Raw genomic sequence first — 72,089 nt, forward strand, 5'->3', positions numbered from 1 at the left:
AGTTACATTTCGAGGCTAACTTTGTTTTTTCAATTCACGAAACGCTTTATGAAGTTCCGGGTGAGAGAACTTGAAAGATTTGACGTCCAGGTACAAGCAAGACGCGCAAGCGGGCTCAGTCACCAAAGATGACTTAGTCCTTCATTGTGATTTTGTTGATCTTGGCAGGATAAGATAGATCTAAAGAGCAGAGAAAATAAACCTATGGCAGGGATAGCCGGTAATAAATTTGAAGCCTATCTTTCTCCTTAAATTTGTACTTGAAGCATGTGAAACATGTAATTTAAGCTTACATTTTGTGCAATTTTGTTGCTGTCTTTTTTTTTTTCAAAGAAAACAAGACCAAAAATGTCGTCCCCTACACGTTCCCGTTCTTGCATTTTATTCTGTTTTCTGGTTTTGCAATTCGATCTTGCACCAAACAAAAAAAAAGGTAAGGGAGAAGCATTCTTTGATTATTATCTCTATCATGCCCAGTATTGTTTCAAGGTATATACGGTGCAAATGTGTGGGCAAGCTTTTTTGTTTGCTAAGTGCAATTATTAGATGCTATTTTACTTTCTTTGATGTTGGTTCAGCCGCATGAATTCTACCCACCACAGTCAGTAGCAGCCTATGTGTACCGATGTACGAGAGGTGCTTGTGAATAGCTGGATCGACCGTTCTTAAGAACACTTGGTCGATCGCACCTCCACGTCACCTAGTGGGCACTGGATTCGTGATGGCTTGCATGACGCCAAAGTCTTCCTCCACGTACTGTAGGAAGCACTGGTTTACAGAGATTTACAGTTCAACGTCTTTATAAGGAAGTGCTTTTAGCCTCAGAAAGGATTTATTATGCCGGTCACTTCGTTCTAAACGTCGCATACTGTACAGTTCGCAATATAACCGGGGCAGAATTATCCATTCATTATACAGCTCAGTTTGTGGTAGATGTGTTCGTTGAAGAGGCGCTTGACGTTGCAGGATGGTTGGATTCCATCGTGATAGACAACCGAGTAGTCGAAGATAGAACTAAGGGTCCAGGGAGTGCATTCGTGATTTTGTACTCTTGACGGATTCCAGTGTTGTAACGCATCACCACCAGCAGTTAGGCGAAATTACCGCACTGTATCAGGCCTTGGAAATGGTGCTGGCGCACCCTGCTCTGAGCAGCTGATAGGATTGTGACGAGACCCCAATAAAACGCATTCTCACCTGCATCCCAACTTTTATTGATCGGAGTCAGTCTTCGCGGGCTGCTTTAAGCAGACTGGATGTCGGAAGGCTAGCACCATAGGGGATAGAGGAACCATGGGCCCGAGCGTGATCCCCACAGAAAGCAACAAATGCTCTCCGGCACGTTTTAAGGACGACTGGTTCTTCCGACCACCTTTGAACATGCAGGATGTGCTCCAGTTCTGGCCAGCATAGGAGGCCGTCTGCGATGACAGCTACGACGACAGCTTTGAGCAAAAGTAATGGAACGCGTCACAAAGACCTCTCTGGACGCAGACTTCACCACGCGTCGACAAAAAAAGAAAAATAGAAAGCAAGATAGTGTATCTATGAAAAGCATATATAAAAGGCCTTTTGATTGTATTTAGAAATAAAGACTTTGAAAAACACAATGTAGCTTACATGTAGCGGATAAGAGAGCATGACTAGCTTTTCTCGTGCGCAGACGAGCTTCCCTCAGAGATTATAAGCGTTCTGTTCAAACACAACTTTGTTTGGAGAACAAATAACCCGCCACAAATTTTTCACTTTGATGCTGTCTTCGAGAAGATGTCTTTATTAGATATATATTAGCGACTACGTGGCGTTTTCGTTGCGTCGTCACGGTGGGCTTTGACGTTTTCTCTGCTTTCGATTTTGTTTTCAACCAACATTCTCTGTTATGGGTGTGTGTGCCATATTTGAGGCTTATCGTCATCATTGTCATGTATGCCATTCTATTGCACTGACGACGACTGTTGTCGGGAGCCCCATTGTCGTCATTGCCACCGCGTGATGAAAGATAAAACTATTCCACAACCGGCTCCCATAGAATTTGATCTCATACCAGCAAAGCTACGTGTGATCAGTAGGTGAGCACGCTAACTACAGAGCTATCACCCAACAGCGTCGCTGGGCGATTAGGGCAGTATTTTGCATTCAACGCTGATTCTGAGAGGAGCCGTATATGCGCATGCATTTCGGAGACCATAGCTAACAATACTGTTCTGGGCTTACATTACATGATCTGCATCGCATAGAAATTGTTGTGAACAAGGTGGTGGTGTGTTTGGGAGCAATCATTCGTTGTCATGCTCGTGAAACCAGTGTACAGTGGCACAAAAAAGCCTGTAGGTTCTTGGAGGTTGTTGCATGAGGGAAACAAAAGAATGTGACTGTTTCACACCAAGCAAACAAAAAGTAAACAAGATGACCAGTATATTCTGAATAAAATATATTTGAATTATAAAATGTTCATGGCATGTACGCAATAATAATAATAATAATAATAATAATAATAATAATAATAATAATAATAATAATAATAATAATAATAATAATAATAATAATAAAATTAATAATAATAATAATAATAACACGAGCATCCGGCGAACCATTTTCGAATAAAAGGTTAGAATGTTGTGTATAATAATACCAGCTCCACTGGAATTGAAACAAGCCTTACGATCGACATTGCCTGCTTAGCTGTATATTTGGCCGTCTAAGCCGGGTGTTAGAACAGAACTATAGTGGATACGGTTGTTCGGGCTCGTGCAGCGCTTCTTATCCCACTTTTGTTTTTTTGCTGTTCTCGCTTACCACTCCAGTAGGGCACGCATGGTAGCAAACCAGGTAGGACCTTGTTCAAATTCATGCCTTTCCTTCTCTTTTTGCACCGGCAGCGGTAGCAGCTCGAGATACGGTTTGCGTTATCCGTCCGTCCGTCCATCCTATTGCACTGACAACGACTGTTGTCGGGAGCCCCAATGTCGTCATTGCCACCGCGTGATGAAAGAAAAAACTACTCCACAACCTGCTCCCCTAGGATTTGATCTCATACCAGCAAAGCTACGTGGGATCAGGAGGTGAGCACGCTAACCACAGAGCTATCACCCAACAGCGTCGCTGGGCAATTAGGGCAGTATTTTGCATTCAACACTGATTCTGAGAGGAGCCGTATGTGTGCATGCATTTCGGAGACCATAGCGAACAATACTGTTCTGGGCTTACATTACATGATCTGCATCGCATAGAAATTGTTGTGAACGAGGTGGTGGTGTGTTTGGGAGCAATCATTCGTTGCCATGCTGGTGAAACCAGCGTTCAGTGGCACAAAAAGGCACACATGACAGTGATGATGATAAGCCTCAAATATGGCACACACCCGTAATAGAGAATGTTGGTTGAAAACAAAATCGAAAGCAGAGACAACGTCAAAGCCCACCGTGACGACGCAACGACAACGCCATGTAGTTAATACAGTAGTTCACAGTATTCCCAAGCTCCAAGTGCCTATGTGGTACTACTGCAAATGTGCAGAGAAAATGAAATTACTCGGAGCTTCTAGGTGACATTGCATCATTTGGTTCCTGACTTCAGTTGCAGAAGTTTTGGCCACAGTGTCCATTTGAAAGTTCTAAGCGGGACATTCACTCCGAGTCATCGGGCCTAAATATATGAAGCCTTTAACAGAACAAATGCCTCCTTACCTGCGGCTTAACTTGTGATTTACACAGAAAACTGAATTAAAAATGGTGTAAGGGGACTTCAGATTGGAAGTTCACCGGAAATACCGCTTACAGCCCATGTCAAGCATGTAGGTTCTTGGAGGTTATCCTACTGCATGAGGGAAACAAAAGAATGTGACTGTTTCATAACAAGCAAACAAAAAGTAACCAAGATGACCAGTATATTCCAAATAAAACATATTTCAATTATACGATGTTCATGCGTTCTACGCAACATCAATAATAATAATAATAATAGAAATAGTAATAATAATAATAATAATAATAACGAGCATCCGGCGAGCCATTTTCGAATAAAAGGTTAGAATGTTGTGTATTTTAGGTAAATAAATATAGCCTGCCCAGGCAAGGGAAGTCTCGGAATGCTGACGTTTGTCTGTGTAGGCCGTTTAATTTTTTTTCAAAATGAATTACTATGCCATACAGGCCGGAGGTTGCGCACATGATACAAAAAGAAAGAAAAAAAGGCCAGAACTACTATCTATTCTACACTACTTTTCCTGCACTATAAAAATTATGCTATCCATCAAATGCAATAATAAATATTAGGTTTTTATTGTTACCTTAAAATGCAATTTTTATACAACTACTCCTTTGCCCCCTAAAATAAAGCCGGAACCGTTGGAGTCTCTTTCAGTGCGCGTAATAGGCAGACTCGATTATTTGAGAAAACAAACAGAAACAAACAAACACATATGATACTGGTCTTCACTGGGGAAAAATGCTGCCCTACACGTGAATCGGTTAAGAGACGAAGGTATTGTTGAAGTTTGCTGCATTTTTTTTCTCTCTGCCTTTCTTTATAGGATAGCCTGGTTGGCTGCAATATAGTAGGCGAGGAGAAGGGGAACGAATAGATAAGAAGGAAAAATAAAATTTCGGAATAAAGAGACAGTCATTCTGAACACACTCGCTGGGTAATATTCGTTGATAGTCGACAGCGTTCACGCAGTTGAGTAGGTCATATTATGTGCATCACACAGAAATTATTCTTTACAAGATGGACGTGCGTTTACGTGAAATTCTTTGCTGGCGTGCTCGTGACAACTGCGTATGCGGCACAAAGGAGGCGCACACATGACAACGCTGATGACCAGCCGTATACATGGCATATTCCCACAGTAGCGTGTGCGCCACGAATCCAGCAGTTTATGAAAACGAAACTGTTATTTTAGCCCGAAGTCGAAGGACTGAAATTAATAGCAAGGTTTGGCGTTGCACTGAAGGCGTCTCAGAACGATGGCGTGATGTGCATGCCCGTAGTATCAGGCATCGTACCTCGATGGGGCGCGAGACGAGACCGAAGGAAAACTGTAGCCGTTGGTCCGCATTCGCAGAAACAATAACATAAGTTAACTTAAGGTTCACCGCGGTGTGGTATGCAAACATGCGCTCATCGCGGGAGAGCTAATGTGTGCGCACACAACGCAGCACAGCGCAGCTGTACAAGCCAGAAAGCTGCCCTGGCTCCGGCAGAAGCTCATGAGTGGAGCCTCAAGGCGTGTCTATCTGGCTTCGTCCCTTTTGGAGCCAAGCAAACTTCGCGTGTCTGGAGACCTTCTAATCCAGTGAATGCACCTTTCGGGTCTGTGTAATTGCTATCGGTACATTAAAAAAAAAACTCTCTTATGCCAGGCTCTTATTCGGTGCTTTTTAACGGGTAGACAGCATTTTGTATGACTATCCTTGCGGCCCATGACGTGATACGGTGTGTCGAAGCTTCAAGGTACCTCCAAAGCGCAAATGGGTTGTTCGGGATGAAAGAAAGAGGACCTTCCCACGGACAGTGAGAGTGAATGTGGAGATGAAGAGGTGGTATTTTCTGCAAAGAGGCGGTATTTTCAGCATGGGTCAGCGACATGGGAAAGGGGAACAGGGACACAAAGAGGAAAGAAGAAACAGAAGATTGTTGTGGTCAACGCACATGGCCCGTGCGGGGCGCCAGAAGGTGTCGCTGTAGCTTGTGCCACGCTTAGTCGAAGGTCGTTACCTGTACTACTCGAGGCGCACACCTGAAATGTTTCAAAGAGCAAGAGTGTGTAAATGACAACATCCGAAAAGCGCAGAACACGTGGAGCCCTCCGCGAGGGTTTCCATTTCTTCGCACACTTATGTAGGCTCCTTAGTGCCTCCACAGAAAGTAGAGCGAAAGAAACAACTACGAAAGAAGAAAGAGATGCTACTCCATTGCAAGGTGACACCTTGCTTGATAGAGCATGAGAAAAGCGAGGTCCATTCGGATCTCACTGTAGATAATCGTGCCTGCGACGCACACTGGCACCAGCGGCAGGCAGGAAACGACTAGAGGAGTGAACCTATACCAGCTGTTCTGTAAAACAATGCTGTGAATTATTTCATCACAAGTAACATAAAGAAGGCTTTGTAATAAAGGCGTAACGTAGACACAAGAAATGAAATAGATTTCATAATCTAGCATACCGTACCACAGTGCTGGATGTGGAAGTGTTAGGTAAGTCAAATGGAATTGATCATAGGTTCGTGAGTTCTATGACTGCTCCCTGTTTGAAGAGAGAAAGCGCAAAAGTAGTAAAAGGGAAACAAGCCAGCCTAGACACAGTCATGGTAAATGCAGATGAATTGAGGGTGGTGCTCCGAAACAAATCTGCAGCTCTAGAAAAGAGAAACAAAGATTATATGCAGGTAATGAATGAATCAGTAAGGATATACTCGCTTTGCTTGCGGTCGCTGGTTGAAAATCGTGGCGGCGTGCAACAAAAAGTTGAATGTGCAACTCAAACAGACCCTCAGGGAAAAAAAAAATTAAGCAGAGTGATATCGTGTAAGTGTTGAAAGTCCTCGACACCATTATACTGCGACGTAAAAAATTATTATACGCAAATAAATTTGTCCTTCCAAGTAGCATGAGTAGCCAGTGTAAAAGCAATCCTTGAATATACATCTGCGATTCCTTTCGGAACGGAGTAGTCTACGGCTATTCCTAAATAGGAAGGCAGCTTTGTTTGGCATAATAATGAGTATTTAATGCATGAACGTCATTCTGACATTGGCAAAGGGGGCACAGCCTGAAAACGTTTGGCCGATAGCGTTCGCTGAGCCGAAAAAGGTGTGGAATCCTAAATATCTTTTCTACTGTTTGGTCTAATCGTGTATTGTCAATCTGTACACTTCGTATGAGACGGCAAGTTTTGCCTGTTGTCATGACGTCGCATAACAGAAAGTCGAAGTGGGAGTGGACCGAAATATTTTGCCTTATAATGGAAGGCTCATTGCAGAACTGCGGAAACAGTTTGGAATCGCTTTAAGTTATAGCATCGCAGAAAAAGGTAAAATAACAATTGATTTAATCAAAATGGAGAGGATATTGTACTTGAAAATCTGGCGATCATTTTTGCGAAATTTCTCATGACTCCAAGTAGACCACATAGTTGCAAAAATGCCGACAATGTACTAATCTTTTGAAGGTTGACGCTAAAGAATTGAGTAATTACAGACTCATTAGCATACTTTCAGTATTGTAGGAAATATTCATCAATGTAATTTACAATAGAATGAGGGCAACACTTGTCTTCAATCAACCAATACAAAACGCTGGCTTCAGGAAGTGTATTATACAATGAATCACTGGTTTGATGGACATATGGTGAAGCCCTTCAGCGGTATTCTAAATGACGCTCTGGTGGAGCAATTGCCGCCCTTGATCGCCAGGCTGAACCCGCCTGTTGCTACAATTCACCACCACCACCACCATCCGTTATCGAGTAATTGAGAAATGTGCGGAGTACGAACACACTCTCTGTATGTCTTTTCCAGATTACAAACATACATTTGATTCAGTAAAGTGCCACTTAATAGTTTTATTTTTATAGTGTTTCAAAGATAAAGCAAATCCCTCTCCTAATTGTGTGAGTTGTTGCAAATATCCAGAGGCATTTGGAAGCAAGAGATTGTTCTAGCACCATGAGTCGTATAACCTTGAAAGCAGAAAAACATTTTCAGTTCCGCGAACAGTTTCTGTCCAATAATTAATCACAGAGTATACAATCCCCGCATTGTTCCAGAAGCTGAGAAACTGCTTATATCGGGCACTTGGTACACGAGCTTGCAGCTTGCAATATAAAGGCGCTGACACTATTCTGACTTCCACAAGAGAGCTTCCTGAAGGACTCCTGGTCTATGTATAAAAAATAAAAATAAAGCTAGTTTAAGAAGATGCAGCAATAGTTCGCAATTACTTTTTCCTTACAAATAATCTTAGCTATAACCTTATAGCATACTACGCATTAGGCTGAACTTCAGTGCCGTTTTCAGCAACAATTTTACTATACTGTGCAAAGGAACCACAACTTCCAAATCCGCAAGGCCCACTAAGAACTCGAAGCGCTCCGAGAAGCTTACAAAATTTACAAAAGTTAGTGAAAAACGATAAGTCTTGCAGTAAGTCGACCTTGTTTCCCTTTTTGTTTTTTGAATGGCAGGATGAAGTATATTACACAAGGTACAAGTGCTGTTGTGACATAGCGTATGTGCTGTATCCATATTTTCTTTTTCATTTATTTCTGCTCCTGCAAGTAATATTCGCTGACGTTTACGGCAAACAGCTCATCACTATGGATTCGAAACTGTACATTCCAAATAGCTTTGCTTAAAAACCAAAGATTACCAAAGAATATAAAGTGATACGCTATTGACGTAATATCTTCACCTGAGCTTGCGGTCACCTTTCGGTCTTATTTAGAAATTTTTCAAGGATAACGATACTTTTGTATCGTTTCACTTACACCTGAATATAGTCAAATGTCGAGTATGAGAAAGATGCGTTAGTCCCTAGGCGTGGGAGAATATCAAAATGATAGTCGAACTTGTAGCGCAGAAAAAAAAAACGTGTTCATAATGCGAAAAAAATCCATCTTTTGAATATACCGATGTTTGTCTTTACTTCTCAAATATTTATAAGAGTAACGTTTGGAACCCTTAATGTGCTAAAAATTATCGTTGGCTACATAAATGAAAATGTAGATTACAACGATTAGTAGCGCTACAACTTCTAGAGTCGGCAGCAGCAAAGCACTCACTTTAACATTTAACGGCTCTTTGAAACTGGAGCTTCAATTACTGAGCAGTCTCACGTGCTCGTCAAATAAATTAAACACTGCACCTGATGGGCTCTCTTGGCTCTGCACCTTGGTTTTCTTAATGTTGGCACCATGTTCTCCTGCTTCATCGTTTACCTTTTACAAATCGAGCAGTTCATTTCACGAGATTGCATCGGTACCGAGCAAAACAGCCGTAAGACTAAATGAGGTCTGAACGATGTTACGCCCTTAATGTTCGATACGTAACGCAGTGCGTTGGCCACGAACTCATACAGAGCATGAAATGTGCTTTTAATAAACCTGAAAGACGTACCCGAATCCTTACACCGAGACCAGGCTCTGCCTGTTCGTCCAGTTGCTTAGTGTTCAAGCGAAGCAGCACTTTACTCTCTAATCGTGTAAGCTGTTATAGCCTCTTTGACGTAGGTAATGTTGCCTTAGTAGATGCTCTCTTCAACCGCCGCAGCCAGGAAAACAACGCATACGCGATGAAGAGCGTGCTTAATGCGCGTGACCAGTCTTGTTCCGGAACTACTCTGAAAATCAGTGCAAAGCGTTGCAATTTGCTTGTTGACCGTACGCCATTTACCCCTTACATTATAACGTAGAAATTTATTTTTTGCTTATTTGGTGCTGCATCTATGCAAACTTCATGCTCGTGCTCATCGGCTATTTATATCGCTGCTTTGCTGCGTCGTCCCTCTCTCCTTTCCCCTTAGTTCTTTTTCTTTCGCTTTTCGCGAATCGACAACCTTCTCGGTAGGTAGAAGGGATCCGTTATTTTAATGCAGATTTTCTCATTTAAATTCAGTTGGAAGTTAGCACCTTTCTTTCTCTTCGCGTTAATATATTCTTGCGCTTTTCACGCGATTGGCATTTTAAAGACGTCGAATTTCTGGTCGGCGTGTCCATGTCCGTCTAACCACGTTTCCTGAGCTTCGTTTAAACAAACAAAAAATATCCTTTCTCTCCGGTGCTGGGCAGAAGCGCAACCACTTCCCACAGTTTCCTCAAGAACAGCCACACGACGTTTTAGCGAGAAGCGTCGCGAATTCTCGTATCCTTCTTTCTAACCTCTATTGACTTGCTACGAGCGCACTGGCAGAATTACAAAAGTGAGAACGCGCGCATTTCCAAGTGACAATGAATAAACGTTTCACGCGTGAAATAGCCCATCCATGCCATCGCGCCGTAATTCATTCGTAGTTCAACACTAATGCTACAGTGCCAGTGAGAGAGTTGGTAATTCATAAAAATAGCTTTTCGTTTTCTCTATAAATACTGAAATGTCACTGTTTCTTAAATTATGAAAATTGTCAAACAATGCACACAATAGTTTTTCAGCACATTGTTTTAACAAGTTTTCATCTCTCTTGCACGACGGTTTGAAAACTGTACGTTTAGACGTGTAGTTATTGAACTTTCCGCTTGTATCAGCATCCCACTTTGAATATCATGCTTCTACGTGCTGTAAGATGATAGTTAATCACATGAGTAAAGGAAAAGTTCTTTTTCAATATATTGACTAAATCGCCGCTTCCCCCACTCATTCTTACAAATATTCGACTAATGGAGAGGTTAGAAAATGGTTAGAGCTGCAAGCGTATATTTAAGGCTGCAGCGCTAAGCGGCAATGCACTATTGAATTCATAAGCTTCAATGTACAATAAATTGAATATCTTTAGTGCATATTTTCAGGTTCAAGCAATTTCTGGGGCACGTAGCTCAGTTGGTTAGAGTATCGCACCCGTAATGAGAAGACGTAGGATCGTTCCCCACCTGCGGCAAGTTGTTCTTTGATCCACTTTCATTGCCATTATGCTATCACTTCTTTAATTGAGTTAGTAACTACAAATGATTTCCCCTATCTTGTCTTTGGTGTCTTCTTATGATATGATTAGTAAAAATCAAATCAGGCCGCTTGAGTACCCCCAGTCCTCTCGCTCGTGTATGCATATATATATATATATATAACATTTAGTTAATAACGTTTCATCCATGGCATGGCCTTCGTCAGAGTATGAACATATGAGGAATAACGCATTTTAAAAGTCACCTATCAAATCGCTAAATGGCGATTAAGAAGCGCGAATTCGCCTCAATAAACGACAGATACAATACATTTGGAAGCGTTTCCATTAACCAGGGTGCTAACTACAGGTAAGTGACTCGAAGTAAAATTACCGCGGTGTCTTAGAGGTTATGGTGTTAAGCTGCTCAGCACGAGGTCGCGGGCTCAAATCCCGGCAGCGGCGGCCGCATTTCGACGGGAGAGAAATCGAAAAATGCCCATGTCCCGGGCACTGGGGGCGTGATAAATATCCCCTGGTGTTTATTATTAATCCTGATTCCCTCACCACAGCCTACTTCATAATTCAAATCGTGGTTCTCGCACGCGAAACGCCAGCATTCAATTCAGTTCGAAGAAACTTCTTGCCGTCAAGGTTGCCCGCCTTCTCCAGGGCGCCATCGCTGGTTTGTGCGGGGTATCTTTTGTCTGGTTGGTGAATAACGCAGACCATCGCAGTTACGAGTGAATTCGCCATTGTCTGGGAGAATGCGCTCACGCATCTGCTTCTTGGCGCAGCAGGCCCATGTTCGAACCGTCAGGTCACAATCGCACGTACGATTCTATCGTGTCAGCGCCAACTAGCTTCTTAAGATGATCGCCGCGGGTGTCCCATTGCGGTCATTGGGTGTGCGAGAGCACATGAGAGCGCGCCACTTTCCTTTACGCCAAATACGCAGAAATGAAATGGGCAAATTTATAGCATTTTATTCACCTCTTCACTAAAGCTACGTTTTAAGTAGATTCTAAAATTTGCGTGGGATCGGCATACTTGTTTTTTGAGGTACGAGCACTGCATTTCATTTGTTAAGAACATTCTTATTACCCATACTTTCGTTAGCATTTCGATGATTTCGCATATTTTATTTCTTATTGCAGCAAACGCAACGTGGTTGTAGGGTATAGGGAGAAGAATTTGTCACGGTAGCTATATGGTTTTTAATTAGAAGCAAGCTAATTACGAAAAATTACAGCATGACCCATCTGATGATGGCTGTCTAAGCTAATTCGAAATTGTTAACACACGCACGCAGACGTACGCACGCTCATACGCACACCCATACACACGCATGAATGTATGAACGTATGAACGCACACACACATGGACACATAGGCGATAGCGCGCTCACAGATACACGCCCAGACACACACTATAACGAGAGGAGACAAACACTGAATGCAGTGCGTTTTGGTCAGCGACACAGCGTTCTACCTCTAGTTTGTGCTGTGACCTGTAGTCACGTTCTTGAGCTGCTTGCCATGCGGCTCGTTGGCGCTTTGCTTGTCGCATGTTCTGTAATCTGCACTCAAGTTCTTGAGGCATTCCTTGTGCGAGTCGATGCCATTTGTATTACTCGATGTTGTTGGTGCGCGCTTTCACTGGCTGCCTCAATTTAGGGCAGCATAGCAAAAATGTTCTGTTTTAGTATGCCGTCGATTGCTGTCTTCAACCGGTTCTGCTGACAGAGGTACCTTCCTAGGATCTATTACAATTACTGCGACACTTGGTATCTGATTTTATTTGTAGATTATATTATTGGCAGATATAAAGGCGAATGCCTTTCTACTCGAAGAAGCCGAAGTTTGCTTGCTTACTTGTTCGTTATTTCATGGCACTTACCCTCTTCGGAGAACTAGTAAAGAAGATACAGAGAGAGAGAGAGAGAGACTGTGAAGAGGGAAGTGGGCTCCAGCTGTTAGAGGTTAAAGGGAAGAAGGAAAGCGAAAGCGTATCAGAAAAAAAGTAAGTCAGGATCAGGTAGAAATTTGTGATAGCTAGGCAATACCCTTACGTGGCAGAGGCTGAATCAATATTATTTATTATTGTACATAAACAGTGAATTTGGTAGTATTAGACTAACTTTGAACGAATGATCAGTGATTTGATGTGCTGTCCAATTACTGATTCAAAGAATTAACATGGTAGTCTCATCGTACCATAGAGATAGTCGCAAATGGCCATGCAGACACTCTTTTGGTAAAAGCTGAAGAAGCCCGAAAGAAGAGAATGCTAAAAAAATAAAGTGACTTAAATAAATGATTACTTTAGAGATAGATAGAAAGTTGGAATTTTTTTATGTGATTTCTAAATCGAAGGCGTGTTAGTAGAAAATTGTCAATGTGTCTAGGTTCCCGGCAGGTAAGAATTTTTTCGCTCGCGATCGGCGCTCCCTCCTCTTATACTTCGTTTTCCTTTTCTTCCCATTTAGAAACACTAATAACAAGGTTTAGTTTTCGCCGAGAAAACTCTCTAGTTAACCCGGCCTCCTTACTGCCTGCTCTACCATCTCAACATACGCTTAACCTGTCTATAAGTGAAACACTGAGCCTACTACATCGCATTTTACGAATGCCGCCTGCTGGCTAGATCGCACCAATTTATACAAAAATATAATTTAGGGAGCATTTCGTACATTCGATCGCCAGTGCCGTACCGACAGTGCCACTGTTGTCAGGAAAGGAAGGAAAAAGTGGAGAAGGAAGGCAGGGAGGTTAACCAGTTTTGCCTAACCGGTTTGCTACCCTACACATGGGAGCGGGATGGGGGAGATGAAAGATGGGGAGAAGAGATAGAGGGCACATAACACGGCACGCACATCGTTGGTTACAGTCTGTCACTCTTGTGCGGTACGTGACATCACTGTCACAGCCGCTTGTCCAAGCCCGTATCCTTCATAAACCGAAGTAGTCCCTTCGTCGCCTTCAGCTGCGATGTCAGATTCTATTATGTGCATTAGGGGTTACGAGGGCAGAGATACAGATAATGCACGAGCAGGTTACTTTAGGTGGGATTATCTGCGGTGACTGCTTCAAACTAGCCCATCAAAGCGTCTACATCTCTGGTGGAGCATCTCATAAAACATTCATAACTTTTTTGACAACCTCCGCTCACTTCAGTAAAATACATGCAGCATTCACAGTGCAATCTCACATGTTTGTCGCAGCATAAACACCGCAGAGCTACGCAGAGAGTAACATGGAAGTTGCTAACGAATTTTAGAATAGGCACAAACGCGTATTGTTGTTTTCTTATCACTTATTTGTAGTTCAAATGGCTGTGCGGTGCTTTTCGTTCAAACATCAGACAAGTTTATTTACTTTGTTTGCACAGTGACACAACGTTGAGATCCTGGCATTATATGATCCAGTAATGCTCCTAGAGTTAAGATATCGTGAGAAAATGTCTAAGGTTCTCGAAATACAAACATTCTGATTCGTTTTGTGGGCTGTACACTGAGTGCAAAGAGCCAGAAACAAAGCAAAAAAAAAAAATCTAAGTGAAAAATCTCGAGGCTTAACAGATAAGACCTACTGCTCAGAATTCCCTATCAACTGCCTTTCATGACAATTCCCTGAAGGAATATAGACTTAATAAGAAACTGTACCACACACGGTATACGCGAATCCACCATGAAGGTTCCTTCGGTCTATCGTTTTTAACACAGAGCATGAATAAAACACGGTTCATAGAAAAGTTCTTCAAAATGCCAATATTGGTTGACGTTTTGTCAAACTTTCTGCCATTTTATCTCTTTCCTCGACCGGTTCGTTATACTGGTTTGTCATGGGAGCCCCATTTATTTTCTTTTGCATCGATGGACGGGCTGGCCTTTAATGCGCACTACTTTATCTCGGGGATCGAGCCAAAGGAGGCCCATCGGCTTTGCTTCTTAAGCTACGGCCATTACGGGCTTGGTACTCGCTCGTGTCGCAGCAGCGCTAAATCAATAGAAGCCGCCTCTTCCGGGTCTTAGTGGGGCTCTCGGCCGTCTTCTTATAGACTGCAGCTTTGCGATCGATAAAATCAATGAATGAAAAATAAAGCCACCATAGAATATCAGAAAACCAAATAGGGTAATAACAACAGGAAACACTAAATGGCGATTACGTGCCATGTTGCGATAGGGCGAGATATCGTGCTTATTGGGTATTAAAACATAGGTTAGGCAACACAGCACGATATTTAAACATAATGAAATAGAAAGCGGGAAATATATTGCAGCGTTACGAAACATAAAGAAATACGTTTGAAAACTGAATAACGGGTGGCTAATGGCAGGACTGACATGAAATGAGTCGCTGTAGCATTTTCCATTAAACGTGTACGAACTACGCCGTTAACGGAAGTAAAATGTCGCACTGTGCTCTTGTGTACTAACCACTAACGATATTCTAAAAAGTTCATTCTGGAAAGCTAATCATACTCCTTCCTTTCTTACTGCATCAATCGCATTATCTTGAATGAAAGTGTGGAATTATTACTCATCACCGGGAAAACAGTGGTACTGCTGCGAGCATGGCATATTATACTTCCCCTACAGTGGACTTCCTTCGAGAAAAGAAAGTAGGTGTTTCTATTTAAATATGCCATAATGGTGCTAACTGTGATTCTAGTTGCCGTACATATCATTACTTGATTACGAACAACCTTCCTTATTACATAATTAATGTGCTTCAAGCGGTGGTCACCCAGAAAGCCTCTCCAGGGGTCATTAAAGAGTATCTCTCTCTATCTCGCTGGCTCAAGCATTGCGGAATGTTCAACCGCAACTCAAAAAAGAGGTTAATTTGTTCCCTCAAAGAATGCACCATGTGTTTAAGTAGAATATTCCCTGTATATAAAATTCGCCCTGAGGAGCAAATCACGGGCAGCTAATAGGATTTATTCGTTAAGTACCGTCACTCATAAGTCATAGCCACATAGCCGCAAGAAGACAGTTTCGAGTACTCACGAAGCTCTACTCACAGAACTACAGATTTAATTTTGTGAACAGCTTCCGATCCTTGCCCCTATACTAGCAATCCTGCTTAAGCCTCATTCGCGGCTGTAATGTCGCTGCTTGTGTCACACTGCTTAACTTTTATGAGTTACTTCTATAGAAAATAAAAATTTTTGACGCAAACAAGGCACATTGCGGCTACCCACATAATATTTGGAGGGCTCCATTAGGTTTTCAGGTAATGCGTGCATATGAACAATTCTTGGTGCCCTTAGATTTTACCTGACACAGCATCCGCTTTGAAGAAAGTGTGCCTACACAGGCGAAAAACATACGAAACCTACCTGTTCAAATGAATTGCATTTGAACGTCGTGTTGCTTCCTGCAAGTCTTCGCGCAACATAATAATTACAAATGGAACATATATAAAGAAACACTTGTACCATTATTGCTGAAAAACGTGCACTTCGTTAATCAGGCAGCGGTGACTAAATCTGGGGTGAAAATATAAAAGTACTGACGCGTTCACTTTACTGTAATTTTTTACTACTTATTATCATAATACATAAAAACATTTACTGGCTTCCGCAGAAAAAAAAGTAGAAGAACCCTCGTACATTTTTATGCACGCAGCTTACGGAAACATTTTGATGACATCTATAATTTCCTATCATCGTGTCAACACCACTTGCCGATCATATGTGTAAGTGAAACCTGGCTCAGCGAAGCCGATAACAACTTGTACTATTTTTCATCTTATACACCAGAGTACTGTCACCGGAGTGACAGTAGTCATGGCGGCGCAGCTGTCCTTATTTTATCAGAGTTAGAATATTCCAGGCGTCTGGACTTGACAATTATTCAAGCAAATTGCAAATCAGTATGGATTGAGCTGAATGCATCATTTCCCAATATTGACACCAAAAATTTAGTGGTTGGTTCTATTTATCGATCGCCTTCGTCATCCATTAATGATTTTTGTTTAGAACTAAACCATGTTTTGCCCACGCTGTCGCTAGAACGTAAAAACATCATTATTATGGGTGACATCAATATTAACCTTTTAGATTTTCACAGTTCATAATAAACTGCTTATACAGATACCTCGAATGGACATGGCCTCGAATCACTTGCAACTGTACCTACTCGGCGGAATATTATTGGTCCGGATACGCTAATTGACCACGCATTGTCGAACCTCATCCTTACTCCTGGATCTGGTGTCATTGAAGTGTCACTAACTGATCATTATCCAATATTCCTGCGTATAAATTCCAATATGAATATTCAAGATATGCATGTTAAGAGAAAAAAGCTCGACAAAACTGCATTTGTTAGGAAAATCGGCGATGTGTATTGGAACCCGATTACGTCGCAAGATAATCCAAAAATCGCCTTGAAATTGTTTTGCAATATAATTTCTATAGCTACTTCCGAATCAACAGCAATAACCACGAGTGAGAAAAGGTTCGCTTTTCCTCGTTGTCCGTAGATGACGGACAATCTTTTCAAATGCGTGCGCAGAAAAGATAATCTTTATAAAAAAACCAAAAAAAAGCCATTTAATTTGACCCTGCACACTCGTTACAAGCGCTACTAGAATATTTTGAGCAGGCTTCTTAAAAACGCTAAGAAAGAGTATTATGAAAAGGAAATTAAATTGACCGTGCTGACGACGATTCTAAAAAACAGCGCAATATTATCAATGAGTTTTTAAATAGAACATCGCCAAACCCCGCCATAACTGCTGTTCAAGTTGGTGAACGAACCCTTAATAATCCTTGAGCCATTGCTAACGCCTTTGTCGATTCATTTTGCCCCGAGCAGCCACATCTCTCAGTTCACCTCGACAAGCCTTATTATCGTCTGCCACACAGTTTTTTTTCTCTGTCCAGTTTCGCCAGAAGTGCGCATGACCATTCTGAGCTTAAAAACACGGGAGCTGGTTTAGATAACTTCAACTCATCTCACGTAAAGCTTATAGCTCATCTTATCAGTGACACACTCTCACACATAATAAATCTCATTTTCAAAACTGGCATCTTTACTAGCTGCTTAAATATCGCCAAAGTTATTCCTGTTTTCAAAAAGGGTAGTAAATACTTGGTATTAAACTACCGCCCTATATCTACTTTATCATTTTCCAGCAAGGTAAGTGACAAATTATTCGTAGTACATTTAACTAGCTGTTTCACAAAGTTCAGTATTTTGTCATCTAATCAATTTGACTTTCGATGTGGTTACTCAACTGAATTAGCGCTCATTACTTTGACTGATCATCTTAAAACAGCCATTGAATAAGGTAAATTTACTGGTATCTTCTTTATTGATTTTTCTAAAGCTTTCAATTCATTAAATTATGACATACGTTTTGCTAAACTAAACGCTGTTGGCGTATGTGGTCCAAGACTTTCCCTATTTCGCAGTTGTTTACACGATTGAAAACATGTCGTCTCTATTTCTGGTACTCATCCTAGTGCCAAACTAACAGGGGTTCCACAAGGCTCAATGCTAGGATCAATTTTATTTCTCGTGTACATCAATGACCTTCCAGAATACGTTACACATTCTAGTTGTATCTTATATGCTGACGACACAACAAATTCTTCTAACACTTGCTTGGAATTGCTAATATCTTACCTTAATGTTGACGTAGCTAAATTCGTTAATTCGTACAGAGATAATATGCTCAATATTAATGCTACAAAATCGAAATTTGTGATTTTTTCATTCCCGCAAGAAAGTGTGCAGGAGAAGCCATGCATTAACATTGGTTCGACTTCGCTTTCAGGCTGTTCACCATGCAACATTTCTTGGAGTTGAACTCGACAATCATTTGAAATTTACAACTCACATATCTTTATTAACCCATAAAGCGGCATGTGGTATCAGAATAGCAATCAAAGTCCGTCCCTATTTTCCTGTACATATACTAATTTCACTCTACTACGCATATCTTCACAGCCACATCTGTTACTGCATTTTTTCTTGGGGCAATACCTACGCAACTCACTTGGCGTCCCTGCATCACACACAAAACCAAGCTTTGAGAGTAATCACTTAGAGCCATTTTTAGTCTAGTGCTCTGCCATTGCTCCGCACATATATTATTTTGTCAGTAGTGGATTTAAATAAATGGTCTCTTAGTGTCCTGACGTATAAATTTTGTCGAGGAGAATTACGAATTTCGTTGATAACAAAAGACCAAACACCACATTCCGCTGGCACTCGATTTTCCCACCATAATAAATACCTCCTACCCAAACCAAGGACTAACTACGGCAAATTTACTGCGAACTTTTCGGCAACATCAATGTGGAATTCACTACCGCCCTCCATTAAATCATCTCCTTCCATTCATTTATCTAAGTGGCAACTTCGTCACCACTTGTTGGGAAAGTGATTGTGTTGTTTATTTACGCTTCTGTATGTGGAATAATGCTCCTAGGATCTACCTTTTGTGCCTATACTTTATTGTTATTACTATGACTTGACTTTGTTAATACTTCTTGTTCCAAAGGATTGCTACTGCTGTTGTTAACCGTATTAAGTGTACTTTTTTTATGTATTTATTGTCGGAGGTCCCTCCCCAGTCTTTGACTATGGGACCTCCTAGAGTTACTTTTTCTGTAAAACATTTCAATCGCATCAATAAGCTGACACTGAAAGAAAACTAGGAAAAACAAAAAAAGCGAAAAAGACTACCTGTGTCATCATTGAGACAGGCTCTCTCACAGACATGAACGTTGAACGCTATATTTCTCCTCTAGTCAAAATTGAACTGTCTTTTATTTACACAGCGACAAGACACTTCAACAGCCTACCTTACGAAACTTCTACCAAAAGCAAACGAAAAGGTACAATTATCTTTCTGTTATATTTGGCAAAGTGCGTTCGAAATCGTCACTATGAGACTAGCTGATTGTAAATATGTCGTCCAAGGTATGCCTAAGCTAATGTGACAGTAGACAGGTACAAAGGTAAAGGGCTACGAGACAAACGATTTATTTACCTCTACTATTCGTGCTTCCTTTTCTCTATTATAAATGAACAAATCTTCGTGTTGACCGACTTTCCGTCAAACGCGTTTTCTTTTCACCTTAACGCAAGTACCTAATCCGCTTTTGAATAACATATCTCTGTGTGCATGATGAGTTATTTACTGCAACTTTCACCTCGTTTACGCTGTCTAGCCTGCTTCATCAAACATAGTCTGTCATCGCACCGAGTGAGCCTAAGCCCCAATGAAAAGAATATGGTCTTCACGATAAAAAAGAGACAATTGCACAGTAAAAAACGAAGGTCACTGAAAATTAATAAAAGAAAACATCAAAGCTACCATTAAAACTGAAGCTTGATTCTTTTCCGTTGAGGCTTCCATCAACGCTATCACCTCTCGCGAGTGCTAGCTGGATGATGAAAAGCTGAATCGTTGTTCCACTCGAAGTTTAAAGCCCGTAATGCGCACTAAACCCGGAGCAGGCAGGCTGTTAATTCGCGTAGGTGAGTGGTTATAAATGTGCTATATTTATTCCCAGTTGTGAAAGCTTCGCACATCACCCTGAGCGGCGAAACCGTCATTTCTGCTTTTTACTGGCTTGAAGCGAAAATGCGCACAGCTCTTCACAAGTTGCAGCCAATGTGCAATTGTGTCACTGTTGTGTTCTCGTTATAGTATAGGGACCGGTTTCCTAACAATTTCTCCAGGGCTGCTTTATACTGGTAGTGAAGGGCTCAGGAATAACTTCGGTCGCTTTGGGTGCTACAACTTGCATATAAATTTAAGCAGAGGATAACTTTTACACTCTGCCACCGCAATAATGTCACCGACATGGCCATGAACCTAACCTGTGTGATCGTGCATCTAGAACAAAATGCCATTGCAACAAAGCCGCCATTGCGAGTATGGCCTGCGTCGTCAATTGCGGTTCGAAGGAGGAATACGTGCATCGACAGGACCACCATTGCATGATGCACACACTCCATCTCGGATTCCTGTGCTTACACATTTGCAAGCGGGAAACAGGGAGACTCTCGCTGTTGTGACTGGAGACCTGTGAATAAGACTTCGAGAAGATCCTACGAATGTGAACACTCCTCTCAGATGAAGGTTATTTGTCCCTGGAGGCACTACTGCCCTTTCATTTCCTCGAGAGTTTCCAGCTCCTGCCTCTTCACATCACTCTAGCACACCTTTCGTACTCCTGCCAACATAGCCTGTCATTTGAGACGATAGGGAAGTCGACGACCGTGCATGGCACGCCGCCCTCGGAGATACGCTAGGGAAGAAAAACGTGCGCAGTGACGTCGTTTCTACATTTCCGGCAGCTGGACGTCTACCAACATAAACCAACAATAGGGCTTCTGTGTTCAATTTACCACGCATTTTTTTTTATTACACGACGTTCGCGGGCTCTGCACGTCATCTGCGGCGCGTCATTCTCAGCAACATCTGCAAGAGCATTACCTTAGTATTCATGCATGCCGGGGGCACTTCTAAGGTTCGACGAACGAAAAGAGCTCAGCTTGCCAACGCACGTATGATACAGAGCACTGCTGTACACTTCCTTTTTGACATGAGTGGGAGCTATAATAAAAACTTTCTTTTCGCTACAACACGCTGCTTGCTCGAAATCCTAACCTTGTATTTGGTAGAATCCTCGTTTCCTTAGCGAGCACCGTTTTTAACATTTAGAGAAATAGCCGTGTTCTGTTCCGGCACCAACTTCTTTTTCCTTGACCGGCGCAGATGTACGTTGCGCACCTATTACTCAGACAGGCATTCATCCATGTGAAGTGAGCTCACCAGAGCACGTTTGTTTGGCATACGTACTGCTAGAACACTTGTATTCAGATGTGCTGCGGATTCAATCTGCCGCTCAAAAACTTCATTGCCTTTGTACTTTATCATTGTCCGTGTTATTTAGACAGTTTATTTGCTTATGCCTCAGGCGGAGCATCCGCTCTCTGTTTCATTTTCTTTGTTCTAAGTTTTTTATTTGAATTTGAATATGTACGTGCATTTGGCACGAGAAATGGTCGTGTTCTTCATTGTCTATGTTTGCATACTTTTCCACATATGTCACGAGGTTTACTTTACAAGCAGATAAACAAATATCCCTTTTTCGCAGCGCGATTTCGGCTTGACCAAACAATGGCAAATAATTTCTGCAGGGAAGCAACGAAAAACGTTTACCGTAAAAAAAAAAGAAAGCTTGGGCAGCACTAACCTACGATAACTCTGAAGTATGCGAAATGCATGATATATGAGGCGTGTAGTGCAGACGGACTTTTCTCTTACGCATCGATGATGATTAGTTAATTGGCATCCCCTTTGAAACGGATTGGTGACAAATAATGCTAGCCTGCTTGAGTTAATCTGGTATACTATACGTGTTTTTCATTCTACCACTTCGGATACATGACATCAATATTTTTTTTCATGTTTTCAAAGCACCTGTAACCACCGTGTACATCTTGTACCTATGTTTGTAACTAATTTTGTCCTATCGACCTGTTCCCTGTTTATTCTTTTCATCAACACTGTAAACGCCTCTTGCTTATCTCAACTGCTTACCGGTTTATGCTTCCATCGCCTCTAAATCCAAGCGTTTCACGAAGGTGTAGGTTACCTACGGGTCTCGTTGGATAAATACATTCGCATTGCATTAGAATGGAAAGAGTGCTCTCCGGATTCTCGCTGCAGCAGACGTGCCTCACCTTGTTGCGAATAGTTCTTCTGCTATGGTTTTGTCATTAGGCAACCAGCTCGAGCCTGAAACACTAAGGCACTTCCCTCTGTGTTATCGTACAAATTTTCCTTTCCAATTTCGTTCTTACCACTCTTGTAAATCTCCGTGGGCATTTTTGTTCCCAGTCTTTGCATCAAATTTACTGTCTCTGTTTCTATAACTTTCATTTTGATGACTTATGACTGTCTATTTGCGCTTTCAATTACCATGTACTTGGTTTCCAACTTTCTAGACCTCTTCCTCCATTCAGTGGCCACGGTATTGAGGTAGCGATATTTGTGCACTTTAGCCCCCCATTTATTGTGATCCATGTTTCTGAGTCACCCTTCCAAACTAATATTGGTTGGCGCTTCTTTGACTTCAAGAGAAGTCCGAGCCATGTCACCTTGCGCTGTCTCATTTGTGGTTTTACCGTAAGCTCACAAAGCCAACCAGCCTAGCGGCCATTGGTTAACTTCGAATCCTGACACGGTATCCAATTTTAAGCGCAGTCTGGGATTTGCGAACGTTTATCCTGGAACCGTTACTCCTTTGGAATTGCTACGCAAATCCTCCTAGTTATTTTAGTCGCAATGTGCTCTATGTTTCAATACGGCTACATATTGCTGCCCCTTTATTTGCAGGCTATCAGGGTGAGTGCTTGAGTAAATCTTTCCGCGTGGGGGGCACGCCAAAGATCCCCTGGTGGTCTAAATTAAGCCGGAGTCTTCCACTACGGCGTGCCTTATAATCAAATCATGGTTTTGGTACGTAAAACCCCAGAATTAATTAAATCATTCATTCATTCATTCATTCATTCATTCAGTAAGTAAGTAAGTAAGTAAGCAAGTCTTTTTTTCGTTTATCTATGCGCCCACGTTATTGCTTGATTATGTACACGTCTTCCTGTTGATTGGTACCACGTTATCACTCGTCTCTTCATTAAAGATCTTAATGCCCGATGTGCATGTTCTGAACTGACGGCCTAGATTTGTCGCTGCAAGAAGTTTGCAGGGACAACATGGCCACAATTAGCACATGACCGGGGTAGTTGAAGTATGGCAGAGGCCTTTGTCCCGCAGTGGGCGGAGCCAGGATGATGATGATGATGATGATGATGATGATGATGATGATGATGATGATGATGATGATGATGATGATGATGATGATGATGATACATACATACATTCGCAAGTTCCTGCGAATCTCTTGCATTATCCGCTAGTGGCACTATGTTTTCCGCGTACACCATTCCTGGCCAGAATGCAGTGATCAGCTTCATTGTGCGTTCTGGTTTCAATTTTTTCCTCTTCTTCTTCTTTCTCCTTTTACTCCCTTTACCCCTTTCCCCAGCACAGGGTAGGCAGCCGGTACTTACATTGGCTAACCTCCCTGTCTTTCCTCCCCTTTGTCTCCTCCTCCTCCTTCATTGTGCGTATTATCGACTGCTTCAAGTTGATTGAGGAGGAAGGAGGAACAAAAGGGAGAAGGCAGGGACGTTAACAAGAAATGTGTCTGGTCGGCCACACTACTTTGGGGAACGGAAAAATAGGAATAGAAAGATAAGAGAGAGATACGAAGGAAAGACGAGTTCAGTTCGCGCACAGGCGTGGAAGGCACCACAAAGTCAAAGGCGCTCACACAGGCCACTCGCCCTCAATAAACACAAAAGTGCCTCCATAACCTTGTGGACTGAAAGTGATGGGATCGGTGCTCTAGTAGTGCCTGCACGGGCAACGACCGATCGTCCGGTCGTCGCAATGCGATCGAGTGTGTTTGTGTTTGCGACTGAATATGGTGGCTGTGGCGCAATAAATCTTCGACGTTCTCTTCGCTGCCACTTACGTCACACTAAAGAGTGGCAGACACCCAGTGGCCCCAGGGGCGACAACCTAAGAATTGCCAACAAGCGCCTCTTACAAAATCTCGGTGCAGCTGCCCTTCACCTCTGAAAGAGAGTCGAGCGTGCTGGAGTCCACTCACGACTTAATGACTTTGCTCCACTAATGTCCACTCTGGCTAATTGGAAAATAAAAATTCATTGTTTCAAGCTAAAATGTTGGCTACGGCTGAGCAGTCGTATCAATATCACCCACAATGTTAGCCCTAAACGTTCAGGTTCCCGCCTGTAAACAGTGACAAAAAGTCCTATGAGTAAGGGAACGACATTGAATTCTAGGGTTTCACGTGCCAAAACCACGATCTGATAATGAGACACGCCGTAGTTGGACGCTGCAGACTATTAATGGAAAAGCATTATATGTCTCATGAGGCTGAAAAGCCGGCGTTGTCCGCAGTGAGTGGTAACAAAATCATCATTATCAGTGATGCCATCAGCACCTTGTATGCCGTCAGTACTCTTACAGAATTAAAGTTAGAACAAGTTTGAGAAAGGGGACCTTAGGTAGAGTACACTGAATAACGATGAAGTAAAGGCAAACAAAGAGGAATGAAAGTGGATTAAGGTTGGTAAAAATTAGAGCTAGGTGGCTTAAGGTCGATTAAAGCTGATTAGGGTTCGTAAAAGTTACCTCAAGGTGGATTAAGGTATAGTTGTGAAGGACACGTGGCAATGTATGACGTCACGTATAATGGACGCAACCAATTAATTAGAGAATTTAGCATGCTTTCGCATTCAAATTATGTAAACACACTTAAGTGACTGTCAATGTTTTGACCACCTGGCGTTCTTAAACGTGCACCCTGTGCACGGTACACGGGAGTTCATGCATATCGCCCCATCGAAACACGGCCGCCGTGGCCGGGATTGGATGCCTCCATCTCGTGCTTGGCAGCGCAACACCATAGCCGCTAAGCCACCACGGCGGCTGATCTGTAAAGAGAAAACGGTTGTTTTAAACACGCGAAACCGCTTGACGTCAGGTAAATAAGTAATCGAAATCGGCCGGCGTATCTATGCAAGTTTTTCTCGAGTTGGGCAGCGTAGATATAACCCTGTAATTTTTTAGGCTGTCAATGACTATAGTTGCCCATGCCCAGTGACCCCAGTTGCATGCACACAATTTGGCATCAAAGATGTTTAGTCAAGAGCGGCTCATATTTTAAATGCATAAGCATTTATTTGTCTACCCAACGAGGGCACCCGTCCAACCATCCGTCACGTTAGGACGAATTAATGTATAAGGCAAAATTATTTGAAAGGGAAATATGCGGATCCCACGCACTGTGGGACTCGATGTAAGTGAAGCTTTGTATGCTGTTCGCTTTGGATGACGATAATTAGCGGTGGTGTTGGCGGCGAATGTGCAATTTCTTCAGCGTTTAGTCCAATGCAAAAGTGGTGAGTTGCTGTTAGGTGTTACTTTGCGTCTGCCCGTCTGTACCGTTTGTCTACGTAGTCCACGCAACACAAAGGGAGACGTGTTTGCTCGAGGTTGTTGTGCCTCATTTGTTCATTAACCCTGAGAGGCTTGAACCTATCATTGCCTCACATGACACATCGCATCGTGGTAGAAGTGCGCAGAAGAGCATTTTCTCGACAACAGCTAGTGAGTAAGGAGACTGCTCTTGCGCGTTCGGCTTGTTGGAAAGGAGCGTTCGGACGTTCGACATACGGATGTGGCAGCGCAGCGTGCTTCACTACCACGGCTACCGACAGAGACGCCAGCTCCAAGCGCTATCTTCAGGCTACAGGGACAGTTGTAATGTTTACACTGTCATAGCCCAGCACCCGACCTCCAGAGCCCAGCACCTGCATTTTTCTCGCATAGCAAAGCAATTGAACAGCAAGTGCCATACGCACAAACTGTGAGACGCTGCCGCGGCAGCGCCGGCCAAATCAGCGCCGACACCACGACTCCTTTGCAGATCGAACGCACAACCTCATATTTATGGTGGCCCCAAAGTGCCCTATGTTTCATTATTGGTGCCATTCCGCTTCCCTTTCATTTTCAGGTTATCTTGGCTGGTGCTTGAGTAAGCCTTTACTTAGTTTATGCATACGCCGCAGTATTTATATTACTCGACTATGGGTATAGCTTGTTGTTGAATCAGCCCCACGTACGCTTCTACTGATCTCTTCATTAAACACCGTAATACCCGATTTCGCTGTGCTAAAGTTAAACCTTATATTTGTCGCCACGTCGCCACATATATTGGCTAGTGTCTGTAAAGCTCTTGCTTTGTCCGCCAGTAGCACTGTGTCGTTGCATATATCAGTGCGGCGACCTTCTGTTGCAGCATTTCTTCATTATACGTGTATGATAAATCAAATACTAATTCAGTGTTTTCCAGTTGTCTTTCTATGTTCTTAACATAGAGCCTGAACAACAGTGGAGACAGAGGGCATCCTTGTTTCAGTCCTTGGTTAATTTCCGCCACTTCATTACAATTTCGGCCTTCCTATACAATTTTTTCTCTGTTGTCTCTATATATCACTCCGAAATTGTTATCTATGCCTTCGTGATTGAGAATATCCCATAACAACTCCCTGTTTACGTTGTTGTAGGCTCCCTTAATATCTATAAAGGTAATCCATAAATGTCTATTCTGAGCTCTCTGTTATATTTATGCACTCAGAACAAAAATATTATATTCTAAGTCTCCACCTGATCTGAACCTATTCTGTACTTGCCCCAATAAATCATTTGTTTCCGCCCAAATCGACCGTTCTAATTTGATGGCTTGCACTGCCATTCTACGGGGTGCTTTATTGCTGCGCAGAATTATTAAAATTCTATATATATATATATATATATATATATATATATATATATATATATATATATATAAATTGCGGTAGCATTTAGTTTACCATTCAAGTGTACGGATTGGCCGCCTCTAGATACAGTGCGATTTCCGCACTTACGAGTGCAATTAGCGCAATTACGGTAATTAACTTTGTAATTGTCAACCATAGGTGGCTACAGCAAATGAGCAAATGAGCACTTTGGGGCCCGTCCTCTACACTGCCTATCCCAACGATTGAATTTTGAATAGCGGGGTTCATGTGGGAGCTACGCGAAGAATTAGTTCCCCTTGGCAGGCTCCTTGAAACCGCAACTGGCTGGAAAAAGAGCGTCTGTGTCGTTGACGTTCCCGCCCCCACATCTTTCGTCACGTATCCGCGGGGCCACCGCCGGTCCGGCTCCGCGAACAGCTTGCGTTATCTCCTTGCTGCCTGCGGCGCTGGCACAGCACTACAATGCCGGTGTGCGACCAAATTTATTCGTCATTCCGTTGGGCGCCGCGCTGGCGCAGTAGCACCAACCCCGCTCTTTGGGCATTTAGATACTGCAGGCACAGCGCCATATCAGTCAGTAGCATCGACTAAGAACGACACAGCTCAGAGTGGTTTCACTGGTCAACCACAGGCTCTCAGCTCAAGAAAAAATTGACATGGTGATCGCTTACTTGACTATGAACTGAAACGCTCGTCTAGCGGCGCAATACCAATACGCCTGTCATCCAGGCCAGCGCGTCCCTGCGCACACATATTCTATGAGCGTCTTCAACGTTTTTGCTGCAACTGAATCGCTAATGACATGGCGGACACCGAAAGAATATGTGATAAGCAGTGAGTTCGAAGAATCCCCACTCGGAATATGTTGTGGCAAAGTCCGAAGCAAGCACGCGAGAAGTTGCCCTGTCTTGAGTAACAAACATCAAAACAGTGTGGAGAGTCCCCATGAAACATCGATCGTACCTATTTCAACTGAGCCTGCGCCAAGAACTAAGAGACACGGACTTCTTGAGGCGCCTGGACTTTTTCAATATGGGAATATGAGATATAGGAATAATGTTGGGATATAGTATCTGGGGATATGGGAAGAATGTTGTTGACGCCACTGAACCCGCCACTGTGGAAGACCTCGAAGCAAGGATAATTGCAGCATGTACTCCAATTCAACCTGCAATGCTCAAGCGGGTCTTTGATTCCATAAAACACAGGTTGATGATGAGTGTGGCCACGAATCGCCATAATTTTGAACAGTTCCTTTAAAAGTGCATGTAATGGAAGAACACTTCGCGCACGTGTGTGTTTGTGTGTGTGTGTGTGTGTGAGAGAGAGAGAGAGGTACGTATGCGTGTGCTAGAAAGTAGCTTGTTGAGCAGTGCTTCCAGGAATAAAGCTGCGTGGAGTGCACTCAACTCCGGATACATTGAGCAGGTTGTCTTTGCAGCGCTTGTACTAATCCTTTCTTTTTTTCCCCTTCACTCGGTGAGTTATGCTCTACGAGGCGTTCATTTGAGGCATCGCCAGCCGTTTGTGCGCAGCCGCGAGTAAGAGAGGGCAGTAGAGAGAAAATGTGGGGGCTTTTGCTTCTTGAATATATGGCTCTGCCTAGCCACGACGGAGGATGTTTCCTAGCGCGTGTCGTAGGCGTTTGTGCCATAGACATGCCGGCGTTGCGGAGTACTGTCGAATTTGTTTACGCTCCGCCGCTGGCTGTCCGCTCGGTGAGGCAGTGGGCATGGATGCCCCATTTGGTGATCGCTGTGCCTGAAAGGGCCAGATTCTGACTGGTGTTGTACAAGTCGCGGGTCGCTTTTTTTGTCGCGACGATAGATTAGATTTTTTACAAGCACTGCTCCAGGAGGGCACATGTAACCGGCAAACGGAGGCCTCAAGAGAGCAGCTGAGGTTACAATAAAGCAGGCGGCACAGGATCGCCAGGGCACCCAAGGAGTTCCGTTTTTCTCGCACAAACTGACTCTGCTGAGGTGTGTTCCTTTTATTTGAACCTTAAAAATTCACGTAGCTCTGACACAGATGACCTGCAGATACGTCCTATTAAATATGCCATTTATGAAATCGCACCTATTTTGGTGTATATTTAGAACTTGTTCATTTCCTGTGGTACTTTCCTGACAGAATGAAAACTACCAGAGTAACCCCCATTAAAAAAGATGACAAACAAAATGTAAAAAAACTATCGCCCGATATCGATCCTCCCAATTTTCTTAAAGCGCTTGGAGAAAATTATCTAAAATCGGTTATCGACATTTTGTAGGAGATACCACCTTATAAATGAAGGTCAGTATGAATTTCAGAAGCACAAATCCACAGAACTGGCACTCTTAGATAAGAAAGAGTACATATTAAGAAACTTTGAAAACAGGTTATTAACAATCGGTATATTTGTTGATTACACGCAGGCTTTTGACTACACCAATCACAATATTCTCCTCAGTAAGCTAGAATGGTATGGTATAAGGGGCACACCACTCGCATTATTATCCTCCTATCTCAATAACACACATCAATTTGTCTCAATAAATGAATTCAAATCTCAACCCAAACAATAATTTCAGGTGTACCACAAGGAAGCATTCTCGGGCCGCCACTTTTCAACGTTTATGTCAATGATCTAACATATATTTAGCAACAAGCAAAATTTGTAATGTATGCCGATGACATAAGTATTTTGTTATCGCCTCATAGCTGCACAGAATTACTGAGAATGGCAAATGAACTTCTTGATAGGCTTTCTATTTGGTCAAATAAGAACTGTTTACAGGATAATTGAAATAAGACCAAAGCTGTCATTTTTCGAACTCCAGGCAAAGAAATCCAACAGCATCACAATATAATGTTGGAGTATATGAATATTGAGGTTGTGAACACAAATAGAATTCTTGGTGTAACCTTCTCCAACAGCTTAAAATGGGACGTCCACATAGATTCAGACCTCAAGAAGCTCAGCAGCACAGTTGGTATGCTAAGTCGCAATAGACACACTTTCCCCACTCCTGTTAAAATACTGCTTTATTATGCTTTGTTTGCATCGCATATCAATTACGGTCATTTATTATGGCGTACTGCTACACAAACAAATCTTAACGATATACTTGTCATGCAGAAAAGGGGGCTACGTATTATTGCCAATGTATCTTACACTGAACACACCGCACCACTCCTCGATAGGTACCACATAAGGGAAATGCATGCCTTGTACACATATAGACTCCTACGGGAGTATTACTTCCGTATAAAGAAACGTAATGTAACGCTTGTGGAAATCACCAACCTGCATCACAATTTACCTGCCTACACCACCCGCCGCACTGAAATATGGAATGTTGTAAAACATAGGACAAACTATAGCAAACAGGTGCTTGCAAATAATTTACCGAGGTTATTAAATTCTTTTAAAGAGATAGATATTGATATCGGAAAAAGGAACCATCCAGAATTTAAGGCTTTTCTACGCTCGTATACTTAGGTGGTACTATATAAAATGTAACATATTCTTCGCCTAATATATTTTCAATAAATCTTCGATATCGCTTATCTCTTAAAACTGATTTGGAAACCTTACATTACCTTGTTTACGAGCTTCATTTAACCATTTTCGTGCTTTCTAGCCAAGTGCATAGCATGCAGGGCCGGTGAAGCCTCAAGAAGGCTTTTTACCTGTCATCCTCAACATTGCATTTGCGTTGAAATTTTGTAATAAATATTTTTATTTGATTTTGATTTGATTCGAGTAGCGGGGTATCAAAGCTGGAAGCAGGGCGGCCCGTGGGATGGGGCCGTGGAGGCCGAAGCGTGCCAGGGGTGTTTGCATAAAAAACTGGCTCTCCGCTTATACACCTCTCATACCGAACTTATCCGAACTTATACTTATACCGAACTTAGCCGAACTTATACACCCCTGGCACGCGCAGGCCTCGGCAAGCCCCAACCCACGGACCAGTCCGGATTCTAGCTTTGGTGTCCCCGTTGCGGCTTTGGTGTGCTGGAGGCGCCGCGAATAATGCGAAATAATGACACGCTGTTGCAATTAGTAAAAAACACAATTGAATAAATATAATTACGTCCAGCCGCCAACTTGTGACGCTAAGTTCAGCACTACCGCGCCCTGCGACTTCTGCAATAGCAGTCACAACTTTGTCTCTGAAGGTACGTGGGACAGGCTTTCTCGCGTCTGCTGCGCTGGTGCTGAGTCAGTCATAGCCACCGGCGGCCTTTCAGCCACTTGCATTCAACCTCGGTTGCTAAGGCATTCTGCCTTCTAGATTTTCAATATAAGCGGCCGGGGCTCTACTACGGTCGCTACTGCTCTCACAGAAACATCTGCGATGTTATTTAAAATGTACATCGCCGCAAGGCGCGAGAAAGCTATAAACCGCCATGACTGACTTAACTCGAGCGCCACATCTGCGAGACTGTCTGTCCAACACAGCGGTCGCCAAATCGGGCGTCAGTGCCCGCTGCTTCACCTATTTAACCGCGCCGGCAGCCAGCGTCCGAGCGTAAACTTGACCCCACTCCACAATGCCGGTGCGCTTATATGGGACAAACGCCTACAGCAGTTGCTAAGAAACCTCCTCCGTGGAGCCTAAGCAGAGTGATATGTTTAAGGAGCAAAATCCTCCAGTTTTTCTCTCTCGCGACCGCTCTTACTCGCGCTTGCGCACAAACGGCGTGCGATCCCTCAAATGAACGTCTCATGTATATGCTCCCATCTGTTTTAGTCTACGCGTTTTTATTGGCACAACTCGCACGCACGTGTTCGAGACAACTTTCCCGGAGACAGTGAATTTTGACTAAACGTCGTTCTTATATAAAGGCGTGAAACGCTTCATCGGTGAAAGTGAACAAGTGGCACCCAACGGAATGACGAAGTAAATTTGGTGGGCCGCCGTCATTGAAGCGCTAGGCCAGCACCACAGACAGGAAGGAGATAACACAAGCTGCTTGCAGGGCCGGATTGGCGGTGACCTGAGAGATGTGACGAAAGGCGGTGGGCGACGACATCGACGACATAGACATTTTTTCCAGCCAGTTTCGATTTAAAGGAGCCTGCCAAGGTGGACTAATTGTTCGCGTACCTCCTACATCAACTCCGCTATTCAAAATTTTCTTGTTGGGAGACATAGTGTCGAAGACGGGCCCCAAAGTACTCATTTACTGTGGCCACCTATCGTTGATAATTAGAAAGTTAATCACTGTAATTGCGCCAATTACGCACGTAAGTTCGGAAATTGCGCTCTTTCTAGAGGTTGCCAATCAGTAAACTCGAATGGTAAGCATACCGTTACCATGATTTATATTTTACAGCGAATCTGTATTTGGTTAGGGTTCCATGCATTTTTGTTCTCCGTGAACAAAAACTATCATCATCAATGGCTCATACCTCCGTAAGCATCCACACTCCCGTAAGCAAAAAAAGAAAAAATGCAATGGCTCACATCCCCGTAAGGCAGAGTCTACAAGCACTCAGCAAATTGAAGCGAACAGTGCTTAAATTCTTTCTAATCACGCATACAGTAAACAGAACAGCTGGTCGAAAACTGTCATCATCAATATCTCATATCCCCTTGAGCAATGGCTCATACCCCGGTAAGGAAGCAAAAAATGCACTCATAGTCCTATAAGGTTCATGGCTATTCACTTTGCGTGAATTCGCGGTGATGACTCTAGCCTTATTTTCGTTGTCAGCGATTTGAATGTGGATGTGTCGGTACCGACAAGGGAGCGGTTTACGCGTTCCGTGTTGCAGACATATACCTTGCGATGCCACAACGATCAGGCCTAACCGACCACCCAGCCGCGCACGGGCATCTATTTGACATTATTAAAGAATATGATTGCTTTTGCGAGTGAAATCATGACCACCGATAAACACAATAAATGAGCGTGCGTACCTTTCGTCACGATGACCACCCATCGAGGCATTAATGAGTTCGTACCTTTGTTCAAACTTATATGTCACCTCCGTGCCCTGCGCTAAACAACTTCGCTGGTAAACCGCCTTCACAGAGGGGAATGGCTCATGATTTTGCAAGAAAGCTGTATACGGCAAGGATTTCATGCATTTTTTATCATTTTGAAAATTTGGTGCAGCTCAAGAAAAAACCCTGTATACACCACCGACGTTAGTGTAGCCGGCCTATACGAGCTCGTCCTATCCTTATCCCCTTTAACTTTCCAGATAAGGTTCATCTTGCTTTCACACCATTAAAATGGAATTTCCTTCATTTTAATCATATTTTCGATGGCATTAGTCAGCAAACCCTTGCTCTTTCGACCAAGGTACTTCATTAACTGTATTAGGATTTAATCTGGTCCTGCGGCGGCATTATTACGGACATTTTCTTCTGCTTTATTTCCAGTAACAGATTTCAATGGTAAATTTTGATCTCTCAGGCTTCTCTGTTGATATTGGATCTGTTTGGGTCTGAACTACGGACCCAAAGAGAATGCAGATGACATGAGCGCTGTCTTTATTGTGACTTCTATATCTGATAGACGTATACTTTAGCCACACATGAAGCCAAATTCTTCGGAAATGATTATCCTAGAATTGTTGTAGCAGGTCTTCGGCAAGGATTTGATAGGATACGCGCAAAAGAAGCGTTCGAGGGCCAAATACACTTAAGCAATTCACTGACAATGTGGATCACTTATTTACGGGAACCTTATGAATTAAGGAAGCATCTCTTGTGTTCGAAGCCTACAGAATAATATCAACAAGTCAGTAAGGTAATAATACGTCAACCACTCAATATACAGGATTAATCAAGTGCTTACATATTATATTATTTTAAAAGTGATTGTGCAAATTCAGAAATATTTGACATCATCTTTTATAGAAATAACTCATTCTCTAGAATGAACTCATGCTCTAGTGATGCACACACCCGTCCATTGTGAAATCACAGCGTGGAAGGCTGATGAACAGCCCATTTAACGCACACGCTTTGCCTGTTCCTACCTCAGGCAGCTTGACAATCTGGGCGGCATTGTTACCCCGCTCCTAGTTGTCTTGGATTTGCCCACGACAGATTTTACCTAGCGGGAGTGCTGCTCGGTTCTCGCTGATGATGAGAGTTGGAACAACCACAGGCGTCGTTTTCAAATCAAGACATATGGCGACCTCGAGTCTTCGCTATATACCACCCTACAAAATCAAACCTCGCACCTGCCCCGACACGCAGTACCGAAGGATGCTGGACAACATCCATTCAAAATCTCTTTCCCTCTCACCAGGAGAGTGAGGATTCTTTTGCGGTGCAAGTAAGGGCTCCGTTTCGGTGGGCCGCATCGGTGACACGTGCCCCGTTCGCACCCTAAGCGATGTCATCACCGGGGCTGGCCGTTATGGATGGCTACATTTGTCGGAAGTCCCCGAAGCGATTTATTTCCTCGAATTTAATAACAGTCCAGGAGACGCGCCAGAAGCCAGCTCAGACGTCGTCATCTTCACAGCGCAGTTTTTCTCGCGTGTTTTGCATTTATTTAGAGCCTATATTTGTGTACTTTTTCTTCTGCGTTCATTGCCTCCGGTCCACTGCGGCTGGTTATGTACTTGTTTTTGCCGCCTCACTCAGGGTTGAAGCTGTCTCGGAAGAAAGCGAGTTGTGTCGTGAAAAAGAGAAAATTGCTGTGACGTTTGGTGGCGTTCGCTGAAATGTTTGCGTACGCCTCCATCGTACCGCTCTTTTTCTCGCACCTGCCCTTTACGATGGCGCAAAAGAATTTTGAGCCCGATGACGCGCCGTGCTTCATAAAGAAACAAAAACGTAGAGATCAAAAGAACGAAAAACTTATATTTTCCGGCGTCTTTGATTACATAGCGACTCCACAACTAGACTGGCTTTTGACCCGATATGTTAGATGTGCTTAGTTCTGTGAAAAATACACGAGAAGAGTCATAAAAATAATTCTCCAAATTCTTTGTTCCGCTGGGCCGTTTCTTTCTTTTTCGACACTCAGGCACTGAGTGGCACATTGTATTTTAACACTTTTCAGTACGCGTGCTTATCCAACGAAATTCGGGGAATATTAGAATCATTCCTCAAGAAAGATTGATGTTCATATTTCAAAAGGGGTAAATAAAAAAAGTATTAGAATTCAGAAATTAAAGACCCAAGTAAAATAAGCAATCATAAAACACGCACTCGCTAATGAGGAACACTAAATTTAGCGCTCACCGAAAAATTTTCTCACGTAAAAAAGGACATCACCCATGATTACGATACTCCCAATGCAAAAATTGAGCGCATGCATCTATATACGTGTTTTCATTTCACGATATATTGGCTTGCGCGGACAATCTGTCTCTTGCATTGCAAACGGAGCGAAATTGGGAGCGACTACTTCGCTAAAGGGGAGATTGCGAGTAACAGCATGTGGGTGACGTGTGGGTGCAATTCCCAGCAGCCGCCGCAGACAGATCTCCGTTTATGCAACGCTTTGTTTCCATATATGGTACTGGTGGGCTTCAGCGCATGTCGTCGGTGAATAGACGACGGCGCGCTACTGTTGCGCCATCTCGTAGCGATCATCGCCGCAGAGCCCGTCTTGCGCATCGCTACGCTTTTCTTCTCACGCTGCCACCAAACCCTCCTCCTCCGCTTTCCGCCTCATCCTTCCGCTGCACCCTGTTCCTTCGTTTTCCTCCTCGCGATCTCTTCGGTATCGCCGTAGTTCATCCCTCGCTGTGCTCGGCGTTCACCCTTTCATCCTTCTCTGTTCTTTTTCACTCGGTTGCGCCGGGGGAAGACGCCAACGCGAAACGCAGGAACGGGCGCCTAGGAGCTGCGCTGTAAAACATCACTAATATACGCGTGTACCTCTTGCTTTACCATAATTGGAGAAGGTTACGTCATAAATTCACGTCGCAAATCAAGGGCTATGTGAGGGCAACAGTATTCCGCTGTTCCTGCAAACGATTAACTATTGAAATGTTTATAGTTGCCGCACAACCTGCAGCTACATGCCTCCTGAAAAGCTCCTGAAGTTACGAAAACAGCTTTTCTGCATTTCCAGTGTTACCTGCTTGCGGGGCTCTACTTAACTTTCATTCGCGTCTGAATAGTTATGGATACGTTGAGAAAGAGACAGACGCTGCGATGTTTCTAAATATGTCTTGCCACGTGCTGCCGGGGTCCCCTTTTGTAAATGAGTTTGTCGAACTACTGCCAGAGCAGAAGTTAAACCTCTTTCGTAAGGAGGAGAACGTATGGGAAAGGTGGGGAAGTGAAATGTATGGTCGCACAGTAAAACTTTCAGGCCTTGCATATGGCGACTGGGATAATGCATTCGTTTTGTAGTCACTCCATAATTTGCTCTATCGAGAATGTGCGCTTAAAAGGGCCCTGCACCACCCTTCGGGCTTGGTGAAATAACATAGTCCGCGGGTAGCATACGCTGCTATCAACATCTCAGCCAAGTTTTGTTGTGGTACGTGGTGCTTGGAGCTCGCAAACTTGGGATAGTTCCCCCCACATGCGGCTAGTTGTTTTTTCATCTACTCTCATTTCTGCTAATTTACCAGTTCTTTAATTAGCAAGTACAAGTACCTTCCCCTATGTTGTCCTTGATGTCTTTGTTTGTTGGCTTCTTACGATATGATTCATAAAAATCAGGCTCCTCTGCTAACCCGCTTTCTTTCTCGAACGTGTATGTACGTATGTATATATATATATATATATATCTATATATATATATATATATATATATATATATATATATATATATATGTACATATCCTTCGGGGCAAAATTCATCGCGGAGTGCAAGAGTAAGGTAAATCGCTCCGACTGTTCGTGCGGCATGATGAATCTGGCCTGTCAAAAACTCATGCGATGGCACGCAGTCGCTCTAGTTAATGCTCGTTAGCGCGTACCCGACTGCTAAATAACCAGTTAGGAGAGCGCACGTGCGCTGAGTAGAAAGGGTTAACAGCCTTCCCCTTCCCTTTTCCCCTGTTATAGCCAAGCGCTGATCCCGCAGAAACAGGCAAGAGAGAGAGAGAGAAAGCAAGGACAGGAAAGGCAGGGAGGTCAACCAGAAGGCAAAAAGGGCATAAAAGCCAAGATCTAAAGCAAGGCGGCAATAGGAGATATGGGCATTAGAAATAGTGAACGAAAATAGTCAACAGCCCGGGAAAGGGGGGGGGGGGGAGGCGAATATGCACCCCAGGCTGCCTGCATACGCACACGCTGACGGTGCGTTCTGCTTTGCTATGCAGCGGACAATTAATTATCCACGCGACGTGGCTGGGTGTCACGGTTTATGGTCGGGAAAATTTGCACCGATGGATGACGTATCCACGTGCGTGCGCTGATGTGCGCCTGACGTGCGCGTTGGGGCGTGTGCTTCAGGCGACCGTGCGGCGGAGATCGAGCTTGTTTTCATCCTCTCGGCGACACTCCCGTTGGTTGCGTTCGGTCGCGGTGATGTTGCCGAAACGTTCCCGTCTGTTATTTACATGATGCAGCCTCGCGTGCCTAGATTTGGCGACTTTTATTTCTCACATTGACGCCTGTTTATAGGCTATGTCGCTGACATTTCTGCGGCGGTGCGCGCCGCAACTTCGGCGCTTCTAGCAGAGCAATAACGAGTGTCCTAACTGACTGGTGTGGCCACGCTTGGTGAAATTTGCCTATTGCAGCAGGGCGTCGGGAAACCGCTCGATCGGAATGCCTCTCGCAGCTAGGTGAGACCGGCTGTAGGTTTTGCCGGGGACGCGGCTCTTTCGCGTTTGGGCAGTGTTTGCGTGGCAAAGAGTAAACAAATATGTTGTGGTCCGGAAAAATGTGGAACTGCTCTGTGTGAGGTAGACCGTATATGACGTTGGCGGCGAACCAGTTCGAGGCCTTTTTTTTTTCTCCAGTAAACAATAATAAGCCAGAAGGGAAAAGAGTGTGCCCAACTGTAGAGCGGGGATCTTTGTGGGAACACTTAATTGACGTTTGGTTTGTAAGTATATCTAGCTTGCGAGGGAAGCGAGAGAACGAAAACGTTTATTCTTTCTTTGCACAGTCTTTATCCGCTTCGCCCTTAATATAAACTGATGATCATGAAGATGTCAGAGGAGAGCTGCGGGGCGTGACCCCAGCATAGCAGATAAAGTGGCGTTTCACTGTGGTTTTGAATGCGCTTATCTAAGTGCATTATATGCGCTTATCTAAATTGCGCAAGACGAAATAAAGAAAACAGCACGCATCAGCTTTATACTTCTATAGCGTAGAACAACGCACTTTGGGAAAGCTTCGCTTCACACATGATCAAGCGCATGCGTTGGAACGACGGCCGGTTGACTGGCGTGATGGTCAGGTGTTTTGGGACACCACTTGACGAAAGATTAAGTTCACCGCCTGCCATTTCCGTTACGTCTCCTTAAGCCTCAAAACCGTGTTTCACAACGCTCACATTTTTAATGTTTTTTGTAAATATCCTACTGTCCTTATTGAGTATGCCATGCTCGTTGGGTGAGTGTTGCCCATCTAAAGCAAAAATGTGACTACTTCATCTTCTATGGACATGTTAGTGGAACATGGTTAAGGTTAATTAAATTGAACTCAAAATTGCTTCAATGGCTATGTTTAAGAAATCAATACTGTGGTTGCGCAATGGAAAGATATCATTCGATGCAAATTCCGTTTTGCAACAGACAATCGCCAACAACAACGACAACAACAACAAAAAGCACGCGAATTCAACTTGTCACCATTTAGGCACCCGCTGCCGCAATGTTAAAACTTTGCGAGTGACTCAGTTATGTAGGTGTGAATCGTGAGATTGCCGAGGGTGCTGATGTTATGCGTCTGCGCAAATGTAGTACAAAAAAAAAATGTTTCATATATCTACTGCGCACGCCACGTGGTTCGGGCGAAAAGAGAACTTTCGCCACACGGGTCTAACGTTTTCACTTGCATAAGAGTCACGATTGGCAGGCCATTCCGACTCATCAAGAACTGAGCAGGATGCATGGTTGCATATCTCCTGCTCGACTTCAGGTGGGGTGCAACTAGTTTCTGTCGTGAAACTAAGCCATCGGCTGCTTGTTCATTTACTGCTGGGACAACGTACTTTAATGAAGATTGAAGATAGACCTGCCCATTACGCAGCCTATATATGGAATGCTCTATCTGCCCTCTGAAAACGACAAAGGTATCCCGTACGTCTTGCTTGTGATCTTGAGCCTTCATAGTATTTGGAATACGCGGATGAGCGGTCCATGCAGCGCGCATACAAAAATGTATGCTCTGTAAGGGATAAATTTACAGAAAGTGTGTTGTATAAGCGGCATATGTTCGTTACACAAACTGTGCGACGCATCTGGGCAGAAATTTTCGGTATATTAGCATTTTTTTATAAATCTTAGTCTTCTGCGGTAACATACCCTAAGAGCTCATTGATTCTGTGTCTTCTAGGTTGGCCGTACCGTGCAACTGTTTGGTAACTGTGTAGAAAAAAAGAAAACAAATCCATTTAGTCCTGTCTGGGGCTGACGTAACCACCGTGAAAGACAAGTCTGCGGGCGTCATCAAAAAAAAAAAAGAAAACTGCTGCTTGAAATTAATAGTTTGACGAAATCTCGTCTGGTCATGTAGTAACAGCAAAAGAAGAATAAACTACAGAACGCCGACCGAAATGGGGTGGTGGTGGTGGTGGTAACAACTTTATTACCAATCCGGCAAATTCGTGGCCTGGGCCTAGGCCGCCCCCGAGGAGGTCCGGAGATCCTGTCTCTTCGCCGCCTCACGGGCTTGCTGGATGGCCCATAGTTGATTTTCGAGGTTTGAGCTGCGCAACGCGGCCGTCCATCGCGCCGCAGCTTCATCTGGGGAAACTGCATTTTCTTCGCATATAACGTCACATTCCCAGAGAATGTGTCTAAGAGTTGCGTGAGCCCTACTGCATAGCTTGCAGTTATCATCTGAGTAGACGTCCGGATATATCCTCCTGAGATGGGCGGGGTTGGGGAAGGTCTTTGTTTGTAGCTGCCGCCAGTCTACCGCTTGGGCCCTGTCGAGTTTGGGGTTAGGGGGCGGATAAACCCGCCTTGAGTTTTGGTAAAATTTTGTAATATCACAGTATCTGGTCATTCTGTCCCTCTCTGTCCATGCCTCCGTTGGATTTCCAACCCCAAGAGAGGTTCCTTCTTCGCGGGCGCGGAACGTGAGACCTCGCGCTACGCGGTGGACCTCCTCGTTGAGGTTGGGTACGGGGGTGTCGGGGGACGTGTGAGCCGGGAACCATATAATGTGTCGTTCCTCCGTCTCCTCGGAGGTGACATAGTGCGCGTTGGCTTTAAGTATAGCCTCAGCCTTCGGCGAAATTCTGCCTTGTGCATAGTTTCTGACCGCCGTCTGCGAGTCACTGAGTACATATCTGCAACTGGGGTTAACGATGGCTAGGGCTATCGCCACCTCTTCCGCTACCTCGGGGTTTTTTACACCTATGCTGCAACAACTGACCAATTGTTTCTCGGTATTAAGGACGGCCACTGCAAAAGCACGTCGATCCTCGTATTCTGCCGCGTCTACGAACAGCGCTTCCTTGTCGCTACCGAAGGCTTTGAGTAAAGCCTTGGCTCTACTCTCTCTTCGACCCTGATTGAATTCGGGGCTCATGTTCTTGGGTATATTAGCCACCTGCAGCTTTTCCCTGATCGTGCTTGGAAGGGATGTCTTGTCGCCGTGCTGCTTGTGATAACTTATTCCGAGTTTGTCCAGGATACTCCTGCCCGTTCGTGTCTTCGCTAGTCTTTCGAGTTGCGAGATTTGTTGTGCTTCAATTAACTCTTCAAGCGTGTTGTGGACGCCCAGCTGTAGCAGCAGTTCCGTGCTGGTGCTGTCTGGAAGGCCCAGTGCCATCTTGTGTGCTCTTCTAATGAGGGTGTTCAGTTTGGCATATTCGGCCGCGTACCAGTTGTGGTACGCGGCCACATAGGTAATGTGGCTAATAACGAAGGAGTGTATGAGTCTGACGACGTTGGCCTCCCTCATACCCTGATGTCTGTTGGTGATTCTTCTGATGAGCCTCATCGTGTTCGTGATCTTAGTCTCCAAATGCCTGACCGTTTCTCCGTTGTTGCCGTTCGATTCTATGATAAATCCGAGCACCTTAATCTGCTTCACCCTGGGTATTTCTTGTCCGTCTTTGGTGCGTATGCAAATTTCTTCGTATGCAGCATGCTGGATGTAAGCCTTGGGGGGTCTTCCCCTAAGCGTCGGGCGGTAGAGGAGGAGTTCCGATTTTTCTGGCGAGCAGACGAGACCGGTTCCGACGAGGTACTCCTCCACCACCTCGACCCAGATCGTAACGTCGTCCGCGTATATTGTGTGATGCACTCCCTCGATGGCGTTGAGGCGCTCGGGGAGGCCGATCATAATGAGATTAAAGAGCATCGGCGAGATGACCGAGCCTTGCGGGGTGCCGACGCTGCCTATGTTCCTGTCTTCGGATGCGAGTTTGCCCAGCGTTAAGGAGACTTTCCTGTTTGTGAGGAAATCCTTAACATAGCTGTACGCTCGGTTTCCTAGATTGAGTGCGGCAATGCTGCGTAGTATGGCTGCGTGAGCTACATTATCGAAGGCTTTCTTGAGGTCTAATCCTAGAATGGCCCTGGTACCTCTTGTCTTGTTGTCGAGTATCTGGTGCTTGATTTGCAACATTGCATCCTGCGTGGAGAGATGAGCTCGAAATCCGAGCATGGTGTCTGGATACGCTTCCACGTCGTCCAAGTGTGCGTTGATACGGGTGAGGAAGGCGTGCTCCATCAACTTGCCGACGCACGACGTAAGGGATATTGGTCGAAGGTTGGCCAGATCTGGGGGTTTCCCTGGTTTGGGGATGAGCACCATTTTTGCTCTTTTCCACTGGTCAGGGATGCATCCTCGGGCCCAGCAATCGTTGATGTACTTGGTCAGTTCGGAGATGGTCTCGTCGTCCAAGTTACGAAGGGTCTTATTAGTTACGCCGTCCGGTCCCGGGGCCGACTTGCTGTTGAGCTTTTGCAAAGCGGCCCGGATTTCCGCCTCGCCAAAGTCTCTGTCCAGAGAGAAATTGGGATTTCCCGTGTATTCCCCGTGTTGAATAGTCGGGCTGTGCGGGGCGTATCTGTCGCAGAGTTCGGAAAGGATTTCTTCCTCGTTCTTGGTGTTCGTGTGTACTAGCTTGCGCATGGTTTCCCGATGTGTTGCCTTGGTCTTGGTCGGGTCTAGCAGGTGTCGGAGCAGGCGCCATGTGTGACCGGTGCCAATCCGTCCGTCCATCTCATTGCAGTTCTCATCCCATTGTTGTTTACTAAGAGTTTTGCAGTGTTCTTCTATTTGTTTGTTGAGTAACGCTATGCGTTTCCTCAACTTCCTATTGTGTCTTTGTTTCTGCCACCTGGCTTGAAGCGATCGTTTGGCCTCCCACATGTGCACCAGGCGGCTGTCGATCTTCTCGACGGGAAGTTCTGGCGTCACGGTCTTTGTAACTTCATTGACGTCAGCCATCACTTGTTCGGCCCATTGTTGAATGTCTGTGATGGGCGCGTGCGTCATTCCGGCTCGATTCTTGCGGAACTGGTCCCAGTCCGTCCATTTGAAGGTTTTGTTGGGTTCGACTTTTATATTCTCCAATAATTTCGTTTCGAGAATTCTGTGGTCACTACCAAGGTCTTCGAACGTGTTATTCCAACTCGCTCCTCTTGCGTTCTTCACTAATGTTAGATCGGGCGTGGTGTCTCTTGTCAGCCCTGTTCCCATTCTGGTGGGGGAGCTGGGGTCGGTGATTAGGGTCAGGCCTGTTTCCTGTATATCCTGCCATAAAGCCTTGCCTTTGGCTCTCGTATAGGCATAGCCCCACGCACCATGCGGGGCGTTAAAATCTCCCCCTATTAGTAGGGGATGGGTGCCCGCGATGTCAGTGGCCTTCCTAAAAAGGGTTAGAAAGCGCTGTCGTATGTGCGCTGGCTTGCTGTATAGATTGAGGATAAACGTGCTGCTTTGGCTCTTGCTTTTAGGTATAATTTCTACGAATACTTGTTCAATCTGCGCTACCTTAAGGTCGTGACGAACGACCACTAAGCCTTTCCTGACCAAAGTAGTTACCGCTTGGTTCTCCACGGAGGGGGGACCGATGGCTTGGTAACCGGGTAGTTTTGCTAATTCGTGTGTCTCTTGTAACATTATTACATCGGGTTTCGATTTGCTTTTAAGGTGTTGTTGCAGGACCGCTTTTTTTGCAGCGTAACTCCTGCAATTCCACTGCCATATCGTCAGCGCGCCTCTTTTACCGTGCTTGCCTATTTTGGTCTGGTCGAGGGCTGGAGGTCTGAAGAACCCCAGATGCTCCTGCGTTGTTTACAGGGGTGTCGTGGAATTGATTAGATGCGACCCCAATTATGGGGGCCCCTGCGGTGGTTACTGGCTGCAGCTTGGCTACTCTAAGACTTAGGTTGGCCACGTTGCTTTCGAATTTGTCAATTCTCGACATTATGGTCGAGACCGCCAGCGTGAGGTTGCCGACGGCTTCCGCTTGTTCTTTGAGTACATTTTGCATTTCTGTTAATTTCTGTCCTAGGTCTGCCAGTTGTGATCCGGTTTGGCTGCTAACGGCTGGAGCCTTTCTCTTAGGTGGCGGAGGGTTGTCGTCCTCCTCCATGCTATTATTAGGAGTTACCGCAGCTGCACCTGCACTACAAGTACTCAGACGGGGAGATATGTCCACCCTTCGACTATTCTTAAGTTCCTGGATTTCTCTCGTGAGGTGTGAGATTAATTCTCTCAACTGCGCATTTTCCCGTCTCATTTCTGCTATTTCTTTAGAAGCTGCAGTCTCCTCAGTTCCGCCGCGGCGCGACGAGCCTTTGACCGCGTCTGCCCAGCTCACCTTGTTGGTGGCCTCTTCTACCGCCGGGCCGCCTCCGCTGCTGCGGGAACGCGAACGCGTACGGCTCCTGGATCTGGTTCGGGCCGGTCCGGGTGTGCGGCTCCGTGATCTGGACTTTCTGGTTCTCGAGCGGGCCCTCGAGCGTGAACGGGGCCTGGTATCTCGGGAAGGGCGTCCAACAGATTCCCTCGTAGCCTCCGATGCTAGAAATTCTTCCTGTTGTCGTCTTTCCCAGCGTCGTCTCTTGACTATATATGGCGTCTTGAAGCGAGCCTTGCAATTCTTATCGGCCGTTAAGTGCTCACCCCCGCAAAGTTGGCAAAGGGGGTTGCACTGGTGGTCGAGACCTGGGTTGGCCGTACCGCAGCCTCTACAGATGCGGTCCTGCGGACTGGGGCACACGTCCATGCGGTGGCCCAGTCTGCCGCATTGGAAGCACAGGTCAAGTTGTTTTCTGTACAACGCGCACCTGATGAGAGCGCCTCCGTAGCGGACGAAGGAGGGAACTTTCAGTCCGGAAAACAGTACGATAACCGTGGTGGTACTGCTGAGTCGTTTCGCAGCGATTGCCGTAGGATTCTTGGGGGTAACGACCTGGGCGGTGATGTCCCGGGGCGAATCTTCGAGAGGTATACCCCTGATGACTCCTTTGGAAGTTAAGTCGGGTGCCGATTCATATGCGTTGGTCTGATAGGCCTGGCCGTTGACCACGAGGCGCTCGACTCTTTGGTATCTGTCTGCGTTGGCTTCACTGGGGGTACTCACTACGATGATGTTCTGTTGTACGTTGAGGCACACGGTGTCGTCTTCCCTGTGCTCCCCGGGTATGCCAGCAGCTTGGTAGACGCACGAAGCTACTCGGGCCGCTCCTAATTCGCCAATCTTGAGGCCTCCCTTTGGGCGGATGATAATCTTGAAATCACCCTTCGGTAGATATGGCATGCGGCTGGCCTTGATTAACTGCTGTTTCAGTTTCTGCTCGCGCTTCTTCCTTCCGCCGGTGCCGAGGTGGGCGCCGAAACTGCTCGTATTGGATCTCTCAACGGCTTGCTTTTTCGAGCCGACGGTACTCCAGCCCGTGCCGGCCTCAAATTCTTCTTGGGAAAGGTTCACCCCTTGCACGAGAACCTCCATTTCTTCCGTCTGCGAGCGAGCGTGGGCGCGCGCCACGTGTACTTTTTGCGGGGGCGCCTATAGGCCTAGGCTCGCGGCAGCCACCACCGCGGCTGCCGGTGTGGCAGACGAAAATTTCGCGTAGAAGTTCGAAAAATGTGATTCCCACCTTGAAGTTGGTATCGGCAGAATCTTGGTAACTTGCTGCGTGAGATGGTAGCAAGAACTCGGTGATTTTCGGTGACTTCCCTGCGAAATCATTGAACGAAGACGGAGCCGACGTGAAGTGCATCTACCTTCTTCGGCCACCTCTTCTTCTTCCCGAAATGGGGTTGTCAAAAAATTTTAGGCGTTTCGGCTTCAGCTGAGAGGCAAAAAACCTTCAGCTTAAATCCGCGTCAATAATCGCTTCAGGCATCTTGCGTATGTTGGCGGGAGATTGCCATCGTTTCGATTGAGCGTGTGTGCGGTTGTTTGGAAAGTCATGGATTCCAGGTACCGTCGCTTTGTCCAGCTCTTTTCTTGAGCGATGACTGAAGCTTGGCTCCAGTTGAAATCGCTTGGCTTCTGCATGTTGAGCGATTGCACTGGAAGCGACTTTCTTTCTTTTTCACCTCCTTCATGTGCTCCTTTAGGCGCCGCTCAAAATTGCCACTTTCGCGAATATATAGACATATTGCAGTCCGCGCACGGTATCTTATATACAACGCCAGGAAACCTTTCCTTTCTTAGCTTGTCCTTGACGTTGACAAGCTTGTTTCGTAACTTGCGGCTGGGAACACGGGCGACTTGCACGCTATATCTACGCAGGACACGTGGCAAAGCTTGGCTGAGGCCGGGAATAAATGAGATGGCGGCGCGGCGCTGGCGGCAGGCTTCACATTATTCCCTAGGGCGCAAGGCTCTTTTTTCCGAAGAATGGATGGATGGAAGCAAAACTTTAATGAAGGTCTTGAGGTACGCGACTCAGCGCGCTGCGGGCCGCTCCCACGTTGGGACAGTCAGGCCATGCCCGACCGCCGCATCGTGGGCCCTCTGGACAGCCCATAGTGGCGCCCCGGCATCGGGGCTCTTGATAGCGGAGAGCCACTTCTCCTCATTGATTTGTTCTGTGCCTCGTAACTAGGGGCAACGCCAGAGAATATGGTCTAGGCTAGCGATGTCATTGCAGTGCCTGCAATAACTAGTGGCATAGGTGTCGGGATAAATATTGTGGAATAAAGCCGGGCTGGGATATGAGCCTGTTTGCAATAATCTGACGGTCAATGCCTGCGCTCTATTTAACTACTTGTGTGGAAGGTGAAAGTCTCTCCTGCCGAGATAAAAGTGCTGCGCAATTTCATTGTATGGTCGGTTGATCTCTGTTTTCCGAAGAAGCAATAAAGCTTTTTGGGTAGATGCACGCGCCGGGCTCACGTCGAATGCAGGCCAAATCAGAAACCAAATCTTCTGTCTTGCTACAAATCCTTTGGGCTCTCTGTATTAATGAGAAAGACACGGACCGCTTCTGGCACACGGCATTTACAGAAAGGAAGTGCCGATACCAACCTGTGTGCGTGTCCTTGCTGTGGATTTTGAAAGACTACCGCTGCCTGTCCCGTTCTGCCACCACGTCTAGAAACGGTAGCCGTCCGGAATCCTCCTCTTCGACAGTAAAAATTATGGCTTCCTCAATGCTATTTGGGCGATCCGTGAAGGCAGCCAAGGCGTCTTTCGTTATGACGCAAAAGCCACCGTCAACGTAGCGGCGCAAAACTTTCAGAGGAGGATAAAAGCAAGGCAAAGCCCGGTTTTCCACGGAAACTATAGCCAGATTTGCAGCGGTTACAGAAATATATGCGCCCATAGGGGTACGGTGCGCTTGCTTGTAAGTGACACCGCGGAAAGTGAAGTAGGTATTTTTCAAGCAAAATTCGAGTAATCTTGCGATGTCCTGCACTTCAATTGCCGTACGTTCAAACAGTTTCTCGTCAGTCAGAAGGGCATGTAGCTTTGCATGCGTCCACTGCAAGGGCCACAGGAACACTAGTGAAAAGAGAAACCACGTGAAATTACACCATGGCTTCAACATCATCCACCGTGAGGTGACGTACCTTGTCAATGATGTCCTATTAAAGTAATAATAATATAAGAATCACTGCTGCGCTAAACTTCATCGCTATCGCCTACTGAGAGAAAAGAAAGGGTTGACTGCGTTCAACTTACGAAATCACTTAATTTAGATATCATCTGTTAAGGGGGTTGCGCATAGGTACTTACTTATACGCTGGTGTGGCTGATATTAGGTTTCAGCCAAGCTTAGTAACCACAACAAAAAAGTGCGGCAAAATGCCTTCACGAAGCTTTTTTTTTTTTCTTTTCTCATTTGAGAACAGCAGGGGCAAGGCACAAGAAGTGAAGACTCCAAAGAATTTAGACGTATACAAATCAAGCATTTGCATATGAACAGCTGCAGCTTGAGAAACGCAACGTGTCTAGCAGAGTAGAGAACTGAAAACTGAGTCTATGCGCTGGTTGGCTATAGATTTATGGTACAGTTAACAATCAACATGCGGTTGATATGGCTTAGGAGACTACAGTGCTGGCTATACGAACTAATTTTTACTTTGTTCTTACTATTGCGCCACTTTTGGAGACGTATAGTAAGCTATTTGTAAACTGCTGGTGTCAAAAGATGTGAGCTCTCAGCTTTGTTTTCATTACCAAATTTGTATAAATGGCTTGTGTGAAACAACGTTTGGAACACAAAAACTCTATGCAGAATATAGAAGTGAAACGGCAATTATGAAACCGGGGCCACTTTTTCGCAAAGCCAGTACAAAGAAAGCCACATATTTTCCTAAAATCGGCGTGGAACTAGTTGTTCTTGATGAATAAGAACTGGCACACATGGTCAGCTTATTTGTTATTGGATACAGAGTAGGAGGCATAGCTACAAATTGTGAAGAAAGCGCTGGATTAAAGCACACCCAAAAACTGATCCAAGAGACAACCAGCCATAAAACTAAATTGAATTAACGTTCGGACACGTCGTCCAGACGTGTATGTAGGCTGTCACCAGTGAATAACAAGGTTTCTTAGATTCATCGAGACAACTATTGTAAAAATAAAAGCCGGCGTACGTTTCAGCCCACCGAGCAAATAAACCTCTTACTTGGCGAAAACGAATTAGTTATGCGTAAATGTTTGGGTAAGCATGAACAAACCGTAGCCGAAAACGCCGACGTGTCTCAGCACAGCTTCCTTCTGCCTGTGATGGAGCCTTTCGGAACGCGCCATCAGTCCTCATTTGTCGTCTTCAAATATATGATGGTTCTCCACGCTGTCAAAAATGCGTTATGTTATTCTTTATTTTTTGTAAGTGCACGCCATATTTTATAAGGTGTTCCTTTGGAGATAAACCGCAGTTTGTCCTCTTCTTAGTCTCTTACAGAACCGGATGTATCGTGCGTGGCAGATATCACAGTCTGCGGCACATTTCAACTCACTCCTCTTCGCCGCATGTTGTAATGCAGTTAAATATTCTTCTGCTTTCGGCTTGCTCACTGAGGAAATGTAGTGGTGTCTCGCATTTTGTCCTCAAGTGCGCAAAGGACAAAAGATGGCGCAATGTGGCATATTCATATTTTATTCCAAGAATATACTGCGCGCGAACGCAGCAAACTGTCGCCCATTCAGTTCTCGGTACATTCAGTTTTTTTTTTCCTTCAGCGAAAGTGCTCTTCAAGAAACATAGCAAACCCCCGCCTTCCCTGCACACGCTCACGGCAGAACGTAAGAAATTCACTCCCGCGTCCGCGACCAAATGCTACGCTCATGTTATGGCTGTGGAGAAAATTAACCATGAGCACGTCGCCACGTGTTAGGGAAATGACCAAGTAAAATGACTCACATTTAAAAGGAGTTGGAACACTAGTGGAGTGCAATTGGTTCTTCATAAAACTTTAAATAATTCTTTTCATATACGGTTAGGAGAGTGTGGTGACTGCTCCTTAAATTAGAAAATAAAAAAATCAAGACATTTGAGAATGAGTATGTGCCTAGTACAACTCATTTTTTAAATACACAAATACTAAATCAGGTCTCCAAAATTTACACGGGACAAACAACACCGTAATACGCATTGCCAGCTGAAGTTTAACGAGTAGTACATGGGTGACTATACATGAAAAAGCGGTAACTTATGTGAAAAGAACAGCATTATCCACAAAATTTAAAAATTTAGTTTGCAGATACCTCACTATACCCATACGAAAGAAAAGAAATGAGAAAAGAAAGGAATGAAAAAAGAGAAAGCAGCCTTGCAACACCCCAATAAATTATAACACCCATCTAGAGCTGAGGAGTGTTGTGTTTTCGCGTGCCTTCTACCAAAATGACTGCTGGCACGGCAATGGCTTTATTTCTAGCAGGCGCTGACAAATGAGCATGTAACTAGCGCTCGCGCTTCTCGTCGCTGCACAATAGCACCTGGAGCAATAAACGTTGTTGAGACGTGACACTATTCAACCACTTTCACTTAGCTGCCCGACAACGCTGAAGTTTCCAATGGTTCATAGTGCATAGCGGTGCCAATCAGGTTTCAGTCTAAGCAGTGACATTGAGACGCATGAGCAGAAGCCAACTGTCGGTTTGGTAACACATTAGACACGGCTGGGATATTACTTCTCGAAGCAATACAGTTGGCCTTTCTCTTTTTTTTACATCGGACACTTAAAAAAATAATACTACAAACATTTACGTTACATCACTACAGATGATATATATGTCAAGGCTAACATAATTCGAAGAAAGAAAAGACACAAGCAATTGCCGTAACTTTCGTAGCTAGGAAGTTCATTAATGTAGTTAGGTTATTATCACTTCATTTTATTGTTTTTTGGCAAATGATGTCCGCCTTCGCTGATAATTTATCGTGAATTACGTGTATCTGTAGTGAGTGAAAAAAAAAAACAGTCGCAGTTCCACCCGAAACGCGAAGCACCGATTGCGATAGCAAATTGGTAGATAACTAACTCTACAAAGTAAGGATAGTAGTTTTATAGGACATATAAACTTGTACACATTCGCTTACTAACTAACTTAACAATTATAGAATATGTAAGCGTGAGTCAACGAAAACGTAGAAAGAAACAGACACACAGAGACAGCGCTGTCTTTGTGTGTCTGCTTCTTTCTACGTCCTTGCTAAGTCGTGCTTACACATTCTTTCATGGATTCGAATCAACTAGCCCGTGAGCGTGTTTTAACTAAATCAGCCAGCATGGTGTCACGAGCGCACAGGTAAACATGAACATATCTCGTACGATGAGCGCGGAAACGCACTGCGAAAATTCTGGGTTCAGGAATCCCAGCAGCTGCAAGCGAGTTGACCCTCATGCACGTCTCGCCTCAGCGCGAACAAAACGTCGAAAGCACAGCGCATACGAAGCTACCGGCATTAGGTGCACTCTACAAACGTTGCAGACCACTTTGAAGATAAGGCCCGCGCGGGCTCGCACTTTAGCGCTGTTGCAGATCGCTTTCAAGACACTTGAGCGTCGACAACGCATCCCTACGGCGTCCGCCAAAGCGTCTAATACGGCGTCCGCGATTCGCGTGGCCAACGCGCTAGAAGACGCCGCGGTTGTCTCCACTCTGTACGGAGTGGCGGACGAGGAGGACATCGAGGCACCCTAGCAGCCGCCGGAGGACGCCCCTCCTCCCTCCCCTGACCTTCCTGCCTCGCGCGCCACAGGAGAGGGCACGCACCTGCCGCAGCAACCGCCGGAGAAGATCGTGCCTCCTCCCTCGCCTTCGGAGCAGCACCTGGCTGCCGACCTCCTTGCTGAGCATCCTCCCCAGCAGCCGGTGGTGGGGGTGTGCGACTCTAAGCCATGCAGCACTCCAGGCCCTCGTCAACCCAAGGCGGGCAGGACTTACAGGGGTGCTGCTGCTTGCCAGGTTAACGGCTCTAGCCACCACCGGAATACCAATATCCTTCCAATGGCTGCCCTCACATGTCGGGGTAGCCGGAAACGAGGAGGCAGATACCTAAGCCAAAGCTGCCACCATGATGTAGTCCGGGTTACCAAAGCGGTAGCGGCTTCGGAATAGACGAGATATCGGCTACGGTGCCTGCTCAACTCCATTCACCGGACCCCCGAGTTGCTAGTGGCAGGGCCACCAAGCCACTTCCAGAGAACGGCCTCTCCAGAAGAGACTATTCCACACCTCTGCGCTTGCGGACTGGTTGCACCTGGACTGCGGACCGGCTGTACGCCAGGGGCCGCGCAACGTCACAACACCTGTCTGCAAGAGGTTCGGGGAACCCGAGACTCTGGAGGACCTTCTCTGTGCCTGCCCATCCATGGTGCAGGAATCCTCCATAGAGATCAGCACTTAGAGACGGCACGGCCGTCCAGCGGCCACAGAGACTGACCTGCTGTTCCCGGTGTGTCCGCAGCTCCCTGCACTGCGAAGCCTGCCGGAGTTTATGAATTACACTGGAATAAACGCCCTGTAAGGGCCCGCTACAACGCTGGCAACTTTACTGCGGATTGCCACCGGTCGCGCATAGTGGAGTCTATTAGGCCACATCCTTCCTCTTTCTTTATCATCTTTCACTTCCCACTCCATCTCCCCTGACGACGCTTCAACGTGCTCCCTCACGGGTTGCAGAATCAAGCGTCTTTACTTTCTCTAGATCACTATCATCATCATCTCCCTCACTGCACCTCCCTGCCTTGCGCGCCACTGGAAAGGGCACGCATCCGGGCCGCGTTACTCGCCCGCGCACGCGAGATTGAACCGCGTTCGCCAGCTCACCCTCATACTCTTTCGCTCATACAAAACCTCACGGCGACGGCGTAGGCAGAAATGCGCCTGGACTGTCCATATAATTTCTATCGCAATTACCGTATATTCTTTTAGAGTGCGTTAACACAAGCAGTGGCGTACCGTTTGCGTACGGTGTACATCCGTGACGGAGTCCGCAAAACAAATCTGTTATCTTGTGATTAGAGAGACAACCGATGCAGCAGAATTATTAGCATATTTCTGTTCTTGTTTCGTTTATGAAAAAAATGAATTCAATAATCACGTGTTTTTAGAACATGTCCCCTATAATATCACATCATAGAAACTATCTCGACTATAGCCAGCATATTGAAGATGCCTCGAGTTTTCAATTCACAATTAAACTGAGATTACCAGGCCAAAATGCATGGAGGCTCCAGTGTATTTGTTATTGTTTCTGTTTCCATAATAATCAAAACGCCTGTGAGGAGTAGCAACTGACATATAGTGTTGCCAGTGTTGTTTATTCTTTGGAATTGACAATAGGCTTGATGTCAGCCACGCGCCAAAGTGCAGACCAGAGCGATTGCAAATCTTTGTATGTGATCGGTGGAAAATAAGCGCACAGGAAGACACACACGAACAAGCGAGAAAGACATGGGACAGGCGCTAACTCACATCTATTTTATTTGCAGCCACGCCAGCAAATATATGCGGAAAGGATGACATGCGCAGTGCATAACGCAGTGCATGTCATCCTTTCCGCATATATTTGCTGGCGTGGCTGCAAATAAAATAGATGTGAGTTAGCGCCCGTCATGTGCCCTTCTCGGCTGTTTGTGTCTGTCTTCCTGTTCGCTTATTTTCGTCAATCTGCAATGCACCTTCTAGCCCGTCTGCAGGTGTTGTTAAAGTACCTTGTATGTGACATGATATATAGTCACATTCGGCTCCAATATCCGCTACGCCCCGCACATAGGATTGATTCAGACTGCCCACCCTCTAATTCCGGTCACACTAATTCCAAATCCAACTTCCTGAATTTAAAGTGAATATTGACACCGTCTTCCGTATAGGCGTGCGTCTGAAGATCCGGTGCCCTCATATTGTTTTTCAGTGAAAGGAAGATTTTATCCGCAGCTACGTCTCCAAGAAGAAAAGAGTAATGGTAAGTTGTGCTGGCTACGACCATTTCATTTCCTCGACGCTGTGGAAGGAGCAGTGAGAATAATTAACGAAGAACCGTCGCCGACCTTATATTTTCCGTTGAATCTTGTTAATTGAGGCCGCGTATTCAATCCCAAGGAAATTTGTATAGGGAAGGGCGGACCTGTGCAGCACAGTGACATTGTACAAAGCGAACACGAAGGAGAACACTGTACGAAGAGCGCACACAGAGCCTTCCGAGACACTTGCAATGCGAATTTTTCAGCGAATACACCATTCGTTGAAGATCTGCGGGCAGTTGACATTCCTGCTTCTATAACGCAATATCCCTTGAATATAGCGGATGATTTCCTCTAGCTGGGGGGAGGGGGGAGTCGCCCTTTTCTCCGCATCGGCTAAGGTGCTGCCGCACGACATTTTGTTGGAATTGGTTCATTTTACGTTTGCACTGGAGTTTTTCCAAACATGTTCGTTTCTTTAACTAAACGTTGGAGCCTTTCGCGCTTTTTTTTGCCTGCTTTTGATGTTAAGGCTGCTTTCCTTTTCACTGATGAGGGCCAAGAACTCGCTGAAGTCTGAAGACTGAAGTCCAGAACATCTCGTGACAACACGTCGTTTCTAGAAGCCTATAATGATGCTATAAATTTGGTTTCTTGTTATGCGCTGTACAAGTACGCTATTGAAATAATTTCAGACTTAAGAATTTATCAAGACCAGGTTGATTTTTTTTCTTTTACTAGGAAAAGCTCTCCACTCTCGCTTTATTAGGTTGCATGGAAAAATGCTATGTTACCACGTGCTCCAATTGCCGAAGAAATGACACAAAGCAGGGTGATACCTTTCCTGAAACGATGCTGAAATTTACCTGCTGGCCGTATGCAATGTGAAATTTTTAATGTCCATGCTGAGCCCATATTCAAGAACATACAATGTAAAGTCGCATGATAGCAACAATTACAACTGACTTAAGTTTGAATGCATTTGATCCCACCGCGTTTTGCGGAAATTTATATTGACAAAGTGAGTCTCTAATACTAATGAAACTACTCTCCATTTGTATATTCATATAATAGGTTCTGCTAATTCTTTATGATATAAACAAGAGCTCTCTATACCCGGAACGTTCTGCATGGGAAAACAAATTAATATTTTCGATATTTTCCTTTACGAAACTGTCTTATGATTCTCGCTGGTGGCTTTCCTCTTTCGAGTGGAGTACTATGCAGAAGTATCCTAAAACAATTTACGAAAGAAATACATTTTATTCTATTTCAACAGTAAGAATAATGAAGCTTTTTTATATTAGGTCGTTACTCCACTATACTATAAATTACACCCAGATACGTCATGGTTCGCTACCACTGCTGGCATTGATGTTTGTTCAACATTGTGCCTACGCAGGTAATATCCGTGGTTGTAGCCTTAAATGCTATGGCTTTACTGAGCGCTGAATATTTTTGTTAGCAGCAATTTACGCACCCACGTTCGCACGAGTTACTACGACATAGTATTACTGAGTAGAGCTAGTTAACTATGTCTGCGTTGGTGTGCCACTAACCATGCTTCCCATGAAGGAACTCTCGGAAACCTGCGTAACACTTGCAGCACATAAGAGCAACCTACACTAGGTACAATTTGGGAAATGGCCCATCGCGTATACCAGTCATAACTTGGATGAAATCCCCAGTGTCATTGGCGGGCAAGTGATTGTTCTTTAACGTAGCTTTGTGAACGAGTCTCGTACATTTGGCATTTTCTACTTAGATTCAATTCACTTTTCCTAGTTTATGATTGAATTTATGTTGTAGACAACTCATGCTTCATTTTATTCTCATAATATTTACAATGACCTTCACTTGGCTCGCTTCTTTTACATTGAGGCTGCGTGTACAATTCACAAGCGAAGCATTTCGTCATTAACATGAGAGCTTATAAAAAGAACATCGTAAAATGCCGACGGTGATAAACTTTGGACATGAGAATTTTGCTGCAGTTACGTGAAACCAAGGTACAGGTAAACCAACAGCCAACACTGACGCATCTTTGACAGAACGGAGGTCTTTCTTCATATACAATATAATCGCCAAAGTTACGGTTCACTGTGTGCGGTGATGAATGGAACGGATGCCAAGCTCCTGAGACTCGACATGCCTAATCGTCACGATGGACAATATGCAAAGGCTAGTCCCACTGGTGTGTGTGACGGGATTATGCATTAGGGCAAATGCGACTCTCTTTTCTCGTACGTTCGCCCCTTCTACGCCAGGGAATGGTTTCTCTCCGAAATCCTGTGTGTGGGATGACCAGTGTGTTGAGCCGACCTTACCTGCGCTCCCCATCTCTACACCAGTGAGTGGTTTCGCTGCGAAATCCTCTGTGTGGATTGCCAGGGAGTGGTTCTTGTCCGTATTCCTCTGTGTGAGCTGACCAGTGAGCTGACAATGCCCTTTACGAGGGAGCAAGAGAGAATGAGGTTGCCGGGATGGAGTAGGATATAAGAAGGCCAACGAGATGCCACGAAGGGTTCTTCTCTGCCTTTGCGTGCAGGAACACGCACTCCGAACGTTTCTATCATTTTTGTCTTGGAGCGCACTGCTCACCAGTAATTATGTAGTAAACTTCTGTTATTGTTTTTACAGCACCTCGTCTGGCCTGCCAAACCCTCTCATATGGTTAATCTGGTTCGAAGTCCAAGCAGACGCTATTGAATGTCGCCGAAACGCCGTCCCGTAACTGAGGATTATAACACGTGTAAATGTTACAGAGTGCGCCTAGAAGTAGTATGTGTATATACTAAACAAGGCAATTTTTGCGTGTGTTTACTTTTACTTGTCGATATATCGATATCCTTCTTTCAATTACTACGATATATAAGAAATGGATATGATGACACAGAAAGCTCAACTAGCACAAGCGAGCACGTGCCATTGGCAACCGCAAGCTGTCAGAGTCGTGTCGCGCTGTTGATAAAAAAGAAAAAAAGATAACGGAGAAGGAAGTGAGGAAGCATGAAGTCGGCGCCAAACTACTTTAAAGTAAGAACGACGCACAAAAACGACAGTCGCGGTTGGAGCACAGGAACATCGTTTGTATACTTAAAAATGTCGAAAGTGACTCCAATCATCGTACAAGAAAAAAATAAAAAAGAACGTGAGAAAAAGAATTTGAGGAGAACTGAAGGGATCGTCTCTGCCTTCTTGCGCGCTATCGGTCGTCGTCCTTCCCTAAATGCATCGACAGCCTGGCGCCAGCGCGACGAAGAGGAAGACAAGCAAAGTGGTGATGCCGACAGGACGCGCTTTCTCTCTCTCTCTCTGTGGCAGTCGTTAGATGCAGGAGGCGCCTGGCTTGAAAACGCCACTTAGAGAAAATGGCTTTGTGGCGCCGAACAGCAAACAAGAGCAAACATCCCTCTCAGCGAGCACTCAGTAAAGCTCGCTCGCTATCAACAGCGGGGCGGGCGTGGAGTGGATGCTTTGTTGCCGCTGGCTAAGATAGCGAAACCGTAAAGATTTATGTCATGATTATTGCACAAAAGGATTTGTCGATTCAGGTGTTTAAACAAAATAAGGATTGCGGGCCCTACGTGATTTCCTTACGGCTCTCTTTGAATCATATCGCAAAGCCTGGTGAGTTTCATAACTTTACCTTTTATCAGTGTTGTGCGTTGCCCTCACAACAAGGACTTGGAGCACATTAACGCAAACCCTAGAGGATCGCAGGAGTGCTTAACATTAAAACTTAGACTTTCAGTGGCCCCATTCAAAAATAGCAGCGCTTCAGCGCCTGGCGCTGAGACAAACGGGGTCGCCGTGAATGACACCGCAGATAATACTCTCGCATGAGCTTTAATGCGCTTGAATGCGATGGATTATTGAAACTTGTACGGTGAACTATGAACCAATTGTCACATGCTGCCCATTATTTCCTCGCTCTTTCATGCACCTCCTGGCGTAACATGGAAACTTTAGCCGAGTGACTCCTGCAATAGTCTTAGCAGTAACTTCAAAAAGTCTTTTTTTTTTTCGTTAGTTTGATTTTTCTCTCTGCTGTTCTTTTTTCGTCTTTCATTTCCCCTTCCCACAATGCAGGGTGGCAAACCAGATTATCATCCGGTTAACCTCTTGGCCGTTTCCATCCCGTTTATCTCTCTCTCTTTCAAAAAGTGAATGCAGCAGATGGGCTGTGACCTGGATATCTTTTACCCTTCAATTACGTGTTTAGTAGCTTTGTATGTATTTACTTTCTTGTGTTGCGCTATCGGCATGTGTAATAGGCTGCTCAATGTGATGACTGCGTAGCCTTCTTGAAGTACAATGCTAAACTTTGTCTTGAACTGTTGGCGTTGAAAAACAACATATCGAATCATTTATAGTTCACTGTTTGTAAGGCCTTCAGAAGCCAACGCCGCATAGCCAATGTGTTTAATGTCTGACACCCGCCACTTTCAGTTTGACAACCTGTAAACGTTTCGAGGATATTTTACGAGGTAACTATTGCTAAAATAAATATCATGCATATCACGCATCACGCTGCAGCGTGATTTGCATAATGTGTGATATGATTTTGTTTAGCTTTGCATATAGACTCTTTTGGGCACTCCCGTGCCACTTTAGATTCCATGTTCTGAGTAGAAAGTAAGTTACCTAGCACAGGCTGACCTCTGAATTTCTGTCATTGGCTTCCCTCTCTCTCTGACTCCACTAATATTCTTACTAATGTTGTCACCCTAAAACTTTAGTACTTTACATGAGAAAAACGTATATCGTAAATGTCACCGTATAAGACTAATGAGGCTAGTCAGTACTACTTAATCTGAAGCTTGGCGCACAGGTACACTCGAAGCGTCCTTGCTCTTTGAGCGCAGGCGGCTTCATTGGTGATTCATGGCTCCTAAAACACGCTAGCCGGGGTGTCTTGTTTTACTTCATGCATTCTTTAGGCGTGAACCATATTTCTCAATCCTTCTCTTCACTCCTCTTTATAACCGCCAACGTTTATTTATTTTATTGAGACAACTCAAACCTATAAAAAGACGCCTTGCTTATAAAGGGTGAGGAAATATTGCGGAGTGGTAGATTTAGAACAATGCTGTAAGCGGATATGCAGCCTCGAATGCGACGATGGCTTTATAGGTAAAGCCACGTTTAACCTTGCGTCAGAGGAATACGTTTTTTGTATAAGACAGTGTAATAACCTGCTCGGTTATGCATTTTGTGAGTGGTGGTTAGAGATTCCCTTGTCTGGGGTGCATTTGAGCGCGCAAGAAATGTACAGAAAACTGAAGAAAGGATGAAGTCGAAGCAGTAAAACATAGCGAGCGACGAGCAAATGTTACACTTTTAATAGCATCGTGATTACGTAACAAAGGAACCAGCGCACTATCCAGATTACTTTCGGAATACTTCTGCTGCGAAACACTGTGTTTTGCATTGTTCTAAAAGCGGTGCGGATCTTTAACCATTTCTATGTGCCAAATGTATCATACTTTGCGACATAAATGTATCAAGCCTAACGTCATGACAAACTACCTATACGCATGCATGTATCTTAAACGTGCGACGCACATTTTTCCGGTCGCGAATGCGACCAGTGAGAAAAGCCTCGCCGGCTTCCGTAGCGCGGCTTGCTAGGCATGGGATAGAGAGAAGGAAGGAAGGAAAGGCAGGGAGGTTAACAAGAATGAGTGCCGTTTGCTGCCATACATGTGGGGAAGGGGATGGGGGAGTGAAAGAGAGGTATAGAGAGAAGACATGAGTTTACATCGCACTTTCACATGCCGTGAGTTAGGTGCAGGATGTCCACAGTCGGGCATTCAAGTTCATTGCCTTCGGGTACTGAAGAAGCACTCGAAGGGCTTTCTCGGCTAATGAACTGTGAAACCGTTGAATATCATGCGCTATTATATTAGAAGAAGATCTATGTGATATAGAAGGACCTACGGGGTGGCACTATAATATGCAGGTGTTATGCAGTGAATAATTGCTTGATTATGCGGTACAGATACGAGCTTCTTGGTCCCCGCTGCGTGGGCCAGTGTTCCGTTTCATACAAGCCCGTCTGCCATCAGCCTAACGCCATGGACGGACGCACAAAGCAAAGCCACTTTGGGGCACTTAACCGCGGTCGCGGTGAAACGCCGGCTGACAACTTTCTTGTATTTATGCAAGTTTAATAGCAAAGCTTACTGGTCCTTGAAAGCATAAAACAATCGATCGCCAGAAACACTATTTTATTAACAGGCAAAGAATTAAGGCATTGATCTACAGGAAAATGCAGGAAAACGGGACAATGGAGCAGGAGATGAAGCCTAGAGCATGCAAAGAATGGACGATCGGCGAACGTCCAGTCAGCCCTTACAGTCAGCCTTCTAAAGAGAACATTCGGCATGTGCACAATGGAGACGCTACAGCGGACGGGAGACTTGGCGCCTGGCTAGTGCGCTGATTCTTCGGAAAGAGAGTAAGTTGCACTTTCGCGAGCGGGCTTTTGTCGGCACGTCTGCCGGTCGATTCTTCGTAGGAAAGAAACGCGGCGGTAACGCATTGTCATCAGTCAAGCGAAACCAGCAGACTGGATCCTAAAAACCAGACAGTGCATGCCACGGAGCACTTTTCTGGCGAGCCATCCTGAAGACACACGAAAACAACGCCGTCGCCCATATCACATCGAAACGTAGCGGCGTCGATGTTCGCCATACATTGAACAGTGGCACGCTGGTAAACACAAACAAGGAGCTCACACACGCGATCGGTTCGCCCGAGACTAGAACGCGTCGCCCGGGGGTTTTCACTCAGGCCATTTCTGAGCCGCACAGTGCGCCTTCTTTTCCACGAATTCCGGGGACCACAAAGCGCGGTTTGCATGAGCTCGACGCATCGATAAAATGAGCGCTTGACGACAAACAGCCGAACTGTTTGCATACCACGAGTGCTCTGCCGTGACGAGTTATCTCTATTGTTGTGTGAGGGCACTGGTGGGTGTCTGCTTATGCGTGGGCGTTCGCGCGCGCTTGTGTATCTACACCGTTTCATGTATGCATCTGTGTAGGCGAAGACAAGTTGTGTGCCATAGACACCTCGGAAGCTCACTTCGACTATTTGGTCAGGAGACGCTACGCATGACATTATGAAATGAAATGGAAAAGAAATCAAGTAGTTTTTTTTCTTTTTTTGCCATCCTCTACCTTTATAGGTGGGGGGACTGTAGAACAAAGCTGTCCTTGAACAGCTTGACGTGTCTGAAATCCCCTGTTTCAGCAGGGAGGCAGTGTCACCTATGCTTACATATATATACATACATATGCATACGTATATATAGAAGTATACATAAGCTTCACCGACATGTTTCTTACACTTTCCTCGCAGCGCCAATGAAACAAAAGCAAATACGCAGGTGCATAGCACAACCAGATATTCCATCGAAACCATATACATCACTTTTAGTTCCTTAGATGATGACGTAAGAAGATCAAATCGCAGCAAATTATAATTGAACAATTGTTAATATTTGGTACTTAATGCATTGTTTCCCATAGTTCGAACGTGGACCTGGTACTAACCAATCCTCAAAGTGTCTTGTAACCTAATTTGAAACCCTTCCCAAAAGTTGGGCTAGAGTACGCAGTTTGCTAATATTTTCGATGGATTTCCAGTTTGTATACGTAGCTCAGGCGATATCTGCAGAGATTGTAAGCTTCGATCACGCCGGAATTATTAAAGAAAGTTATTGTCGATGGCATCGGTCATCGGTGACTCTTTGCTGCGTACCGCCAACCTTCTTTCTTTAGCTGCTGTCATAATTTCTATGACGCTTGTTTTTTTTTTTCCAGTGACTGTATATGTGTGCGTCACTTCGTCTACGGCATTTCATTGATTCTGATATGAAAGCATCTGCCTACCTGACAATTAGGAGCTGCAAATATTGCCAGTTTAACTTAAAAAGTTGAAAAGACGGATGTCGGGGGGGGGGGGGGGATGTTAGGGGGAGCTAATAAACACAAAGTTGCCGAAGACATATAGGAGACACATGCTTTCTACAGAAAAAGATAATATATATCCAATAGAAGATAGGCTTGCCAACTTATCGAGTGCGCAGGCGCAACGTCCCAGCTCGTCTTACAATTCCTGGAAAAGGCCGCGCTGCTTTATATTATCATCTTTGCATGACGCCGTAATCTAATTTCTTCAACAGTTCTTATTGTTCACATTTCCTGTGAATAATTCTGCTTTGCATATGATATTGTTCGGTGTTTGCTATTTCTCCTTTGTGATTATTTCGCTACCTGCCTTGACATCTGTGCGACGCCCGTTCCCAGGTCTCTCGCGTAAAAACTTCCTGTCTGATACTCGCTATGTCGTCAGGAGCTGATACGTTATTCTTCCCTTGCAAGGCCACGGCAGCCGACTAAAGTGATCGGTATTTCTTTGTTTTTGTGGTGTCTTACTACTCATTTCTGTCGCTAACTTTATACGTTTATCATGTATTTAGACAAAGTGATGTGCCTTTTCTTCCTCCGGCGCCAAGGAAAAGTAGCGCTTTGTCGTCCGCATCTTTTTCCGCGCTAAGAAAAAAGAAATAAGAAGGATAAGATAAGTAAGGCGAAGAAGAAGAATAAATAAAGTCAAATACTTTAAGTCAAAGTCACTTCTTAAAATCAAAATACTTTAAGAAGTGATTCATAGAGCACGTTTCTTTCTTAATTATCTTCGTCCGTAAACTGAGGAGTTAAAGCCGGATGACTCCGCTTCGCACCAGTGAATCCAGCGAAAAGTCAACATGAGCCTCGTTTGTCCGTTGACGTTCGCTACATGGGGTTGCGCTGTGGTTTAAGCAATGACCAAGGAGATGTACAGCAGAAGTACTAAACAATGAGTAAAAACAGATTACGGCACCTAGCACACTTGCTTTCTTTGCAGTTCATGTTTTCGCATTTTGTAATATCTCATTAATGCACATGAAGCATAGCTGAGGAGGGAGGTACGCATCAGTGACTGTAAGTTAAAGAGTAATAAAAAAATTCACCGACGTTTACCACACTCCCTATTCCGAAATTTCCGCGCAGCTGTATACTACGTGTCTTCATTTCGCGATATATTAGCTGGCACGGACAATCTGTCTCGTGCGGCACGTTGCAAACGGAGCGAAGTGTGGCGCGACTGCCTCGCTAATCGGGAGATCGCGAGATGTACCGAGTGGGTGACGAGTGGGCGCGATTCACAAATGCTGCCGCAGACAGACCTTTACCAATGCAGCGCTTTGTTTCCATGTATGGTATCGGTGCCGTTATCGATGAACAGAGGAAGTGCGCTACTCTGGCGCAATCTAACGCTGCACTATACTTTTCTTCTTACGTTTTTGCCATACATTCGTCCTCCCCTTTCCTCTTCGCACTCTCTTCACTATCGCCGTATTTCATCCGTGCACCTTGTTCGCTCTGTCATCTTCCGCTGGGCTAGTTCGCACGGTTACGAGGCCGCCGAGAGACGACGCGGACGTCGACTTTCGCCGCAGGAACGAACGCCTAAAGTGTGTGCTCAAAATCGTACGGTTCACTAATGAAAAAAAAATCCCCTATGATCTCAGAATAGTGAGTAGGGACATAGCGTACTACAGCCTTGCAAGTCATGCATAGTCGCTCGTAAATTATTGGCAGCTTGCGCTGCTCCGCTGGGCTGTCGCGTTTCAGGACCCCTTACTCATTTTTTTGCTCGTGTGTGCTTAATTTTGGCCACATTCTGACACAACTCCTCCGCGTCAGCCTGCAAGTTTTATGAGCAGTGGTTACATATGATGAAATAAAATTGACGTCACCTCGTGCTTGTCACATGAAGTGCGATCAAACGCACATATGAAGTGCGTTTTTGATAGTGACACCACAGAACACATATATAAACTTAGAGAAGGGAAACTGTACCTTCAACAGTGAAACGGACATAAGAGTAGCGTTGGTGTTGTGAACTAAAGTATATGATCGAGAAATGGCGTTGACAAAATCAAAACTAATATCAGCATTATTAACAAGTGAGCAACATGGCCGCAGCGGTAGCGGCTGGTGGGGCTCGTTGCGCTGCTCGCTCGCTGGTTTTGGGAGTTTTGTTACTGCTTTCGGGGCAGTAATCGTGTGCACGGTACTTGAAGATGACTAGAGATATCTTTATTATGTCGCCAGGGGACAGAGAGGCCTCGACTGGCAAAAAACACTTGAAACAACTAAGCTTACATTGTTTATTGTAAATAGTGAATGAAGCAGCACATGCTCACAATTTTCGTAAAGGTCAGATGGACTTAAAGCTGTGAGTCACTAAGTTTACAACACACAGAAACACAGGTAGCCATCTACTCCATGGAATTACAAGCTTAAATCGAGCCAAGTTTTCTCATCGTGTTCGGCATGCCACTAAAGCAGGGAGAGCGAAGCCTCAGCCAACGATATTTATGCTGCACTACCTTTCCGCATGGAGTTGCGTACAGCGCTACTTAACATGTTTTATACTAACGCATACTCTCTGCGTTCGACGATTTCAGCTAGATCAAGAAAGAAACATAAAAATTATGCTTCGTTCTGCTATCGCAAATCCCAGAGACCTGCGGGGGGAAGGCTAGTAAAGTAGTGCCAAGCCTAACATTTGCTGGGCTTCCCCCAGCTCCGCTGGTATCTGGTATTTGCGATAGCAGAACCACGCATAATTTTTCCCCCGCGTTAATTGTCCGCGCAAGCTCTCGCCTGCGTTCTGACGGCGCCTCGGTAAAGCGAAATGAAAACGCACCAAGCGTCTGAACGCGCTCGTTCGCCCGCGAGGAGTACATAATTCGAAGGTACACTTTGCGGTATTCAATTAGCCAATGATGTTTTTTTTTTCTTTGCGAAAAAAAGGACCTCCTAGGCGAGCGCGCAGGTTTTTAGCGGAGAGCAATGACGTCACACCAGCTGTGTCCCCGCCACGCCACTCCTTCTTCCACGCTATGCTCCATTCACCCTCGTCGCGTCGCTATGCTGCGCGATGCTATTTTCATACTCTTTTGTCACTCTATCTCAGCCCTCTCTCCCCCAGCTCGGCGAAGCTGCGGACGTCAAGACAAACACAGCGATGTTCTAACAGCTTCACTGTAAAAGCCCTCGGCAAAGATGAACTGTCTGCAAGATAAGTTCGAGCTGCAATGTCCGACTTTTTTCTTAACATACTAGCCAGAGGCCTGTAAGGTAGGAAAAAAAAGACGTTATGCTCAATTTTATGGCAGATATTTTCTGCTCTTGATGCTTCTGCTGCACAGTTCGTGTTCAGTTTAGTGTTTAGTTTTAGTGATTTGTCTCTTTGAGAAGTGTGGAATCGGCCGATTGTGTGAACATCCTTTTTTAGTTATCTCTTATGGTACAGGGCTAGCCCACTCATTGATTTCATGCTAGCTATGCATGAAACATTTGTGCACGTATCCATATCATGAAGTACGTAACCATATCCATAATGCACGTATCCGTATCTAATTCTAATACTAGCACTTGCTATCTTAACCACATGGCATGGCATGGCAAGAACTTTATTTTAGTCCAGAGAAACTAAGGTCCGAGGGCAAAAGCCCCCAGGCTAAGTCGGTGGCTCCGCCCACGTAGGCACTGGTAGGCCAAAGGCTTTCCCGATGTCGTGAGCTCTCCGGACGGCCAGGAGTTGATCTTGGAGGACTTCGCTGGATATGCGCCGACTCCAGTCCTCCTCACTGTTGAGATCCGAAGCCCTTTGGTTGGGGCACAGCCAGAACATATGATCAAATAGACATGGAGTGTGTCCACAACTTTTACATTCCGCGGGAAAGTCCCGGTCAATTTTGTTAAGCACGAAAGGTGTGGAATAAGATTTAGTTTGAATCATTCTTAATGTGACTGCCTGAGCTCGGTTGAGCTTCTGATGGGGGGGAGGAAAAAACCTCCTGCCTTCCCTATGGTGTGAGGTGATCTCGTGAAAAGTAGTAAGTGGGTCTTTGTAGGAGCCGCAGTCATCCTGGAGCAGTTCCTGATCTGATGCGCGGCATGTGAGATCTCGCACAGCAGAGTGAGCTTGCTCGTTAGGATTGCAGCCACTGGGGCTGACCGAGTGGCCCTGATGAGCCGGAAACCAGACTAGGTGTGAGCTATCCAGTTGGTCGTAATTATGAGTATTAATACTGTGTATAAGTAACTTGTGTGCTTCCACTGAGATGAAGCCGGCTGAGTAATTCCTAATAGCTGTACGGGAATCAGAGAAAATTGTGGAGCCTCTCCTTATTGTAATTACAAGTGCTATGCTTGCTTCTTCGGCGGCATGAATGGAGGTCGTTCTTAGTGACGCCGCGTTTATTAATTTGCCGCTCTCGTCGACCACGGCAATAGCGTAGCGGTTGCCCGATCCATAACTAGTTGCATCGACAAAAAGAGCTGAGCTGTGTTGTTGGTGCAATTTATCCAGAATGCATTTGGCCCTGGCGTCCCTTCTGCCCTTGTTGTACACAGGATGAATATTTCTAGGTATGGGGTCTACAACTAATTGTGTCTCCACCTCCTTGGGTATTTTGAACTAAGAGACGTCTCCTCCTCGAGGCAGTATTCCGACTTCATCTAGAATTTTACACCCTGGCCTATAGTGTTGGAGAGTCTTGCAATTTGTGACATCGAATGTACCTCAATGAGCTAATCTATAGTTTTATGAAGTCCTAACTTGTTGAGGAGTTCGGTACTCGTTCCGTGCGGGAGTCCCAGAGCCCTTTTGAGTCCGGAGCGTATAAGTGCGTTTAGCTTAGCCTTCTCTCCCTTCCCCCAGTTCAGGTATGATGCAATGTACGTCACATGACTGATGAAAAATGCATGATATGCTCTGATGAGATTGTCCTCCTTGAAACCTGCATTTCGGTTTGAGACCCTGCCCAGGAGCTTTAAAGTACTGTTGGCCTGACCTGTGAGACGGTTTAGGGCCGTAGCGTTACAGCTCCTTGCGTCAATGAGAAGACCCAGAATTTTTATTTGCTCATAACCACACTCCCTTATATTTCGTCATGTTATATAGATATCTTGCTGTAAATATTACAAATAACTTAAATTGGACCATTATTATAGAGTACGTAATTACCAACGCTAATCATATGCTCGGGTACTTACGGCGCAATTTCTACAAAGCACCATCTACGTTTGACAACTTTGCAAGACACTGTTACGCTGGAAACTTGAATACACATCTGCAATATGGTATCCCAGTCGCGTTAATCTTATTACTTCACTTGAACTAGTAAAAAATATCTGTATCTGTACTTGTTTGATTCTTTCTCATTATAATTGCACTGCGAGTATAACCTCAGTGAAAACTAACCTAGCAGTTATTCCACTAGCTAACCGCTGTGAAATAAGTCACCCATCTTTCGCTATTTTATCAAAATTTTCCTTCACACGACACTTCACGACGACTTCGTAGTGCGGCTTCAGTACATTTCAAACATCGTCGATCATTACAGTAAAGTAAGAATTGATTCATGTTACACGAAGTCTTTCTTTCAATCTTTCATTCTCCGTACATCTCAGGAATGGAACTACCTTCCCGCAAGTATCCTTGCCATCACTAATAATAAACATGTTAGCACAATAATTTACATTGTATAATCAGGATAATTATTGTATCACCAGAACTCAAACCACTTGTTTGTTTATTTGCTTTACTACTTTGTAACTACATCCTTCTTTAATGCCATGTGGCCGTGAGGGTATTTTAAGTGAAATAATTATAAAATGAGTGACCACCAGAACTGCAACCATAATGAAGTATAATTTCCTCAAAATTGCATTGAGCGCGTTTGATCGTTTTAAAATTATCTGCATTATAATGTAACATATTACTGTTGTGAGGAAGCATGTGATACCCGGTGGTAATGCCAGTAAAGGTGATTTGCAAAGAACATATGACAAGAGTTTGTGCATTAGGAAGTAGGAGCTTGTTGTATTGTTTGGTCCTCGTTCTGGTCGTCATGTAAAATTTTAGCATTCCCGCTCGGTACGATACAAAACTGTAGAGTGTTGCTTTCCTGATGCGGCTCACGCCCCTCTATCTGGCAAACTCGCAAACATTTCATGATGAAGCATATACTTCAATAGGACCTGTTGTAATTGTGGTGACCGTTGAGCTCCTTATGGCTTGGCGTGGGCAGCTTGCGGACCAATAATCTCTCTTTTATCCGTTTTCCTGAAAAGAGAAATGATGACTCCATGACAAACATGCAAACAAATATGGTGAAGCAAAAATTATTCCAATGAATAAATAAATCGCGTTTCTAGCTGAAGTGTTAAGAAACATACCTTGTGAGGATTTTGGCCCTTGATGTTACTTCCAGTGGAGTCACATTCACTGTTGCCTTGTACGTCCAGAGACAATAGAGTCCAGAAGGGTGACCAAATATGAGCAGCGCCTTCGAGGCTGGAATGGAAAGAAAAAGAGCCTCAATTACTATGGTGTAAGTGTGAGTTTGTGATCCTTGTATGACTAAAGATAGTGCTCAAACTGCTGCATGACAGAAAAGCACACACACAACACTGGTTTCCGTGCGCATTTTTTTTTCACTGGCGTCAATGGTGTCTGTGGATCCTCGATTAGATGGCAGTCTTTTCTGCCGGACACTACGTTATAAACACAGTCACTTTATTATATCTCAAGTTACTCCAAGGCAGCCCTTCAGTGCATACGATGCCCAATTCACCACGGATACAATGAAGAACTGGCCTCAGAAATTCGACAGATATATAATCGCAGCCATGACAAGGGACACAACATATTCTTTCAATGGCTTCCAGGACACTGCAGCATCAACGCGAATGACCACGCCGACAAAGCCGCCAGATCTGCACATGAAAGTGGTCAACGTGTCTTGATTGCGCTTTTGTGAACAGACTCTGCGGATGGGCTGCGATCGATCTCCCGTGAATGTACTTTGCCCCTGTGGGACTCGAACCTTTTCACCATGTATCGTTTACGTTCGTTGTCTCCGGACATACGGATACACACCCCGCGTGGGTCACCGCGACAAGAACAGGCCATGCTGTACTGTCTGCGGCTAGGCGTTGTGTTTACGAACTCATATGCTTTCCTTATCGTAATAGCCAACAGCCCCACGTGCGCCACATGCAACATTGATGAGATGCTCGCACATATTATCTGTGTCAGCCCGCGATATCGTAGCGAAGCAATCGTACACTATCAGAACTGAAAGCTTTAGTCCAGCGCTCTCAAGAAACATCCACGCGGAAGGCCTTACTCGCGTTATTAAGGTTCTTGCGGTCTACGGGGCTTCATGATAGACTTTAAGAAAGCCGGCCCCTACCGCTGTATAGTGTACGCGGTTTTTTCGTGCTCATCTCTCTTTGTGTATATCTCTTCATTCCACTCACTTTCGCTTTTTATCCCCCTTCACCCTTCGCCCCGTGCAGTGTAGCTAACCGGAAGAAACCGTGGTTAACCTCCCTGCATTTCTATGCATCCTTTTCTCTCTCTCTCTCTCTCTATGTCTTAAGTGCAATTATTCTAACGGTATCACCGGAACTACATTTGCCACTAATGTGCGGTGAATTTATCGCAGTGTGTCATCTATGCACAAACAGCCAAAACTATTTATCATTTTTAGCTGTACTCCGTGTTAGAAATTTTAACAATTTAGTTTGAGTTATCTTTGAAGAGCAGTAAGTTGATAAATATCATTATTTTCCATCTTTTAAGAAATGTCTACAGGAATCTGTTTTATCCGTCTCACACACAAAGAAATCCAAAGATATAAATTAAATTATGGGGTTTTTTTGTGCCAAAACCACGATCTGATTATGAGGCGCGCCGAAGTGGGGGACTCCGGAAATTTGGTCCACCTGGAATTCTTTAACGAGCACCTAAATCTAAGTACACAGGTACTTATATTTAGGTGCCTTGGCCGGGATACAAATTCATGATGGAGAATGCGAAGCAATCCTTTTTTGCTCACCAGTGCACGCCCCCAGAGGCTGCAAAGTTACTCCGCTTTCGCCGGTAGTCTCCAAGCAGACTGTTGGTTGCAGCGATGAATTTTCGTGCTAGCTAGCACATTTTTTTTTTAAGCAACAAGTCATTACGCAGTCAGACGAGGCAGATCACTAACGACGGAAGCCGTGCAGCCATTATGCCAGTGAAACGCCGCATCTGATAAAATTCACCGTCTTTAAACGCTTTCGCGGGGTGGTGGCTATAGATCGTTGGACACATAAATAGGCTGACATATTGTCATCTAATTAAAACGGACCTGCGTGATGCTGCTCAAAGGAAACGAACACACCGTTCGCAAATATTACCGCCATCCAGTTCTAATCGATAAACAGGACGGGCTGCAATAAATACCAGTGGGCTGCTGCCTATTACACGTCAGTGAGGTCTCAAAACCTTTATTCAAGTAATAAAGCACAGACGCTAATAAGTCCAATAAAACAATGATCTGCTTACTTTCGATAACAATGACATGTTAACTATTTTGTCGGTTACTATATGTACATTTCTAGACCAAAACTTTAGCCGCGTTGAGCGCCCCAAGCGGAAAAAGTACGAATTAAAGTATACGACAAAATTACAGTAGCTCGAATTACGTGTTTCATGCTAGAATGCGCCGCAGTTTATTTTTCGCCCTCTGTGGCGATCGCTTGAACTTGAGAGTGTGCGGGGCCTGGTGACACCTTCTAAGTGAGTCTACCTCACTTCCCCGCTATTTCTCACCGCTTGCCAGGCATTTTATAATAGGAATGCAATATGCTATACAGTAGGGACAACAAGCTTATGGTTATGCTCCCACCACTTCTTTTACTCGTCTACTACTGCTGAAGACACTGTTCTGGTCTTTGTTCTCACTCGGTCTTTGCACACAGCACACGTCCTCCATATGGCAGTGACGTTCTGACTGACTGCAGCGGAAAGTAAAGATTACCTTGGAATGAGTTGTGTTCGATAGTACGCGTTTTACCTGTGTATTATTAGTTATGACAGCAAAGTGAGGAGCCTTCCGTTTCTATACCATCCCCCATTCGATTAAGAGAAAAAAAAAGTGAGAGTTAACTTATACGAAAGGTCTGAGCTTGTCATCTTTGGCAACCCAGTATATACATAGGAAAAGAGACCAAGAAGACTGATCAAATGTGATGATCATGACGATGTGGAGGAGGAGGCACACAGGAAGAAGGGATACGTATATACAGTAAGCACACAATATAGTAGTCCCTCTGAAGCATCAAGTCCACTTCAGTGTTCTGTAAACAGTGTAGAAGAGCCCTTCTAGCTGAAGTCGGAAACGAAGCTCAGCTCTATCCAGTGCTTGATTTTTCACGGTGACTCCAAGTAGAGAAATCTCGAGAACATGATCATTACTCGCGTCAAGTGGTCTATCAGGAACACGTTTACCAGTACTCCATGGCTGCTTTCGGAGGGAACCATTCAATCATCGACCATGTTGTTGATTTCATTACCCGCGCCGAGCCTCAAACGTCACGTAAAAGAATATCTACCATTTTGTTTTCTACGCAAAGGTGTCGAGGGGACGCAATGGTAACTTATTTCACAAGGCCATTTTTGATGTTCTAGAGATAGGTGACCTGAGGAACTGAGGTATCTATGTATTTCCAGTTACTTGGTGATAAGATCGCTCTTTGCGTGCACCGATGTTGGCCCAGCCACACGAAATCAGCCTTGCCGGGGCGTTCCTTGAGACGGTGTACTTACTTAGCCCTTTCCTGTTCAACCTCGCCACTCACTAGCTTCATTGAACACCGGCCAACTGTGGTCAAGATAACATTGTGCCCAGGTGGCTTATGTGTCTGGGCTTCGGGTGTGACACATCCTGAGGTACGTGCAACACTCAGAAAGCCTGCCTTTCTCCTTGCCTTCGTGCCTCTGTCTCCCCATCAAGTAACGACATAATATAAGACGACGTTTAAACGCGGGATTTTAGAATTTGGAAAGCTTCTGTTGTTCTTTACTGGCCTTAGGATTCTTTTGGTGTTGGTGATAGTGCTAGTGGAAGTGCGGGATGGAGCTTGTACCTGATTCTGCACACCTTCACAGGAAGTGTTTGTTACGTGCCGATGCATGAGATTATTTAAGCCTGACGTGACGTGCTTGACAGTATTCCGATGCATATCGTTCGTGAAACTTCTTCACTTGGCAGCTCACTTTCAACTTTTGTAAGTTTATTAGGACAAGTATTTCATTTCACCATAGTGCGTTCAAAAGGAGCACGACGTTGCACAAAAAACGTGTAAACTTATTTTATGAGGGCAAAACATTTAGCCGCACCTACGATGACATATTATTAGGCGGTGCTTCCAGCATCCATTCCCGAGGACGTGTGCCTGGTGCGCCCTTCGAGCCGATGAGTGCTCGACTCCTGTCCAGAAACGCTTCAAGTACGCTTTCCCACGACGGAATTCGACGTCTTCCGCCACCCAAGTAGACAACAACGTGCACCCCGTGACACTAACTGTTACCTATTGGTACAAATAGCCTCCAACGCCATTTCGACGGCGAGGCGTGGAACCGGCCGCACGGCGGAAGCGCTGACCAGATTCCAACTGCTTACGCAGGTTGGTGCTCTTGAAACGTTTTGTAAGAAACCGTATTCTGCCATGCTGGTTGGCCCCAAGTGCTGTTTTCTATGTTTGCTTCTCGGTCGCGTTCGAAAAGAAGGCAGTCGAAACGGTAGTCGTTTGCCATTTTTTGTAGTTCAGCGATTTATTTGTTGCTTATGTTACTGTATGCCGGTGATATTGAAGTTAACCCAGGGCCAACTAAAGCGCAATTTCCAAAGCTTTTTGATGGCCAAAGTAAAATGATGTCGAAGTTAAGTTCTATCGAAGAAAAACAAAACCAATAGACCCTAGATGTCACAGACATGAAGGCTCGTATTTTTTCGCTAGAAGTTAAGATTGGCAAAGTCGATGACATACGCAATGCTGTCTGAACAATAGCAGACCAACAACAGGGTGATGGTACTACATTGACGGCTCTATCCTAAAAGATTGACGATATCGAGAACAGGCAAAGAAGGAACAATCTGGCCTTCCGCGGGTTTGACCATTCATCCCTGAAAGAGATAGCAGCCAAATTGAGGGAACTTA

Source organism: Dermacentor andersoni, chromosome 2 (assembly GCF_023375885.2).
Source record: "Dermacentor andersoni chromosome 2, qqDerAnde1_hic_scaffold, whole genome shotgun sequence".
NCBI classification, from domain to species: domain Eukaryota; kingdom Metazoa; phylum Arthropoda; class Arachnida; order Ixodida; family Ixodidae; genus Dermacentor; species Dermacentor andersoni.